General features: G+C 45.9%; 2 protein-coding genes across 6 annotated transcripts; both read right to left on the bottom strand.

The window, feature by feature from the left end:
- Positions 1-32,166: 32,166 nt before the first annotated feature.
- Positions 32,167-54,479, bottom strand: LOC143277306 (uncharacterized). 5 transcript variants are annotated; one of them, XM_076582083.1, is made up of 7 exons: positions 54,340-54,479; positions 48,700-48,907; positions 45,438-45,494; positions 43,369-43,510; positions 42,565-42,689; positions 41,546-41,974; positions 32,167-32,515 (listed from the first exon to the last, which is right to left on the bottom strand). In XM_076582083.1, exons 2-7 carry the CDS (start codon positions 48,897-48,899, stop codon positions 32,338-32,340), a joined length of 1,131 nt encoding a protein of 376 aa, XP_076438198.1. In that variant the 5' UTR covers positions 48,900-48,907; positions 54,340-54,479; the 3' UTR covers positions 32,167-32,337. The 5 variants fall into 5 exon arrangements, with proteins under 5 accessions (XP_076438198.1, XP_076438203.1, XP_076438200.1 ...); XM_076582088.1 differs by having other exon boundaries at positions 41,546-41,971; XM_076582085.1 differs by having other exon boundaries at positions 54,259-54,400.
- LOC143277307 (uncharacterized) lies at positions 35,434-37,206 on the bottom strand. Its single transcript, XM_076582089.1, has 3 exons — positions 37,078-37,206; positions 36,572-36,774; positions 35,434-36,404 (listed from the first exon to the last, which is right to left on the bottom strand). The coding sequence occupies exons 1-3, from the start codon at positions 37,204-37,206 to the stop codon at positions 35,822-35,824; spliced, it is 915 nt and encodes a 304-aa protein (XP_076438204.1). The 3' UTR covers positions 35,434-35,821.
- Positions 54,480-67,500: the final 13,021 nt, after the last annotated feature.

Genomic DNA, 67,500 nt, shown 5'->3' with positions numbered 1-67,500 from the left:
CAGTGTGCACGTGGTGTGGTTCAGTGTGCACGTGGTGTGGTTCAGTGTGTACGTGGTGTGGTTCAGTGGTGTGGTTCAGTGGTAGTGGTGTTCAGTGTGCACGTGGTGTGGTTCAGTGTGTACGTGGTGTGGTTTAGTGTGAACGTGGTGTGGTTCAGTGTGCACGAGGTGTGTTCAGTGTGTACGTGGTGTGGTTCAGTGGTGTGGTTCAGTGTGTACGTGGTGTGATTCAGTGTGTACGTGGTGTGGTTCAGTGGTGTGGTTCAGTGTGTACGTGGTGTGGTTCAGTGTGTACGTGGTGTGGTGCAGTGTGCACGAGGTGTGGTTCAGTGTGCACGAGGTGTGGTTCAGTGTGCACGTGGTGTGGTTTAGTGTGAACGTGGTGTGGTTCAGTGTGTACGTGGTGTGGTTCAGTGTGTACGTGGTGTGGTTCAGTGTGCACAAGGTGTGGTTCAGTGTGCACGTGGTGTGGTTCAGTGTGTACGTAGTGTGGTTAAGTGGTGTGGTTCAGTGTGTACGTGGTGTGGTTCAGTGTGCACGAGGTGTGGTTTAGTGTGAACGTGGTGTGGTTCAGTGTGTACGTGGTGTGGTTCAGTGTGTACGTGGTGTGGTTCAGTGTGCACAAGGTGTGGTTCAGTGTGCACGTGGTGTGGTTCAGTGTGTACGTGGTGTGGTTTAGTGTGAACGTGGTGTGGTTCAGTGTGCACAAGGTGTGGTTCAGTGTGCACGTGGTGTGGTTAAGTGGTGTGGTTCAGTGTGCACGTGGTGTGGTTCAGTGGTGTGGTTCAGTGTGCACGAGGTGTGTTCAGTGTGTACGTGGTGTGGTTCAGTGTGCACGTGGTGTGGTTCAGTGGTGTGGTTCAGTGTGCACGAGGTGTGGTTCAGTGGTGTGGTTCAGTGGTGTGGTTCAGTGTGCACGTGGTGTGGTTCAGTGGTGTGGTTCAGTGTGTACGTGGTGTGGTTCAGTGTGCACGAGGTGTGGTTCAGTGTGCACGTGGTGTGGTTCAGTGTGTACGTGGTGTGGTTCAGTGTGCACGTGGTGTGGTTCAGTGGTGTGGTTCAGTGTGTACGTGGTGTGGTTCAGTGGTGTGGTTCAGTGTGTACGTGGTGTGGTTCAGTGGTGTGGTTCAGTGGTGTGGTTCAGTGTGCACGTGGTGTGGTTCAGTGTGTACGTGGTGTGGTTCAGTGGTGTGGTTCAGTGTGTACGTGGTGTGGTTCAGTGTGTACGTGGTGTGGTTCAGTGGTGTGGTTCAGTGGTGTGGTTCAGTGTGCACGTGGTGTGGTTCAGTGTGTACGTGGTGTGGTTCAGTGGTGTGGTTCAGTGTGTACGTGGTGTGCTTTAGTGGTGTGGTTCAGTGGTGTGGTTCAGCGGTGTGGTTCAGTGTGCACGAGGTGTGGTTCAGCGGTGTGGTTCAGTGGTGTGGTTCAGTGTGCACGAGGTGTGGTTCAGCGGTGTGGTTCAGTGGTGTGGTTCAGTGTGCACGTGGTGTGGTTCAGTGGTGTGGTTCAGTGTGCACGTGGTGTGGTTCAGTGGTGTGGTTCAGTGTGCACGTGGTGTGGTTCAGTTGTGTGGTTCAGTGTGCACGTGGTGTGGTTCAGTGGTGTGGTTCAGTGGTGACCAGCGGAACTGGAAGAGGAGGGAATGGGTGTGAGTCGTTACTGCCCTGTCCTTCTGCTTCCGGTACTTTTGGGACACGATCTGTGTGTGTGTGTGTGTGATGGGGGGTGGGGGGTGCATGAATGTTTGATGAACGCCACAAGCAAGTCCACTGTTGTCAGCCCTGGCGAAACGCCATCTCTGTCTCTGTGGATCGCTACAGCGAAGAGCCAGCGCTAGCGGTCAACAGTCAAGGTCAATGTCACGATGGAGGTGGCGTTTCCCTTGTTTCAAAGTCAGAGTTTCTGGCTAGTTTGGGTTTTCTGTGGATGACTGTGGTAACTAACGGGCCAACAGTCCTGCTATAGGCTGTGAGGGGTCGTCTGAGCGATTAACAACATGGTTTGGTTTTCGAAGTTTTCTTGTGCATCCCCGCATTTCGAAAATTATGCTTCTTCCGACTCTCTCTCTCTCTCTCTCTCTCCTTCCTCTCCCTAAGTCTGTATCTGTCTCTCCTCTCTCTCTCCCCTTCCTCTCTGTCTGTCTCTCTCTCTCAGTACACTAATACATTGCTGAAGCCTACAGTATTGGAAAGAAGAGTAAGCTTCATTACCTTGATAGAAAAGAATGCTTTTCTTTTCATGATTATTAAAAATTGGTGGTAGAGAGTTAATGTATTTGAGTCCAGATAGTACGGGTTTTTTTCTGCTCTATTTTGGTTCATTGTTTTCGTCGTTATTGTGATTTGCACCCCCACGTCACAAGAGCTGAATAGTGAATGGCATTAAACTTTTCAGTGTTCAGTGTTCTCTGTCTCCGTCCGGCACACATACACACACACACACACACTCTCTCTCTCTCTCTCTCTCTCTCCTCTTTGTCACTCTATCTCTCTATTCCTGTCTTTCTGTGTGTGTGTGTGTGTGTGTGTGTGTGTGTGTGTGTGTGTGTGTCACTGTGTGTGTGTGTGTGTGTGTCTCTGTCTCTCTCTGTCTGTGTCTGTCTCTCTCTGTCTCTCTGTCTGTCTGTCTCTCTCCCCCCCCCCTCTCTCTCTCTCTGTCTCTCTCTCTGTCTCTCTGTCTTTGTCTCTGCCCCCCCTCTCTCTCTGTGTCTCTTTCTCTGTCTGTCTCTGTCTGTCTCTCTTTCTCTGTCTCTCTGTCTTTATGTCTGTCTCTCTCCCTCTCTCTCTCTCTGTCTGTCCCTCTCTCTCTCTGTCTCTCTCTCTGTCTTTGTCTCTGTCCCTCTCTCTCTGTCTCTGTCTCTCTCTGTCTCTTTCTCTGTCTGTCTCTCTCTCTCTCTCTGTCTCTCTGTCTGTCTGTCTCTCTCTCTCTCTCTCTCTCTCTCTTGGATGGTGCTCATGATAGCCGTGTGGGACGAGCGGTGTTTTGATTGCTCTCATGTTTTGGTGGATTTGATTTGTATTTGTATTTGTATTTCTTTTTATCACCACAGATTTCTCTTTGTGAAATTCGGGCTGCTCTCCCCAGGGAGATCGCGTCGCTACACTACAGCCCCACCCCTTTTTTTGTTATTTTTTCCTGCGTGCAGTTCTATTTGTTTTTCCTATCAAAGTGGATTTTTCTACAGAATTTTGCCAGGAACCACCCTTTTGTTGCCGTGGGTTCTTTTACGTGCGTTAAGCGCATGCTGCACATGGGACCTCGGTTTATCGTCTCATCCGAGTGGTGTCAGAGGATGTTTTTCATTGATGTTCTTATCAAAATTATGTGCCTGCAAAGGTGTGGTTGTGTTTCTCCAAAAGACAAGGTATGGAGCGTATTTAATGTTTAATTATTTGCATTGAATAATGAAGGAAATCTCTTCTGACACTTGTTCAGAGCTGTCCAGTGTGTAGTGCGTTGAACTGTCCGTTCTGCACGTGAAGTTTTGTGGTCAGCGTGACCTGTGCGCCCTAAATCGGACAGTCGCTTCACACGTTTGTGATCTGTGTTATGGATCATTAACTCTTTCTTGCCCCATGTCCGAGTGCCTGGACAATGAATGGTGTGATAATTAACTCTTTCTTGTCCCATGTCCGAGTGCCTGGACAATGAATGGTGTGATAATTAACTCTTTCTTGTCCCATGTCCGAGTGCCTGGACAATGAATGGTGTGATAATCAACTCTTTCTTGTCCCATGTCCGAGTGCCTGGACAATGAATGGTGTGATAATTAATTCTTTCTTGTCCCATGTCCGAGCACCTGGACAATGAATGGTGTGATAATTAACTCTTTCTTGTCCCATGTCCGAGTGCCTGGACAATGAATGGTGTGATAATCAACTCTTTCTTGCCCCATGTCCGAGTGCCTGGACAATGAATGGTGTGATAATTAATTCTTTCTTGTCCCATGTCCGAGCACCTGGACAATGAATGGTGTGATAATTAACTCTTTCTTGTCCCATGTCCGAGTACCTGGACAATGAATGGTGTGATAATTAACTTTCTTGTCCCCTGTCCGAGTACCTGGACAATGAATGGTGTGATAAATCATCATGTTAATCATGTATTGACGCTTATCTTCTTCTTCGTTCGTAGGCTGCAACTCCCACGTTCACTCGTATGCACAGGAGTGGGCTTTTACGTGTATGACCGTTTTTATCCCGCCATGTAGGCAGCCATACTCCGTTTTCGGGGGTGTGCATGCTGGGTATTTTCTTGTTTCCATAACCCACCGAACGCTGACATGGATTACGGGATCTTTAACGTGTGTATTTGATCTTCTGCTTGCATATACACACGAAGGGGGTTCAGGCACTAGTAGGTCTGCACATATGTTGACATGGGAGATCGTAAAAATCTCCACCCTTCACCCACCAGGCGCCGTCACCGTGATTCGAACCCGGGACCCTCAGATTGACAGTCCAACGCTTTAACCACTTGGCTATTGCGCCTTTCTTGACGCTTATCAAATACAATGGATACTAGCGTTGAGATGAGAGAAAGTAAATTACAACCGACAGTTGATAATCGACCAAAAAGATTTTCCTGTCCAGAGAAAGAACTTATTGCCTGGAGGAATTGTTCGTGCTATCGCTATGCCTCGGTTAATGATACATTTATACAGATAGAGAAGAATGATTACGATAATGATGATAACTGCATTTTTCTTCCACTGTGGATTAATGAACGTGTCCCCACTAATCTGGCCAAGACTGCCATACGTGTATTCAGTAAACAGCCCAAACGTGTGACTGTCCTTGTGTTCTACTCGGCAAGACTCAGGAACATTACTGTGTCAGGGAAGTGATTGTGCTAAATGGGACACAGAGGAGTACCAGGTCTTGAAAGATCTTGTTTATGAGTACTGTGTCAACCAAGATTCGCACATATTTCAGACTTTAATAGTTTCGATTCCTCTTACCTTTTTGACAGATAATCATAGGAGCTTAAACTTATCTCCCCCTGTGTGTACCCGGAAGGAAGTAACCACCCACACTCCCCCAGTATCCCCTTACCCAACACCAGAACAGTTACAGCGTGACAGGAGTGTACTGCTAGACGTTATGAGTGACTTCTCTGGTATGTCTCCTTTACCTCACATAGACCCTCTGGACAAAGATAATGATCAACATGAAAGGGTGCAGCCTCATTCAAGTAGCGATGAAAGCATGACTTTCACAGGAGATGCTAGTCAAGCACAAACTGGGGTGAAATCAACTCCAAAACCAACCAACCTCTCAAAACGTCATCGCAGCCGAACACCCTGCCCCACAAAATTTGTTGGCAAGACTGTTTCTGAAAAACTTCACAGCATTAAAACCACCATTGACTTTGTACTAAACAGTCAAGTTGATCGTGATGTTAATTTTGTATCCAGTCTCGAGGACTCCAAAGTTTCCTTTAAAAATGAACTCAAACACCGCATTGACCATAAGGTCGAGTCCTTACACTGCTCTGGACAGTCTTAGAACTATCATATCTGACGTCAGTTCCACAGTAACCAGTCTGAAAAAAGAAAATCAGTCATTAAAAACACAACTGGGAACACTTCATTCAGAGTTAAAACACGGTAAGAAAAAAACCCCATCTGTTTGTATTTCCACCCAGTGTAATTTCTGTCAGTGATGCTTCTGAGACATCTTCTGACCCACAGCCCAATGTTATGTCAGTCTCTGAAGGCCAGTTCTCTGGCCCGTCTCCAGCACTAACTGCAGCATCTGGTAGTGCTACTAGTGATTCCACGCCACAGGAAGATGATGGAAATGTTTGCCTTGAAAGCACGTCTCAGTCTGTTTCTACAGGTCATCATTCAGACAATGAAACTATACATGTACCTACACAAAACCGATTTGATGTTCTATCAGAATCCAACCAGGATCAAACTGTTAACAAAAGCCAAAACCAAACAATGCCACAGTCCCCTAGAGGGAAAAGCATCCCAGAAACCTTAGCACATACTTCAATACATGACTTCAAAACACCGAATCAAAAACGTACCCCAAAGCAAGTTCTAGGTAAAATAAACATCCCAGCTGAATCCTCCGGTTACTGATTGGGAACTCTGTCATTAGGTATGTAAACCCTAAGAGGCTACAAACTCACAGTGACACTCTTTAAAGTGTGCATTCCTGGAATAACGGTTGATGATCTCGTCCAGTGGTTCAACAGTTCAGCAAAACAAGATTAAATACTAACTGTTATTGTGCATGTTGGAATCAATGATTGTTCAGCCGGACTAGGTTCAACCCAGAAATGGTGTGAACTCATTGGCCTGTGCACCAGTTGTTTTCCCTCAGCATATATAGCATTCAGCTCTATTCTCCCTGCTAGAGGTCGTAATCAATTGAACAATACCATTGCACCATCCAACTGAAGTTTGTATTCTGCCTGCACGACCATGCAGGTGGACATGATTGACCACTACAGTGCCTTTGTGACTCAGAACGGGGCACCACGTCAGTTTCAGTTTCAGTAGCTCAAGGAGGCGTCACTGCGTTCGGACAAATCCATATACGCTACACCACATCTGCCAAGCAGATGCCTGACCAGTAGCGTAACCCAACGCGCTTAGTCAGGCCTTGAGGAAAAAAAAAAAGAAAAAAAAAGATGCCACTCACCCCAGTAGAAGAGAGACGGCCTGCCTTGCCGTCAGCTTCAAGAGGGTTCTCCCTCAGTCTGGGCGTGCAGACAGCAACAACCGTCCTGAAGACGTGGGCCCCTCACGTCCTTCCTCAGGTCACAGGGATGGAGGGAGATCCCCGCACGTCAGCAGTGAATCAGCTTCCTCACGCTGGTCCCAGCACTCAGACCTTGCAGATGCAGGCTCTCCTCCCTTATCATCCACTGCCCACTTTCCCCCTCTGCCGTCCAGGAGTGACCGGCGTGTCACCTTCAGTGAGGCACGTCCACCTCAGCGAGTCCAGCCCCAGGACCGCACACCTACAGACCGTTTGGCAGATGGTGAAGGGGACGAATTACCTCCCCCTCTAGCCAGACGATCCCATGAAGGTGCAAGTCTGTACCCCCCACCACATACCTTTTCATCCTTCCCAGATGCCCCTCCCCCTTACCCCTTCCCACGCCCAGTGATTCCCTACACCCAGCATCCCAGATGCCCAGACCCATTCCCTTACCCTCCCCTCAATGTCCACAGAGGAGGGTTCTCACAGCCTCAGTACCCAGTCCCTTACCCTCCCCTCAATGTCCACAGAGGAGGGTTCTCACAGCCTCAGTACCCAGTCCCTTACCCTCCCCTCAATGTCCACAGAGGAGGGTTCTCACAGCCTCAGTACCCAGTCCCTTACCCTCCCCTCAATGTCCACAGAGGAGGGTTCTCACAGCCTCAGTACCCATTCCCTTACCCTCCCCTCAATGTCCACAGAGGAGGGTTCTCACAGCCTCAGTACCCATTCCCTTACCCTCCCCTCAATGTCCACAGAGGAGGGTTCTCACAGCCTCAGTACCCATTCCCTTACCCTCCCCTCAATGTCCACAGAGGAGGGTTCTCACAGCCTCAGTACCCAGTCCCTTACCCTCCCCTCAATGTCCACAGAGGAGGGTTCTCACAGCCTCAGTACCCATTCCCTTACCCTCCCCTCAATGTCCACAGAGGAGGGTTCTCACAGCCTCAGTACCCAGTCCCTTACCCTCCCCTCAATGTCCACAGAGGAGGGTTCTCACAGCCTCAATACCCAGTCCCTTACCCTCCCCTCAATGTCCACAGAGGGGGGTTCTCACAGCCTCAGTACCCATTCCCTTACCCTCCCCTCAATGTCCACAGAGGAGGGTTCTCACAGCCTCAGTACCCAGTCCCTTACCCTCCCCTCAATGTCCACAGAGGAGGGTTCTCACAGCCTCAGTACCCAGTCCCTTACCCTCCCCTCAATGTCCACAGAGGAGGGTTCTCACAGCCTCAGTACCCAGTCCCTTACCCTCCCCTCAATGTCCACAGAGGAGGGTTCTCACAGCCTCAGTACCCATTCCCTTACCCTCCCCTCAATGTCCACAGAGGAGGGTTCTCACAGCCTCAGTACCCAGTCCCTTACCCTCCCCTCAATGTCCACAGAGGAGGGTTCTCACAGCCTCAGTACCCAGTCCCTTACCCTCCCCTCAATGTCCACAGAGGAGGGTTCTCACAGCCTCAGTACCCAGTCCCTTACCCTCCCCTCAATGTCCACAGAGGAGGGTTCTCACAGCCTCAGTACCCAGTCCCTTACCCTCCCCTCAATGTCCACAGAGGAGGGTTCTCACAGCCTCAGTACCCAGTCCCTTACCCTCCCCTCAATGTCCACAGAGGAGGGTTCTCACAGCCTCAGTACCCAGTCCCTTACCCTCCCCTCAATGTCCACAGAGGAGGGTTCTCACAGCCTCAGTACCCATTCCCTTACCCTCCCCTCAATGTCCACAGAGGAGGGTTCTCACAGCCTCAGTACCCAGTCCCTTACCCTCCCCTCAATGTCCACAGAGGAGGGTTCTCACAGCCTCAGTACCCAGTCCCTTACCCTCCCCTCAATGTCCACAGAGGAGGGTTCTCACAGCCTCAGTACCCATTCCCTTACCCTCCCCTCAATGTCCACAGAGGAGGGTTCTCACAGCCTCAGTACCCAGTCCCTTACCCTCCCCTCAATGTCCACAGAGGAGGGTTCTCACAGCCTCAGTACCCAGTCCCTTACCCTCCCCTCAATGTCCACAGAGGAGGGTTCTCACAGCCTCAGTACCCAGTCCCTTACCCTCCCCTCAATGTCCACAGAGGAGGGTTCTCACAGCCTCAGTACCCAGTCCCTTACCCTCCCCTCAATGTCCACAGAGGAGGGTTCTCACAGCCTCAGTACCCAGTCCCTTACCCTCCCCTCAATGTCCACAGAGGAGGGTTCTCACAGCCTCAGTACCCAGTCCCTTACCCTCCCCTCAATGTCCACAGAGGAGGGTTCTCACAGCCTCAGTACCCATTCCCTTACCCTCCCCTCAATGTCCACAGAGGAGGGTTCTCACAGCCTCAGTACCCAGTCCCTTACCCTCCCCTCAATGTCCACAGAGGAGGGTTCTCACAGCCTCAGTACCCAGTCCCTTACCCTCCCCTCAATGTCCACAGAGGAGGGTTCTCACAGCCTCAGTACCCAGTCCCTTACCCTCCCCTCAATGTCCACAGAGGAGGGTTCTCACAGCCTCAGTACCCAGTCCCTTACCCTCCCCTCAATGTCCACAGAGGAGGGTTCTCACAGCCTCAGTACCCAGTCCCTTACCCTCCCCTCAATGTCCACAGAGGAGGGTTCTCACAGCCTCAGTACCCAGTCCCTTACCCTCCCCTCAATGTCCACAGAGGAGGGTTCTCACAGCCTCAGTACCCAGTCCCTTACCCTCCCCTCAATGTCCACAGAGGAGGGTTCTCACAGCCTCAGTACCCATTCCCTTACCCTCCCCTCAATGTCCACAGAGGAGGGTTCTCACAGCCTCAGTACCCATTCCCTTACCCTCCCCTCAATGTCCACAGAGGAGGGTTCTCACAGCCTCAGTACCCATTCCCTTACCCTCCCCTCAATGTCCACAGAGGAGGGTTCTCACAGCCTCAGTACCCATTCCCTTACCCTCCCCTCAATGTCCACAGAGGAGGGTTCTCACAGCCTCAGTACCCAGTCCCTTACCCTCCCCTCAATGTCCACAGAGGAGGGTTCTCACAGCCTCAGTACCCAGTCCCTTACCCTCCCCTCAATGTCCACAGAGGGGGGTTCTCACAGCCTCAGTACCCAGTCCCTTACCCTCCCCTCAATGTCCACAGAGGAGGGTTCTCACAGCCTCAGTACCCATTCCCTTACCCTCCCCTCAATGTCCACAGAGGAGGGTTCTCACAGCCTCAGTACCCATTCCCTTACCCTCCCCTCAATGTCCACAGAGGATGGGTACCCTCCCCTCAATGTCCACAGAGGAGGGTTCTCACAGCCTCAGTACCCAGTCCCTTACCCTCCCCTCAATGTCCACAGAGGAGGGTTCTCACAGCCTCAGTACCCAGTCCCAGGTGCCCAAGACTTCACGCCTACCCCCACAGGGCTCCATCTATGACAATCACAACTGGCTTCCACCCAGCCCTGTTGGCCAGTGTGCACAACTCGTCAACCTGGCATCTCACCTGGTGTACGACCGTCACCGTCAGCGACCGATGCCATCGTGGTAGACACGGTGTATTGCTTCGCCAGATCATCCCAGTGCCGTGCCACACTGGTAACCTGTATTATGTGCAGCTGGTCCATATTGTTATCATCTAATATGTGGCTGTGACTATGTTGCTTGCTTCTTCTTCTTCATTTTTTTCTCTCCATATATGGAACAAATGATTGTGATATACATAAACTTACCGTAAGCTTGTTTCATATCTTGTTTAAAGATATTGATGATAAAACGATGTAAATTATAATCAAAATGCATCACAGTTGATATGTTCTGATTATTCATTGTCAAATCAGGCCATATTGTATACTCGGATTGGAACGTTTATACTATGATTGTTAACTTACAGTCTTATTCATGGAAGTTGGGTGGATATATCTAAACGAATTCATTTCAACTTGATTTGCTTTGTGCAGATATATGTGTGGTATTCTGTATTTCTGATTAGTGTTTGTGTCGTAAGTGTTATTATTGTCTTAAAGGACATTAACTATTTTGCTTTATTCCCTGTGAGTATATTACTTAAACACGAGAAATGTCCCACTACCCTCAGGTGGTTGACAAAAACCGGATTTAAAATTGGTTAACTGAATACTTGTCATATGTTGAACAAGATGTCAGACATTCCCTCCGTTTTATCAAACTCTGGTGATTGCTTTCACACTTTTGGCTTCTCTGAGTCACGATTATCTGATATAGTTTCTGATAATGTAATATCTGTTCCTGGATACCATCTCGTCAGGCGAGATGCCACAGTAAAACTAGAAACAGGATTGGTTGCCTATGTTCATCAGTCAGTTAATTATAAACAAGTTATTGTTTTGATCAATATAGAATAGAAATCGTGTTCGGTTAGAGATTCATTTAAAAGGGACAAAACCAATCCTTGTGTGTTTTCTTTACAAAAACCCCGAAGAACGGGTTGAATGGCAAGATCGCTTTGAGCTGATCGTGGAAGATGCTTTGAAATATTCCACAGAAGTAATTGTGCTAGGTGATTTTAATATAGATTTGTTAAAACCACAGGATAAATGGAGACGCACTTTTGAATCATACAACTTAACACAAATTGTAAATACCCCAACAAGAAAGACGCTGCTCTCTGAAACGTTACTTGATCACATTTATGCAACTAACCCTAGCAATGAATAAACAATTAGGCATGGAGATGAAATGATTAACAAATAGTAAAGAGTGGTAACTCTCTCCATTCACAAGGTACACAACTTCAAGTCAGTGCTGCTTACGCTACCGATTCAGCTAGCACACAGGTAAATAAAAGGTACATTGGAACAAACCCAGACACTTCCTCAAAAAAGGAAGCGCTTGGCCTGTCCTTATACCGATCATCTGATATGTGCACACAGCAGCAAAGACAGAAGAAATGTGCAAACACAAATTAGCTTTTATTCAAGACTGGCATAGCCTCTTTAATCCTGATGGTTGACCTGAAGGTGATGTATCAGCTAACAGTGTCTCCTGATGACTGACCTGAAGGTGATGTATCAGCTCACAGTGTGTCCTGATGACTGACCTGAAGGTGATGTATCAGCTCACAGTGTGTCCTGATGACTGACCTGAAGGTGATGTATCAGCTCACAGTGTGTCCTGATGACCTGGAGGTGATGTGTCAGCTCACAGTGTGTCCTGATGACCTGAACGTGATGTATCAGCTAACAGTGTGTCCTGATGACCTGAAGGTGATGTATCAGCTCACAGTGTGTCCTGATGACCTGAAGGTGATGTATCAGGTCACAGTGTCTGCTGATGACCTGAAGGTGATGTATCAGCTCACAGTGTGTCCTGATGACCTGAAGGTGATGTATCAGGTCACAGTGTCTGCTTATGACCTGAAGGTGATGTATCAGCTCACAGTGTGTCCTGATGACCTGAAGGTGATGTATCAGCTCACAGTGTGTCCTGATGACCTGAAGGTGATGTATCAGCTCACAGTGTGTCCTGATGACCTGAAGGTGATGTATCAGCTAACAGTGTGTCCTGATGACCTGAAGGTGATGTATCAGCTCACAGTGTGTCCTGATGACCTGAAGGTGATGTATCAGCTCACAGTGTCTCCTGATGACTGACCTGAAGGTGATGTATCAGCTAACAGTGTCTCCTGATGACTGACCTGAAGGTGATGTATCAGCTCACAGTGTGTCCTGATGACTGACCTGAAGGTGATGTATCAGCTCACAGTGTGTCCTGATGACCTGAAGGTGATGTATCAGCTCACAGTGTGTCCTGATGACTGACCTGAAGGTGATGTATCAGCTCACAGTGTGTCCTGATGACCTGGAGGTGATGTGTCAGCTCACAGTGTGTCCTGATGACCTGAACGTGATGTATCAGCTAACAGTGTGTCCTGATGACCTGAAGGTGATGTATCAGCTCACAGTGTGTCCTGATGACCTGAAGGTGATGTATCAGGTCACAGTGTCTGCTGATGACCTGAAGGTGATGTATTAGCTCACAGTGTCCTGATGACCTGAAGGTGATGTATCAGGTCACAGTGTCTGCTTATGACCTGAAGGTGATGTATCAGCTCACAGTGTCTGCTTATGACCTGAAGGTGATGTATCAGCTCACAGTGTGTCCTGATGACCTGAAGGTGATGTATCAGCTCACAGTGTCTCCTGATGACTGACCTGAAGGTGATGTATCAGCTCACATTGTGTCCTGATGACTGACCTGAAGGTGATGTATCAGCTCACAGTGTGTCCTGATGACCTGAAGGTGATGTATCAGCTCACATTGTGTCCTGATGACTGACCTGAAGGTGATGTATCAGCTCACAGTGTGTCCTGATGACCTGAAGGTGATGCATCAGCTCACAGTGTGTCCTGATGACCTGAAGGTGATGTATCAGCTTACAGTGTCTCCTGATGACTGACCTGAAGGTGATGTATCAGCTCACAGTGTCTCCTGATGACTGACCTGAAGGTGATGTATCAGCTCACAGTGTGTCCTGATGACCTGAAGGTGATGTATCAGCTCACAATGTCTCCTGATGTCCTGAAGGTGATGTATCAGCTCACAGTGTGTCCTGGTGGCTGACCTAAAGGTGACCTCTCACTGGCAGCCTCCTGCGGACTTCTGGGGCTGTTGACAAAGCGAAAAATGCTCTGTGTGTGTGTGTGTGTGTGTGTGTGTGTGTGTGTGTGTGTGTGTGTGTGTGTGAATAAACCTTGAACAAAGAGTTGGTACACGAGTATATGATGTGAGGACAAGAATGTATCCATGAGTATAGGCTGAAGACAGAATATATACATGAGTACAGCTTGACGACAGTCTGTGCATGGACATGAAGACAGTTTGTCCATGAGTATAGGCTGGCAGATAGAGACAATACTACGGAGGGTGTACAGACCCACTTTCGTCGGATTTTCGTTAGGTCTTCCCGGTTATTTTTAATGAGAACCGCGTGTGGATACACGTCTCCCTAGCCGGTTTTTCCAGGTCACCGAAAGGCTCAAATTTCGTCGTGGAAATCGCTGCCCCGACTTTGAACAATTTCGGTGAGTATTTTCGCAAGTTCACAGGCTGTATCTGGTTTTATAATTATACCAGTTATTTGCTTTAGTATTCTGTTTACTTTGAGCGTGTTCTTGTCAAATCTTTGCCATTAAATATTCGAACTGATCGTTTTAAAGTTCAACACATCTTGCTTCGACTTAAGAGAAACTTGCCACAGCGAATATCAGTTTCAAGCATCAATTTATCCACAGGACGCATATTTGTTCATGTCTTTGTGAAACTGAGGGAAGGGGAAATTGTTGATTTGGACAATTGTCGACTGGATCTATTATATATTCATTTTCCAAGCAAAGGTTCCATGGATTATGTGATCTGATTTCTGTCATTTGTTTACGCCAGATCTCGATTGGAGGAATCTGGTTTTTTCTTCTCTTTTTTATTTTTATTTTTTTTATGGTATTTAACTTACCGTGTTACTTTCTTTTAAAAGGCTGTTGGTGTCTTGAACTCTAAAGACTTTTTTGTTTGGTTTAGTCTGTGCAAAGAAAATGATTTGATCAAACTGCCGAAATGTTGTCCAAAGAAAGGCAATGCAAACCCGGAAAAGCTAGTTACGGTGGTTGGCTGCCCATGACGTCAGATGACTTACTTGTCGCTCTGCAAGCGACGAAAGGTCCCCGACGAAAGCGGGCTGCACATCCTCCCTGGTATTGTTGTTCACGTCTTTCAGCCTCTACAGCCGAGAATCGATGTGTCCCGGTATTCAGTCTCACCACCAAAGGTGTCTGCAGCTTCCGTATTATTGATTTGTTCTTTCTCTTTCAACGTCGTTCCTGTCTGTCAGATCGTGTTCCCATATCATCTGGTGTCCGTGTCAAGTGTACGTCTGTTCCGCACCCACCTTCTGGTGTCCATGTCAAGTGTACGTCTGTTCCGCACCCGCCTTCTGGTGTCCATGTCAAGTGTACGTCTGTTCCGCACCCGCCTTCTGGTGTCCATGTCAAGTGTACGTCTGTTCCGCACCCGCCTTCTGGTGTCCACGTCAAGTGTACGTCTGTTTCGCACCCACCTTCTGGTGTCCGTGTCAAGTGTACGTCTGTTCCGCACCCGCCTTCTGGTGTCCACGTCAAGTGTACGTCTGTTTCGCACCCACCTTCTGGTGTCCGTGTCAAGTGTACGTCTGTTCTGCACCCAGCTTCGGGTGTCCGTGTCACGTGTACGTCTGTGGAATCGCTTGGCTTTGTTCCTGTTATGGGGCTGCTAGTCTCTCTCTTCTTCCTTTTCTTGTTTCATCCTTTTGATAATGATGAGGAAGAGGTGGTGGTGGAGGAGGAGGAGGGGAGGATAGTACTACTTCCTACTACTACTACCACCACTGGCAGTTTTTCTTCTAATTAGTATTAATAGTGGCAGTAGTGGTGGTGCTGGTATAATGTGCATGTATATACCCTGCGGTTCTAAGTGCATTCAACAAGACATGTGGTATGACAAAGGTACAGGAATACAACAAGGAGACGTTAAAAGAAAAGGTGTAACTTCACTCAAAACTAACACACTATTCTCACTTCTCCCTTCCTCCTCCTCCCCCCCCCCCCCACCACACACACACACACACTCACACACACACACCGACGCTCGACATGCACAAAGACGGTGCGGGACAGAGGGGTAAGGGGGAGGGGGGGGGGAGAAAGATATATGTTTCATAATACTGCTTCAACAGATATGTTTTCTGATTCGTTTTGTTAGTGTTGATAGTGGAACAGTGTCTGATGGTCTGCGAAAGAGATGTCCAGAACTAAGGCTTGCAGCATGCACATGTTCAGAAACCATAGGACATGACTGCAGCGCCACATTTCAAACATGCGTGTTGCTCTTACTCTTTTTGTTGTTTTTGCTGCTGATGTTGCTGTTGTTGTTGCACTGTTGTTGTCATTGTTGCTGCTGCTGTTGTCTTTGTTATCGTTGTTGCTGCTGTTAATGTTGTTGCTGCTGTTGTCGTTTTTGTTGTTGCACTGCTGCTGTTGTTACTGCTGCTGTTGTAGTAATTGTTGTTGCTGTTGCTATTTTTTGTTGTTGTTGCTGCTGCTGCTGCTGCTGTTGCTGTGCTGCTGCTATTATCGTTGTTTCTGCTGTTGCTGCTACTGTCGCAGCAGCTGTTGTTGCTGCTGCTGTTCACGTTGCTTTATAGTCGAGGTTTATGCTGTTGTCGTTAAAGTGGGAAGTTTGCGTGTCTGCAGACGCCAGCGTGCTATTGACCTGGAGAAGTCTGGTGAACAGTTCTTGTGTGAAGGTCCCCACTGACTCTTCACGGAGCTACGAGGGGAGAACAAAATTGACCTTGTAAAACACCCAGCACGTCCGTTCAGGGAAAGGGGACACTGGTCAGCCTGTAAAACGTTGACAGAGCTACGGGAGAGAACTGGTGATGCTGTAAAACGTTGACAAAACTACGGGAGAGAACTGGTGATGCTGTAAAACGTTGAAAGAGTTAAGGGAGAGAACTGGTGATGCTGTAAAACGTTGAAAGAGCTAAGGGAGAGAACTGGTGATGCTGTAAAACGTTGAAAGAGCTAAGGGAGAGAACTGGTGATGCTGTAAAACGTTGACAGAGCTAAGGGAGGGAAAGAACATTTATAATTTAAATCACCCAACACATCCATTCAAGGACACTGACGTGTTGCTGTGCAGCATTCTTGACAACACAAAAATGTGGGAGCACAGCAGGAGGCCCTCCAAAGGTTACACAGACCTGTCAGCAGTGAGGCCCTCCAAGGGTTACACAGCACTGTCAGCAGTGAGGCCCTCCAAAGGTTACACAGACCTGTCAGCAGTGAGGCCCTCCAAGGGTTACACAGACCTGTCAGCAGTGAGGCCCTTCAAGGGTTACACAGACCTGTCAGCAGTGAGGCCCTCCCAGGGTTACACAGCACTGTCAGAAGTGAGGCCCTCCCAGGGTTACACAGCACTGTCAGCATTCTCCAGGACAGGCCCTGCGCTGCTCTTCTGCTTACTGTCTGCCCTGCTCGTCCACCGCCATGTCGCGTGTGCTGACGTCACCCCACGTCACTCCACTGCCAACGTCACATCCGCCCTCCTCAACAAGACGGCCCTGTGTCCGGGCGTGGAGAGTCTTGTGACCGGAAACAACCCCAACAACACAGTGGTGGAGGTGAACGGGACGGACTGTGACGAGGACATGGCCCAGCTGACGGCCCACCAGGGCGTGGTGTTGGGGCGCTGTCGGGATGCCACGCCTTTCTGTCTCCTTCACCTGCGCGCGCCACGCGCCATGCACGTGCGCATTCACGTCCGGCGACTGGAGTACTGGTGCCAGTCCCGGCGATGGAAAACACTGATACACAGCGCTTTCTCCAGTTACAACGTTCTCTTCATTGAGGACCTGTCTGTCGTCTGTGATTATCATTCTCTTCAAGAACTGTTTGTTGACACGAAGGAAAACTTTATGTTTATCGTACACCGTAACAACCCTCTTGTTAGAATAGACACCGAGATGACAAAAAGTCACAACTTCATCACAACTCACGTGAAGCTACACTCCGGGTACGTCATCACCCCTTGGGTCACAACTGATGCCAAGTCAATGCGAAACTTCAAAGCAGAAGTGAAAGTTCCCCCTCAGCACATAGTCATGGTCAGTTTTCAGCAGTCAAACTTTTTCGGCACATGTAATCAAGTGACAAAACTGACCTACAGATCGCGACACACTGGACAGCTCAGCGGGATCTCAGTGTGCCAGACAAACACTTTGCTGGCTACAGTGCTGCCAACCTCACACCTCACAGTGCAGATCAACACTGGATCCACTTACATCGTTGAACTGACGATACACTTCTCCTCTCTCCCTGAGGACAAACAGCCAGCCAGTGTCCCCGGCGGTCTGCTGAACTGCTCTGTCACCCACTACCCGCTGTTCGCACCGCACGTGCACTGTAACATCAAGCGGGAGTGTGGGGAGGGACAGGACGAGACAGAGCGCTGCCCCTTCAGCAGTGCCGACTGCCAGGGTCTGGTGGCCTCTCACAACAAGTGCTTGCAGCTAGTGCAGACAGAGAGACTGCCAATGGGCCTGGCGGCCACAGAGTGCTGGAAGAAGAGCGGGAGACTGGCATCCCTCAAGACCAGACATGAACAGAAAGATTTTCTCCACCTGCTGAAAGATTACAGCAACTTTCAACTCGTTTTAGGAATTTCTTCGGGTTGGTATCTTCTGCCTTTCACGTACAGTAAGTTTTGTAAATGGACTGACAACACGGTGATGTACAAAATTGACCACTTCGTTGTGGACACGCCCTACCGTCCTTCCAGAGAAATTCTGACTATGGCTCTTCGGTCCATGAGATTTGTCCGTTGGGGAAAATTGGAAAAGTATGATGCAACATTGGTGCTCTGTGAAATACAAACTGAATCACAAAGTGGAACTCCAGGCCAAAGCATACTCCTGAACCTGACTTCAGATTTCGAAACAACTGCACAAACACAGCAGTGGTTACATGTTTGCTCGCACGGTGACTTGACTCACTCCTACTTGCTGTGTGATTCCAGTGTCCTGTGTGAACAACAAGGAACCTCCAATCGGCACAACTGCTGGTTTTCCCACGGTGGGGACAACAGCACGGGGACTGTGGAGGGGTCACGTGCTCCACACGTGGCCTTCACCTTCACCTGTGACGATGACGTCACAACACTGCACCACAGCCAGGTTTGTGACTTTCGCCCTGACTGTGCCGACCTCAGTGACGAGTCGTTTTGTCAACACCCCACCTGCCCCGGCTTCCTCTGCTCCAACGGGCAGTGTGTCGCGCGCAGCCAGCGCTGTAACGAATACTCGGACTGTCTGGACGATACGGATGAAGCGAGCTGCCCGAACAGTGTGACGTACCGCGGTGCGGACAGCGGGGACCACAGAGGGCGCTACTTCCTCATCCAGCTGGACGGAACAGGCTTCTTCACCCAGCATGCCTTGCACAGTGCTGAGCCCTGTCCTCACGGACACTTCCGGTGTTCACCTCACTCCTGGAGTTGCCTCCCTCTTTACACGCGGTGCAATCAGATGGCTGACTGCACGTACGCAGAGGACGAGCAGCAGTGTGACACATCCACGTGCGTCGGCTTGTACCGCTGCAGAGCTTCCAGAGTGTGTGTGCTCACAGAGCACCTGTGTGACGGTTGGGGTCAGTGTCCACAGCGGGATGATGAACTCATGTGCGACAGCACGTGTCCTCAAGGCTGTCAATGTCAAGGCCGTACCTTTGTGTGTCGTGAACCTTTCGCCCCGGGTCTCTTTCCCCACTTACGCTACGTGGACGCGGGGACGACGGGCATGACGCTGAGTGACTTCCGCACGGACCCCCACCTCCTCCACCTGGCCCTCCCCTACTGTCGACTCCTCAACGTGTCTGCAGCGAAGCTCCCCAACCTCCGGGCCCTGGACCTTGCCCACAACCAGCTGACCAGCATTGACCTGGCTGTGCTCCACCACCTCCCAAATTTAAGGACTTTACGATTAGCGAACAATCCTATCAGCGCTTTGACCAGTACGTCACTCAACCATGTCCATTTCGAACTGAGACGATTTGACGTATCACGAACACGTCTTCAATTGTTTAGCGGAAAGTTAACCATATTTCTACCGAAAGTGGAGTTCTTGAATCTGTCTTTCTCTGGGATCAGAACAGTCATGTCCAGAGGATTTAAAACCATTCCTCAGGTGACTGAACTGGACGTCAGACAGAATCCACTGAATGACTTTCCTCTGGGTTCGCTCTCAAAGCTGAGCCACTTGAAAACTGTCTTTTCGTCAAACTACAGACTTTGCTGTCAGAACGTCCTGCCAGAAAAGGTGACAAAGATACAGTGTGTGACCTCCCAGCCTCTGTTTTCGTTTTGTGAAAACCTCATCCCTTCCACTTTACTGGTGATCTTCTTTTGGTTGGTTTCCGCTTCATCCATTCTGGGGAACTTGGTTTGCTGCATGGGGCCTTTTCCAGGAAGGAAAATATTCGGTGATACCTTCTGCATGTTCTTCACCAACCTGCAACTTGGCAGCGTCTGTATGGGGGTGCACGTGGCGATAGCAGTGGTTGCGCACCACGTGTTTGAGGGAGGACATTTCATCCACTTTGAAAGGCGGTGGACGGAGAGCGTCGCGTGCCGCGTGGCGTGCTTCCTGTGCCTGCTGTCGGGTCACGTGTCCCTGCTCACGCTCTCCCTCACCTCGCTGGACCACCTCCTCCAACTGACCCTCCCCCCCTCCCGCACCTCCACTTTCCAGCCCCGCTCAGTGGGCGTGGCTTGTGGCGTCACGTGGCTGGTGGGCGTGGCCCTGTCCTCCGTGCCCTTGACCCCTGGAGTGCAGCACTGGGGCGTGCGGGGACAGTCGGGGCTGTGCCGCCTCGCGCTCTTCCGGCCCCGGGACAACCACTTCCGGTGGTTCACCGTGACCTTGACCCTCAACGCCACACTGTCCGCGCTGGTCGTCACGGCCCTGGCATTCGTCCGGCGGCGAATCTCGAAGTTCCTGCTGGCCGTGAACCCTGCCGACCGAGCGGTGTTCTCCTCGCTGGGGCTGCTTGCCAACATGGCGGCGGTGGAGGCGGCCTGCTGGCTGACCTTTGGCCTGACCTTGGGGGTGCTGGGGGAGGGGGAGGGCGTGGCGGGGAGGGTGCACGAGGTGATGGTGGTGGTGGTGGTGCCGCTCACCTCCGCTATCCATCCCCTGCTGTACATGGCCGCCTTCTCCGACATCACACGGCGCCGGGCGCAGAGGGAGAGGATGCTGCACGTGCTCAGGTCCAGACAGCACGCCGCCAACAGGCAGCAGGCCGTCAGTAAATAGATATGTCCATGAATAAAGGAATGAATAAAAAGAAGACTTCATGAATTAATTTATAAATGAATGAATGAATACATGAATAGATGACTGGATGAATTAATATATAAATGAATGAATGAATAAACAAATGAACGAATAAATAGAGGACTGGATGAATTAATATATAAATGAATGAATAAATGAATACGATGGTTTTTCAATCAGTTCTGAGATGTGACGTAACTTATGAAGTGACGAAAGAAATTATTACGTCATGACAATCGCCACTTTCGTCACGGCATTCACACGTATTTTCAAGTTTTGTCATTTATTCGTCGTTGAATTTTATTTGCAGTGTACGGCCTGTGGGACTGCAGCGTTTCTCAAGCCAACACTGAACTAGGCAGACGCGATTTTCGTGCAATGATTCTGTACGATTTTCGAAAACACATGTCATGTTGGTAATGTCCAATTGTAGCATTCAAGATTACTGCACCTATTGGCTACATTTCCATGGTTTGTGGGACGAAAAACGGAAAAGCAATATGGTGGCACGTTAGTTTGGTGACTGAATCCTCACCCAAACTGAGTAAAATAACGGACAAAACAAGAGAGGCAAGGCCTTCAAGACTCACTTGTGATACACTGAAAAAAAAATCTAATCGTTAAAATGTGTTCTGTCGCCGTCACCGATCCCTCAGATTCCGAATCCTTTGGGCGTCTTCGAAGCTTTGTCAACCACCTTTCTCCAGTCCTCGCGTCTCTCGGCCGCTCTCAGGGTGTCTCTCAGCTCCATGCCTGTCCACTCTCGAGTGTTCTGTATTTGTTATTATAAAACTTCGCGTTATAAAAAAAAAAATAAAAAAGTCCTAACCAGATTAGAATTAAGTCCCCCTAGCATTAATTACAGAGTAATTTCCCTTTTTAACTATCTGATCTGCACCAAAACGTTTGCAAAATAAATAAAACTTCCATGCTTAGCAAAAGAAGTTCCTGTTTGAACAAAAAATGATAATAATGACTGCTCTTGTTGTTGGGTCAGAATATCAGATCAAAGTGCCAAGTTTAGAGAATACAAAAAATATAAATATAACAGTAAATGCAGTTTGCATATAATTAGAATTCATTTTTTTATTTTTTGTGCCCATCCCAGAGGTGCAATATTGTTTTAAACAAGATGACTGGAAAGAACTGAATGTTTCCTATTTTTATGCCTAATTTGGTGTCAACTGACAAAGTATTTGCAGAGAAAATGTCAATGTTAAAGTTTACCACGGACACACACACACACACAGACAACCGAACACCGGGTTAAAACAAAGACTCACTTTGTTTACACAAGTGAGTCAATAAGAGTTGAAATCCACGTTAAATGGGTTACAACATCGATTACTTGTAATACCGTTTCATACATGCACAAAAATAGCTGGTAAATAAACTTAAATAGGTGCAATAATTTAGGATGCTAAACTTAGAGAGTTACTTTGTTCTTGGAATCCGCGGTTGCGGGACAGGAGGTACCGTTGTCATCTTCGAGTGTCAGTCTTCCGAACTGAAATTCTTTGTACCACGTGAAAAATGTAAAATACAGACACACCCCAAAAAGGCATTTTTCGGGGGTAATGTCCAACTTTAGCAACCTAAATTTCTCCACAATTTACCTACTGAGAGTGGATGACAAGGGTCATATCGTTGGTATTTATGTTATACTTCATGCCAGCATTGTAATATCCACAAAATATGCCGTGCATAAAGCTGCAGGAATTTAGGTTGCCAAAGTTGGACGTTACCACCATGGCGAAGGCACTGATAAAGTGCAATCAAAGAATAATACATTTTCTTTCTTTCTTTAGTTTAACGTCTTTACACTGGTAAGTTATATTAGGCGGGGGAAAGATGAGAGTGTGTGGGTGGGAAGTAGACGTGTGTAGGGGTGGGACGATGGGAAGAGGTGATGGGATACCTGATACAGAAAAAGAGACTTAGAGAAGTGGCAGAGGTTAGAACAGGAAGAACTACGAAAGATTGATTGAACTGAGAGTAGAGTAGAACTATTTAACATTCCTGTGACAGGATTAAGCATAATCATAATAACAAAGACATAGGTGGAGTGTTGGTCTGGAGGTAACGCGTCCGCCTAGGAAGCGAGAGAATCTGAGCGTGCTTGTTCTATTCACGGCTCAGCCGCTGATATTTTCTCCCCCTCCACTAGACCTTGAGTGGTGTTCTGGACGCTAGTCATTCGGATGAGACGATAAACCGAGGTGCCGTGTGCAGCATGCACTTAGCGCACGTAAAAGAACCCACGGCAACAGAAGGGTTGTTCCTGGCAAAATTCTGTAGAAAAATCCTCTTCGATAGGAAAACAAAGAAAACTGCACCCAGGAAAATTTTTTTTAAAAATAGGTGGCGCTGTAGTGTAGCGACGAGCTCTCCCCGGGGAGAGCAGCCCGAAATTCACACACAGAAATCTGTTGTGATGAAAAGAAATACAAATACAACAAAATAATCAATCAAAGGCGAATAACACACCAGGAGCTGGCCATTTCACTGGGAAGCCTGAGTTCAGCCTTGCGCGACCAGCTTGAATCAGCAACCGTTGGGTCCTTCACAATTTGACTGGAGAGCACAGCGAGCGTTAGAGTAGAATGGTGTACCCGTGTTCTGAGGAAATTCAGTGGACAACGTTTCAAATGCTGACTGGTGACGAAGCGTGGGTCCGTCAATGCTGTCTGGAAACCAGGCAGCAGTGAGCTGTGAGGGTCTTCCCCGGTGAAGACCTACTTTTACCGGTCATGTTTTCGGGTAGTGCTGGGAAACGAACGGTGGTGAGTCTCTCCTGATCTGACCATGTTTATCTCTTGAGGAACGTAAGACAGTGACCTCCTCCCCCACTGGCATGTCAACCACTGCCTACCCAGGGTACGTCTTTGAGGAATGGTGGAAGCGCTTCCCAAGCACGGGTACCCAGGGCCTGCTGCTCCACCATGACAGCGCCAGTACTCACACAGCGGCAGAGGTTCTGGACTCTGTGGCCATAAACAGTGTGAGGGTGGTCACTCCCCCGCCTCACATGCCCTTCTGTGACTGGTATCCCTTCCCTTTTGTCAAGAAGCAGTTGCATAATAAGAAGTTCCAGACCTCTGAAAATGCACGAGCTCACTTCGAGGGCGTTATCTTCATGATACCTCTGTCAGCGTGGTGGGGTGTCTTTGACAAGTGGTTTGAGAGGGTGACCAATGGCGTCAGGGATGACAGAGGGTATGTTAACTCTCTCCATACGAACGGCGAAAGAGACGACGTTAACAGCGTTTCATCCCAATTACCACCATCAAAATATTACAAGCGGAAGGCTCTTACACTGAAGAGGTGAATGTTGACAAAGAATGCCACAATTCTGACGACGGAAGCTAAAGGTTGGATCATTGAGACACCCACTGGACATCCGAGGGGTCTGTGTAGAGGAGAAGAGAGGACTGGGCGTACTGAGTGAGTTAAGAAACTGGACTAGTATGCTTAATACAGCCTTCGTAAATAGCTTTGAAAAGGAAAGAGGAATTGTACTATTTGCTGTAACACTGTCCATCTTTTCACATAATTATGTGATATCGGATGATCATGACAGAAGTATTGGGAGACATAGTGATTCTGTGTACATGCACACTACACTTTTCAGGACAGTGAGGAGACACCTGGTTTGTTTTGCACATAATTACATGGACCGACAGAGCTAAGGGAAGACAGACTGGTTGACAAGTTTCTGTATTTTCACCGCTTTATCTTCCCATAGTCCTGTGTTTCCATATATCTACGTCTCCATAGTCCTGTGTTCCCATGTATCTATGTCACCATAGTCCTGTGTTCCCATGTATCAACGTCCCCATAGTCCTGTGTTCCCATGTATCAACGCCCCCATAGTCCTGTGCTCCCATATATCTATGTCGCCATAGTCGTATGTTCCCGTGTATCTATGTCCCCATAGTCCTGTGTTCCCATGTATCTATGTCTCCATAGTCCTGTGTTTCCATGTATCTATGTCCCCATAGTCCTGTGTTCCCATATATCTACGCCCCCATAGTCCTGTGTTCCCATGTATCTATGTCACCATAGTCCTGTGTTCCCATGTATCAACGCCCCCATAGTCCTGTGTTCCCATGTATCTATGTCCCCATAGTCCTGTGTTCCCATGTATCTACGCCCCCATAGTCCTGTGTTCCCATGTATCTATGTCACCATAGTCCTGTGTTCCCATGTATCAACACCCCCATAGTCCTGTGTTCCCATGTATCAACGCCCCCATAGTCCTGTGCTCCCATGTATCAACGCCCCCATAGTCCTGTGTTCCCATGTATCTATGTCACCATAGTCCTGTGTTCCCATGTATCTACGCCCCCATAGTCCTGTGCTCCCATATATCTATGTCGCCATAGTCGTATGTTCCCGTGTATCTATGTCACCATAGTCGTATGTTCCCGTGTATCTATGTCACCATAGTCGTATGTTCCCGTGTATCTATGTCACCATGGTTGTATGTTCCCGTGTATCTCTGTCACTGTTTAACAATGATTACTGAATCACCTGTGATTGCGATAGTGCAACGACCTCAGTCGCCTCTTCCATCTCCCCCACACCTCCCACTCCCTTTACTGCCATGGATAATAGAATGATTATTCATGTTGGTCTGTGTGTACTGATCGCACAGTGAAATAATTTGTTGTTTGTTTTCGTTGTCATTGTTGGTGGTGTTTTAGGTTTTAACACTTTTTTTTTCTTTACGGCATCCCTGAAGGCAAATGTCTGTACATTGCTTGCTTCAGACAATGAGTGGTTGTTTGAGTGATTAGTTGATTTATATATTCATTGATGGATGGATGAGTGATATGGGTTCATTGAAATTTGGTGTAGCCAGAAGGTTATACAATACACAACAATATGATACTGTATAGTACCATTATACATGTTCAACAGCATCACCATTGAACAGTTCGCTAGTCATACAATGCACAATACCACAGTAAGATACCATTATACATGTTCCACGGCATCACCATCGAACAGTTTGTTAGTCATGAATAAAATATACAACAATGCGGTACTATAACATTGTTTCATCATACATGTTCCAGAGCATCAACACTGTACCGTTTGTTAGTCATGCAGTACACAGTGTGATACAGTAGCATTGTGTGATCATACATGTTCCAAGGCCCTTGCCATCAACAGTTTGTCTCATACATGTTCCCAGGCCCTCGCCATCAACAGTTTGTCTCATACATGTTCCCAGGCCCTCGCCATCAACAGTTTGTCTCACCACTTTACAGCAAGCCGGGGAATATAGAGCTGTGGGGATATAGAATGGTTAAACTCTGTTTCAGCTCTATGTTTCCACAGCTTCCTACTTCCCTATAGAATGCTTAAACAGCTGTTGTCTCTTCCCTATAGAATGGATAAACAGCTGTTTCTACTTCCTAATAGCATGGTTAAACATCTATTACTACTTCCCTTCAAAAATGGTTAAACAACTGTTACTATTTCCCTATAGAATGGTTAAATGACTGTTACTTCTTCCCTATAGAATGGTTAAACAACTGTTTCTACTTCCCTATAGAATGGTTAAACAACTGTTTCTACTTCCCTATAGAATGGTTAAACAGCTGTTACTACTTCCCTATAGAATGGTTAACAACTGTAACTACTTCCCTATAGAATGGTTAAACAACTGTTACTACTTCCCTATAGAATGGTTAAACAGCTGTTACTACTTCCCTATAGAATGGTTAAATGACTGTAACTACTTCCCTATAGAATGGTTAACAACTGTAACTACTTCCCTATAGAATGGTTAAACAACTGTTACTACTTCCCTATAGAATGGTTAAACAGCTGTTTCTGCTTCCCTATAGAATGGTTAAACAGCTGTTACTACTTCCCTATAGAATGGCTAACAACTGTAACTACTTCCCTATAGAATGGTTAAACAACTGTTACTACTTCCCTATAGAATGGTTAAATGACTGTAACTACTTCCCTATAGAATGGTTAAACAACTGTTTCTACTTCCCTATAGAGTGATTAAACAACTGTAACTACTTCCCTATAGAATGGTTAAACAGCTGTTACTACTTCCCTATAGAATGGTTAAACAACTGTAACTACTTCCCTATAGAATGGTTAGACAGCTATTTCTGCTTCCCTATAGAATGGTAAAACAGCTGTTTCTACTTTCCTATAGAATGGTTAAACAACTGTTACTACTTCCCTATAGAATGGTTAAACAACTGTTACTACTTCCCTATAGAATGGTTAGACAACTGTTACTACTTCCCTATAGAATGGTTAAACAACTGTAACTACTTCCCTATAGAATGGTTAACTACTTCCCTATAGAATGGTTAAACAGCTGTTACTACTTCCCTATAGAATGGTTAAACAGCTGTTACTACTTCCCTATAGAATGGTTAAACAACTGTAACTACTTCCCTATAGAATGGTTAGACAGCTATTTCTACTTTCCTATAGAATGGTAAAACAGCTGTTTCTGCTTCCCTATAGAATGGTTAAACAGCTGTTACTACTTCCCTATAGAATGGCTAACAACTGTAAATACTTCCCTATAGAATGGCTAACAACTGTAACTACTTCCCCATAGAATGGTTAAACAACTGTTACTACCCCATAGAAAGGTTGGACAACTGTAACCACTTCCCAATAGTTAGACCAATGGTTACACCACTGTTTCTGCGCCATGTTTCCACAGCTTTCTACTGGTTGTCCAAGATGAAGACAGATAAGACTGCAGTTGTCCACAGTGAGGACAGACCACAGTGAGGGCAGACAGACCACAGTTGTCCACAGTGAGGACGGACAGACCACAGTTGTCCACAGTGAGGACAGACAGACCACAGTGAAGACAGACCACAGTGAGGACAGACCACAGTGAGGACAGACAGAAACAGTGAGGACAGACAGACCGGAGTTGTCCACAGTGAGGACGGACAGACCGCAGTTGTCCACAGTGAGGACAGACAGACCACAGTTGTCCACAGTGAGGGCAGACAGACAGTGACGACAGACAAGTGACGACAGACCACAGTGAGGACAGACAGACCACAGTGAGGACAGACCACAGTGAGGACAGACAGACCACAGTGAGGACAGACCACGGTGAGGACAGACAGGCCACAGTGAGGACAGACCACAGTGAGGACAGACAGACACAGTGAGGACAGACAGACACAGTGAGGACAGACAGACCACAGTGAGGGCAGACAGACCACAGTGAGGACAGACAGACCACAGTGAGGACAGACCACAGTGAGGACAGACAGACAAAGTGAGGGCAGACAGACCACAGTGAGGACAGACAGACACAGTGAGGGCAGACAGACCACAGTGAGGACAGACACAGTGAGGACAGACAGACCACAGTGATGACAGAGAGACACAGTGAGGACAGACAGACCACAGTGAGGACAGACACAGTGAGGACAGACAGACCACAGTGAGGACAGACCACAGTGAGGACAGACAGACCACAGTGATGACAGAGAGACACAGTGAGGACAGACAGACCACAGTGATGACAGACAGACCACAGTGAGGACAGACAGACCACAGTGAGGACAGACACAGTGAGGACAGACAGACCACAGTGAGGACAGACAGACCACAGTGATGACAGAGAGACACAGTGAGGACAGACACAGTGAGGACAGACAGACCACAGTGAGGACAGACACAGTGAGGACAGACAGACCACAGTGAGGACAGACAGACACAGTGAGGGCAGACAGACCACAGTGAGGACAGACAGACACAGTGAGGGCAGACAGACCACAGTGAGGACAGACAGACCACAGTGAGGACAGACAGACCACAGTGAGGACAGACCACAGTGAGGACAGACAGACACAGTGAGGGCAGACACACACAGTGAGGACAGACACAGTGAGGACAGACACAGTGAGGACAGACAGACCACAGTGAGGACAGACACAGTGAGGACAGACAGACCACAGTGAGGGCAGACAGACACAGTGAGGGCAGACAGACACAGTGAGGACAGACCACAGTGAGGACAGACAGACCACAGTGAGGACAGACCACAGTGAGGACAGACAGACACAGTGAGGACAGACACAGTGAGGACAGACACAGTGAGGACAGACAGACCACAGTGAGGACAGACACAGTGAGGACAGACACAGTGAGGACAGACAGACCACAGTGAGGACAGACAGACCACAGTGAGGACAGACAGACCACAGTGAGGACAGAGAGACACAGTGAGGACAGACACAGTGAGGACAGACAGACCACAGTGAGGACAGACCACAGTGAGGACAGACAGACCACAGTGAGGACAGAGAGACACAGTGAGGACAGACACAGTGAGGACAGACAGACCACAGTGAGGACAGACAGACCACAGTGATGACAGAGAGACACAGTGAGGACAGACACAGTGAGGACAGACAGACCACAGTGAGGACAGACACAGTGAGGACAGACAGACCACAGTGAGGACAGACAGACACAGTGAGGACAGACACAGTGAGGGCAGACACAGTGAGGACAGACAGACCACAGTGAGGGCAGACAGACCACAGTGAGGACAGACAGACCACAGTGAGGACAGACCACAGTGAGGGCAGACAGACCACAGTGAGGACAGACCACAGTGAGGACAGACAGACCACAGTGAGGACAGACACAGTGAAGACAGACAGACACAGTGAGGACAGACAGACCACAGTGAGGACAGACAGACCACAGTGAGGACAGACCACAGTGAGGACAGACCACAGTGAGGACAGACAGAGTGAGGACAGACCACAGTGAGGACAGACAGACCACAGTGAGGACAGTCAGACCACAGTGAGGACAGGCAGACCACAGTGAGGACATACAGACACAGTGAGGGCAGACAGACAGAGTGAGGACAGACAGACCACAGTGAGGGCAGACAGACCACAGTGAGGACAGACAGACACAGTGAGGACAGACCGACCACAGTGAGGACAGACACAGTGAGGACAGACAGACCACAGTGAGGGCAGACAGACCACAGTGAGGACAGACACAGTGAGGACAGACCACAGTGAGGACAGACAGACCACAGTGAGGACAGACACAGTGAGGACAGACACAGTGAGGGCAGACAGACCACAGTGAGGGCAGACAGACCACAGTGAGGACAGAGAGACACAGTGAGGACAGACACAGTGAGGACAGACAGACCACAGTGAGGACAGCCAGACCACAGTGAGGACAGAGAGACACAGTGAGGACAGACCACAGTGAGGACAGACAGACCACAGTGAGGACAGCCAGACCACAGTGATGACAGAGAGACACAGTGAGGACAGACACAGTGAGGACAGACAGACCACAGTGAGGACAGACACAGTGAGGACAGACAGACCACAGTGAGGACAGACAGACACAGTGAGGACAGACACAGTGAGGGCAGACACAGTGAGGGCAGACAGACCACAGTGAGGGCAGACAGACCACAGTGAGGACAGACACAGTGAGGGCAGACAGACCACAGTGAGGACAGACCACAGTGAGGACAGACAGACCACAGTGAGGACAGACACAGTGAGGACAGACAGACCACAGTGAGGACAGACAGACCACAGTGAGGACAGACCACAGTGAGGACAGACCACAGTGAGGACAGACCACAGTGAGGACAGACAGACCACAGTGAGGACAGACAGACCACAGTGAGGGCAGACAGACCACAGTGAGGACAGTCAGACCACAGTGAGGACAGACAGACCACAGTGAGGACAGACACAGTGAGGACAGACAGACCACAGTGAGGGCAGACAGACCACAGTGAGGACAGACAGACCACAGTGAGGACAGACACAGTGAGGACAGACAGACCACAGTGAGGACAGACAGACCACAGTGAGGACAGACACAGTGAGGACAGACAGACCACAGTGAGGGCAGACACAGTGAGGACAGACAGACCACAGTGAGGACAGACAGACCACAGTGAGGACAGACAGACCACAGTGAGGACAGACACAGTGAGGACAGACCACAGTGAGGACAGACCACAGTGAGGACAGACAGACCACAGTGAGGACAGACACAGTGAGGACAGACAGACCACAGTGAGGACAGACAGACCACAGTGAGGACAGACAGACCACAGTGAGGACAGACACAGTGAGGGCAGACAGACCACAGTGAGGACAGACCACAGTGAGGACAGACAGACCACAGTGAGGACAGACACAGTGAGGACAGACAGACCACAGTGAGGACAGACACAGTGAGGACAGACAGACCACAGTGAGGACAGACAGACCACAGTGAGGACAGACACAGTGAGGACAGACAGACCACAGTGAGGACAGACAGACCACAGTGAGGACAGACACAGTGAGGGCAGACAGACCACAGTGAGGACAGACAGACCACAGTGAGGACAGACACAGTGAGGACAGACAGACCACAGTGAGGACAGACAGACCACAGTGAGGACAGACAGACCACAGTGAGGACAGACAGACCACACCACAGTGAGGACAGACAGACCACAGTGAGGACAGACCACAGTGAGGACAGACAGACACAGTGAGGACAGACAGAGACAGTGAGGACAGACCACAGTGAGGACAGACAGACCACAGTGAGGGCAGAGCACAAAGACAGCAGGGTGGAGAGTTCTCAGTTTCCAGGCCTGTAGTGTTACTGCCCACTGGGAGCCTGCTGGCTTTCAGTGTGTGTGTGTGTGTGTGTGTGTGTGTGTGTTGGTTGGATGATTTGTCTCTCTCACTCTTCCAAAAGAACACACAGATGGAAATTCAAATTTTATTTCACAAACAGCATAACTGGACAGAATGAAAAACAAACCATCTTGGAACACACTGTGTCAAAAACTAAACGCAATCAATCCAAATTCATTGCACCCTGTGATAGTGAACAGCTTTTCACTTCAAAACTCACCCAAACCCTTCTGGTAAAGAGAGACAGAGACAGGTCCACTTCCTTTGCGTTAGCTGTGCTTGACTATGTGTGTATACATATGTACGTGTACATAACTACATGCATGTATATGAATGTGTATTGTGTGTGCGTGTGTTTATGCAAGTGTGCCTGCCTATATGTGCGCATGTGCTAGGGTAGCTGTTAGATACACATGTATATTAAAATGTATGTATGCAGTGTGTGTGTGTGCATGTGTAGTCACGTTTTGGTGTGTGTATTTAACATAGATGTAATGTTTTATGTTAACAAAAGCGTTTTCGTAAAGCACCTAGAGCAGATTTCTGGATAGTGTGCTATATAAGTATCCATTATTATTATTAAATCTCTGCTCAGTTATAACTGTGATTTTATTTTTCTTACCAACGATAAGTGGAGGATAAGCCAAAGAGGAACAACCAAACCACTGTAAAAGAGATGGGAGGGGGGAGACAGGGGAGGAGGGAGAGTCAGAGAGGAATGGACAAGTAGACAAAACTAAAGAGAACAAAAGTGAAGATTTTATCATTATCATAATTATTATTTTTTTAATCTAACTGAATGACAATTTTTCTTCTTCAAAACCCATTCAGCTAACGAACCAATTCTGTTCACAGTCAGGACACAGTCAAGAGAAAACAAAATTTGTCATTTTTCTTCCTTCATTTTTTTTATTTTTTTAATTTTTTTTTAATGAAAATGAGTCACCCCTTTCAGTCACAGACAAACCAACCTTTCCATGACTCCACTCTCCCTCAATCAAATTTCTGGATGAAAACTGAACCCCGACACCAACTCCCACACTGGACCCCACAAAGAAAACGCCATGGCCTGCCTCACAGCGCGTCGCTCAGGGCATCCGCCATGTCCGTCATGTCCACGTTTTCAATGTTCGTGCTGGTCTCCCCTGTGCCACGCTGGTGCCAGTGGCCTCCCTTCTTTCCCTTCTTCTTGCCTGGAGGTCTCTGAAAGCCGCGTGAAACGCCATGGCCGAAGGTGAAGTTCTTCGGGACCCTGTGGAGAAGGGGCAAATAATCCAAGGTCAATAAACAAACATGGTGAGGTCACTGTCTGATGGTCAACCATCTGCGGACTGTTCAAAATCTTAGCTGCCTTACACAATCTACAACAGCACCAGAAACAGGACATCAGGTAACACTCACACACACACACCCAAACACACACCACACACACACATATACACACACACAAACATGACACACACACACACACACACACAACACACATACACACACACACACTCTCATAACACAACACACACACACTACACAGGACATTATGTCACGCACACACAAACCACCACCACACTAACACACACACACACACACACTTTCAAAACACAACACACTCTGTCACACACACACAAACCACCACCAAGCTAACACACACTAACACACACACACAAACACGACACACACACACTCTCATAACACAACACACTATGACACACACACACACAAACCACCACCACACTAACACACACAGATACCAGAACCACCACCACCACACTACAACACCACACTCACACCATCACACTATCTCACACACATGCATCACCACATTATCTGAAACACACCCACCCACCACACCACCTCCACACTATCACACACACACAAACCACCACTACACACACACACCACCTCCACACTATCACACACACACAAACCACCACTACACACACACACCACCTCCACACTATCACACACACACAAACCACCACTACACACACACACCACCTCCACACTATCACACACACACAAACCACCACTACACACACACACCACCTCCACACTATCACACACACACACAAAGCACCACTACACACACACACCACCTCCACACTATCACACACACACAAAGCACCACTACACACACACACCACCTCCACACTATCACACACACACAAACCACCACTACACACACACACCACCTCCACACTATCACACACACACAAACCACCACTACACACACACACACCACCTCCACACTATCACACACACACACAAAGCACCACTACACACACACCACCTCCACACTATCACACACACAGACCACCTCCACCACAAACACACTAACACACACACAACCACCACTACAACACCACACACACACGACCTCCACACTATCACACACACACACTACAATCACACACACACACCACCTCCACACTATCACACACACCACCACCACCACCACCACCCCACACTACAACCCCCCACCCCCACAGAAGCACGTGCTGCAAGTGTGTGGTCCAAGAGAGTCAGACACAGACTTGTGACTATAACAGTGGGCTTTTGCAGCAACCATACAGTACAATGTTTGCGAGGCATGGACACCGACGGCCGAAACTGAAAGGAAGATCCAGGCCTTCGAGAACAGATGCCTGAGGAAGCTCCTTCAAATTCCCTGAATCGAGCACAGGACCAATGAACATGTACGGAGCAGAACTGAGAACCTTGCTGGAGCTCAGGAACCTCTCCTTTCAACTGTGAAGAGACGCAAGCTGATATGGTTTGGACACAACACTGGACACACCAGCTTGTCCAAAACAATCATGCAAGGCACCATCGAGGGCGGGAGAAGAAGAGGAAGACAGCGGAAGAACTGGCATGAGAACATCAAACAATGGACTGGACTCCACACACGTGAGCTGCTGCCGGCGGCTGCCGACAGAGACAGATGGAGAAGGGAGGTTGCGTCTGCGGTCCTCAGGCTTCCCCCAACAACTACTTAGTTATGGGCCTGAGGTTGAGGTTGAGGAGTTTTGCAGCAAATGGGCCACCAGAAGTAGGGCGGAGAACAAGTGAACAAACTAATGAAATCTGTATTTACCAGGGTAATGAAAAATTTGAGATACATGCTATTTTCCCACTCTGTGTCAGTGTCAGTATCAGTAGCTCCAGGAGGCGTCACTACGTTCGGTCAAATCCATATACGCTACACCACATCTGCCAAGCAGATGCCTGACCAGCAGCGTAACCCAACTCACTTAGTCAGGCCGTGAGAAAGAAGAAAAAAAAGAAAAAAAAGAGAATAAAAATAAAAATAGAATAAAATAAAATAACAAAAAACCAAAAAAAACAACAACCAAAAGAAGAAGAAAATAATAGATAAATACACAAAAATACTAATACTAATAATATTTATAAGGCACAAAATCTTGATGAAGTCAACTCTAAGCGTACAAAAAAAAAAAAAAAAGAAAAAGAAAAGAAAAAAAAAAGTAAGAAATGTAAATAAACAATATATATATATATTTTTTAAAGACAATGCAAGCACACACATGAATTATTCACACGAAAATGAAAGATAACTGGACATTAAACATAACGCAAAATGTCAGAGGAATACAAAGTATGAATGGCAAAACAGAAAAACACACACTCACACACACAGACACACACTCACACACACAGAGACATATATTCACACACACACACACACACACAGGGGCACAGACACAGAAAAACACACAGACACACATTCACACACACAGACACATTCACACACACATACACAGACACACACACAGAGGTACGGACACAGAAAAACACACAGACACACATTCACACACACAGACACACACTCACACACACAGACAGACAGACACACACACACACACAGACACACACAGGGGCACAGACACACATTCACACACACAGACACACATTCACACACACAGACACACACTCACACACACAGACAGACAGACACACACACACACACAGACACACACAGGGGCACAGACACACATTCACACACACAGACACACACTCACACACACACAGGGCACAGACACAGAAAAACACACAGACACACACTCACACACACAGACACACATTCACACACACAGACACACACTCACACACATACATTTACACACACAGACACACACTCACACATTCACACACACAGACACACACTCACACATTCACACACACTCACACACACAGACACACACTCACACACACAGACACACACTCACACACACAGGGCAGGGGTGTACATCCTCAGCAGTATCTATAGGACAAATGTCCTGGACCAGCAAGAAGTAATGGGACATTTGTCCTCTTCATAACAAAATCAATCGGATATTGTGAAAGCAAGCCAGATTGACTGTGTATTAAGTTTAATGCATACAAAAAAATGGTAATACAAAAGCTCTGATTAGGTTCGTCAAAGATCTAATATCTCTCTCTCTCTCTCTCTCTCTATCTCTCTGAGTCTCTCTCTCTCTCCTGCACACACACGCACACACACACAGTGTCTTTTCTACATAGAATCGCTAATGCTATTGATTCATTTTGAGTCATCTTTCTTGTTGAAAAGCATTCTGTTCCTTTTCCCTCTCCACTTTTCTGTCACCCTGAACACCCATTCTGATTCCCCCTTGACATCTCTTGGTCCTTCCATTTGGACCCTCATCAGCATGGCCTGGTTTTCTGCCGTCAGTCTGTTCCTTTGACTTGTCAGAATCATATTCTGAGTGCTGAACCCTCTCTCAACATCAGCTGTGTGGACAGGCAGGGTGAGGGCAAGCTGGGCCAGTTTTTTGAGGTTGGTGAACTCCAGCTGGTGGTAGCGGGCAATGAGCTGCCAGAGTGTCAAGGTGCTGTCCCTGGGGTACATCTGCTCCTTGACCGTTTTCTTCAGATCCACCCACTCATCTTTGGCCGTCTCAGCATCGATCAAAGCAGGCGACTCTTTCTGCATCTCCTCTCCATCCCCTGTCTTCCATGCATGCGTCTTGGGTTTAGCAAAATGGTCCAGCAGCACCTGAAGCTTGCTGTTACCCCACTCATCCAAGTCAGATGCCGAGATGAACGTGATAGGACGCATACCCAGGACTCCAAATGCCACAAGAAGCTCAGAGTCTGGAAATCTGCACACACACACACACACACACACACACACACACACATATATATGCATGCATTAGTAACAGACTACAATGAATAAGCTATATGTTATTCATTGGCATAGGCAAAAAGTAATGAACAAAGTTTGAAATGCTCTCTCTCTCTCTCTCCAGCTTAGTGACAAACTTACCTCATCTTGATGTTGTTGATAAGACTGTCGATGAACTTGTTCACGGCTGATTGCACATCACTCTCAGGGCAGGCAGCAATGTCACAGCCTTCAAACTGTGTCTTGCCATCATCTCCATGCACAAGCTGCTCCTTGAACTGCTGCATGTGCTGTCCTCCTGACTTCAGACCCATCAGCCTGTCGATGCAGCTGTCAATCTTGACCTGCATTTTAAACAAAAGAAACAAAAATTATAAATATTGTACATGTTTATATAGAAATTGATGCCAACCAAATCAAACTGAAATAAAATGACCATTATTACAATCTGTGAATGGCTAAGGAAATCCCAAGGGATAAAGGCAGGCAGATTAGCATGGTAAACAAGAACAATGATTGGTATTGTTACTTAGATAATTTGTTGTTGTTGTTGTTAAGCTAAAAGTATGCCTGTCTTTTACATACTGTATGCAGATCCAGACGGCCAATTATGGAAAATCAAATTTTAGAGTGAAAAACAAACTCACCTTGATCAGGGCAATGTCGATTTCTCTGTTTTGAAAAAACAGGTTCAAGGTTCCCACAATTGGAATGACATCCATCATAAGACATGTCAGGCCGATGGATTTCATGGTTGCAATCTGGGAACATAACATTTACAAATGTTTTAAACATTCTCTCTCTCTCTCTCTCATGATTCACTTGGCATTTTTGACAAGAAAAATTCAATTATAATGAATCAGAGTTTCATCTCTCTCTCTCTCTCTCTCTCTCTTGATTCACCTGGTATTTTTTAAAAGAAAAAAATCATCACATTATGAATCAAACTTTCACACAAGTCAACATAAATCCCCTTCCCCACCCCCATCTCTTTCTCACTCACACACATTATCTCTCTCACATGCACTCTCTCTCTCACACACACACTCACACACACTTAACTTACCTTCTTCCGTAGACCCACTGCCTTTGGATCTTTGGACCTTGAAGTGGCCTCAACGCTTTCCAGGTAAGCCAGTAGTGCCACCAAACTCCTGTACACTGTCTGCAGTGCGTCAAAAAATGATAGCCACCGAACTTCATGCACCTCCTTTAGGCGCAACTTGTCGGAATCCAAAATTTCTTGGATCTCTTCCATCTTCTGTACGCGCGATGACGACGCCTTGAAATAATAAAACAGTGACGTCAGTGTCTCGACATAGTCCTTCATGGCAGGCACACTTTCTGCAGCCTGGCTGGTGCACAGTGCAAATCTGTGTGCGATGCAATGCACATTGACGATGTGTGGGTTTTCCCGCAACAGCATTCCTGCCAGACCTTTATTTTGTCCCCTCATTGCCGACGCTCCGTCTGTGCCGAGGCCCAATACTTTAGACCATGGCACACCTTGTTTGGCAAGTTCGTCCTTCAGTGTGGTCGCCATGGTTTCTCCAGTGCCATCGGCAATGTTCACGTTGGTTAAGAATCGTGTTGACAGCTGCATGTCTTTGTTGATGGTTTTGACAAAAACGGCAAACCTTTTTTTGTTGGCCCTGTCAGTCGATTCGTCAACCAGCACGGTCACAGTTTCTGCACTATCAAGTTCTTTTTTGATGTCCTCCTCCACCACGTCCGACATTGCCTCAAGAAATTCCTGTGCAGATCTCCTGGACTCGTACTGGGTGCTCCTAGAAATGAGAAGTTCGTTTGCGTGGGGCACCTGGAGATCTTGCATTGTGCCCATCAGTGACGAAAATTTACTGAGAGGCAGTGACTCTGTGACCAGCCAGTGCATTGCTTTGACAGCAACGACCGCTCCTTTCTCCTGTTTGGTCAGCTGCTTGGTGTGTACCACCTCCCTCTCTTTCTGTAGCGCTGGCACCTGAATAGCGGTCCGGTGGTCCTTTGTTTCAGCGTGCTCTGTCAGTGCACTTTTTCGGAAATTAGTGCAGCCTTCCTGTGTAAATGAATTTTTAAATTTGGCCTCCCCACACTTTACGCAAAACATCGCTGAATTTGTATAACGAAGCCAAGGAAACAGTGTTAACCACGACTTGACAAATGTCCTTTGTTTCTTGCCGTCGGTTTCTTCGCTGCTGGCACTAATATTAGTCACTTCATTTTCGGAGCTGGAGACACTTGCTGCTCCATCCACAGCACGAGATGTGCCGGCACTCGCCGCACTGTCACGATGTACAGGTGTCAAAAAAGTTGTCAGTCTTCTGACCGACGTCACTTTTCAGTTTCTTTTTGGGTGGCATGGCTGATAGGCCGTCGCTGATCGCGTCTGATAGATGTTGCACGCTGGACTACACAGACATTATCTCGTCTGCTGAGATTCCCACGTCAGGGCATCGCTAAGTAAAATTAACGCTAAAAATAGCTCTCTCTCTCTCTCTCTCTCTGATTTGCCAAGCCTCAGGGATGACACGCACACGCAGAGTTGTTGCAGCGAGATAAAAATAGATCGCCTCGCCAAGTAGATGATTGTTGTAACAGCACATGGGATGTGTCATTCACTGGGCTTACAGACTGAGTTTTGTGCAGCGGCCAGACTCGAAGTATGAGTATGCGGGTTGATTTACGGCCGGTGCCATGTCCGCTAGTTGTCGGAAAGTGATCGGACAGTGACCGCGTTTTCGGCAAAGTAATGGGACATTTGTCCTCTTCACTGCCAGTTATGTCGGACATTTTGCAAGTGCAATCGGTCTATGTCCGATGTCCGATGAGGATGTAATACACTGACAGGGGCACAGGCACACATTCACACAGACAGACACACACGCAGAGGTACGGACACTGAAAGCAACTGACTGTCACAAGCAGTGGATGAAGGCTGGAGAGAGAGAGAGAGAGAGAGAGAGAGAGAGAGGGGGGGGGGGGGGAACAGATGATGAACAGCTGCCAGAGGAAGGAGTGGTCAGTCACATCGTTACAAATGCAGGAAGCTTCATTCCCTGTCTCTCTTCATAAAACAAAAAAAACCATGTCACATTCTTTAACCCTTCAACTTTTTATCCTCTCTCTCTCTCTCTTGACACAACCGAAAGTCATGTTGTGTTCTTTAACTAACTCCGGACGATGGTACGCTACAGCCTTCCTGATGTAAGGTAGCGTTCCGGACAACGAAATGCTATAGCGGTTTCAACAATTAAAAATTTGTCCACGTTTTCCTCATGGGTAGCATGATAATCGCAGCTACACCGGGCATTGCGAACGTGTCAAGTGTCAAATGGAAAGTTTCTTCGTGAGGTTTCCGTGACTATACACTCGCTCGCCAGCCGTTGACCTTGGTACCCCACATGACGGGCGCAATAGCCGAGTGGTTAATGCGCTGGACTGTCAATCTGAGGGTCCCGGGTTCGAATCACGGTGACGGCGCCTGGTGGGTAAAGGGTGGAGATTTTTACGATCTCCCAGGTCAACATATGTGCAGATCTGCTAGTGCCTGAACCCCCTTCGTGTGTATATGCAAGCAGAAGATCAAATACGCACGTTAAAGATCCTGTAATCCATGACAGCGTTCAGTGGGTTATGGAAACAAAAACATACCCAGCATGCACACCCCCGAAAACAGAGTATGGCTGCCTACATGGCGGGGTAAAAACGGTCATACACTTAAAAAGCCCACTCGTGTGCATACGAGTGAACGCAGAAGAAGAAGAAGAAGGTACCCCACATAACAAGCTAATCTGCATATGTATCAAAAATGGCATTGCAGGCGATACAAGCAGAAATTTTTGGAGCAAACTTGATCATGACAGCAGCTTTTTACTACTGCTGAACTGATTGGAATGCTTCAAACTGAAGGTTTCAACATCGATGAAGCTGATGAAGACGTTGAATAAAGTATCTGCAGTGAAGAAAGCTACCAGCAAGAAGGTACTGATAGTGACTCAGCTTCTGAGGGCTGTGAAGAGATGGGGGGGGGGCGTATACACAACGTTAGAAGAGGGGTCAGTGGGTAAAGTACAGGCAGTTTCATTCAGTTACTTTGTGTTTTGTATTTTTTGTGATTTTTTTCCTGACCCTAACAAATGGGTCGTCCGCAGGGGAAAGCAAGGGAGAAAACTATTCGTCCGGAGTGAGTTATTAACCCTTCTATTCTTTTCCCTCGTCTCTCTCGATAGAACAAAACAAAGTCATGTCGCATTCTTTAACCCTTCAATTCTTTCCCTTCCATCTCTCTCGATAGAACAAAACAAAGTCATGTCGCATTCTTTAACCCTTCAACTTTTTATCCTCCATCTCTCTCGATAGAACAAAACAAAGTCATGTCCATTTCTTTAACCCTTCAATTCCTTCCCCTCCGTCTCTCTCGATAGAACAAAACAAAGTCATGTCGCATTCTTTAACCCTTCAACTTTTTATCCTCCGTCTCTCTCGATAGAACAAAACAAAGTCATGTCACATTCTTTAACCCCTCAACTCCTTTCCCCTTCGTCTCTCTCGATAGAACAAAACAAAGTCATGTCGCATTCTTTAACCCTTCAACTTTTTATCCTCCATCTCTCTCGATAGAACAAAACAAAGTCATGTCACATTCTTTAACCCTTCAATTCTTTCCCTTCCATCTCTCTCGATAGAACAAATCAAAGTCATGTCGCATTCTTTAACCCTTCAATTCTTTCCCTTCCATCTCTCTCGATAGAACAAATCAAAGTCATGTCACATTCTTTAACCCTTCAACTCCTTTCCCCTACGTCTCCCGAGAAACCAACAAAACATCATGACACATTCTTTCACGCTTCCTTTCAACTCTTTCCCATACTACGGGTGGAAATAACTGATTTTTGTACACTGAAAGTGAAAACATTGCATCAGAACTCAGGGGACTTTTAACAAAATGTGTGTCTAAACACTGAAACCAACTAAAGTAAAAGAAAATACAAACAAAACAAACAAACAAACAACACACAAACAACAAACTGCCATATTATCAAGATGGGAATACGAATAAAGTATGGCAATGCTGCAACCCATGCCATCAAATCACCCACCCACACACCCACTCACTTGTGAACAAAGACACGGCGAGGCATCTGCATTCCTGCTTCCGAGACCTCCATGCTTTCCCCCTCTGCTGGCTTTCCCTCACCTCCAGCACGGCAGACTTCTCTGTCATCTCTCTCACCAGGGGAAGGAACTGTGGCCGATCTGCTGTCTGTGGCTGGGTGAGAGTTGTCTGCCTTGCTGGGGGAAGGGGAGGGAACTGACGTGCCGTCTGCGGGTGTGTGAGAGTTGTCTGCCTTGCTGGGGGAAGAGGAGGGAACTGACGTGCCGTCTGCGGGTGTGTAAGAGTTGTCTGCCTTGCTGGGGGAAGGGGAGGGAACTGTCATGCCGTCTGATGGTGTGTGAGAGTTGTCTGCCTTGGCAGGAGAGGGGGAGGGTTGGTCCGCGTCCATTCTGCCTGACGCAGTGTGTGACTGTGTTGCTTTCCTTCTGCTGACCACAAATGTAATCACAAAATTTTTGAGTTTTTTTTGGTTTTGGTTTTCAGTACCAAAAAATCCACACAAAACTCATCCATGAGATTGCACTCACTCACTTGCATGAATTAACGTCCACTTCAGCACATGCTCACACATACACATGCAAACCAATTCAAAACCAAGGGGATGAAAATGAAACATTTGCCTACTGAGAATGTTTTTAACACACACACACACACACCATATACATATACACGCATACACACTTTTCACATTTAGTATCATTCCAAAGTGAGGAAACTTTAAATGAATCATGAAGGAACAAACAAAAGAACACACAAACACATGCACAAAAAAACACAACTTCGTTAAGTTTTTACTTATTTTTATAGGCGCTCTTAGTAGTAACTTATCCAGAACACTCAGAATTAAACTATGAGTGAACACACATAAGTGATGAAACAAATGATGGAAGAAAATTTTTCCAAAGAAGAAAGAAGGGAAGAAACTCCCCTCAAAGTGAGAGAAATCGTGGGAATGCGAGAAATTGTGGGCTTACAACACCTACCAGCGTAGCCAAAGACAGGTACCCCTCACACCCACCTGTGTGTGGCTGTCAGACGATGGAAGCGAAAGTTGGCCGGGTAGCTGTGAACCTCAATCATGTGCTGCCGCCTGGTGTCAGGGTTGGGGAACTTGTGACGACAGCTCTCCACCAGGCACTGGTACTGCACACACACACACACACACACAGCATCTTCACATGCGGCTTCTATGCTTTTTACGTGCGTGTGCGTGTGCATCTCTCTCTCTCTCTATATATATATATATGTGTGTGTATATATTTATAGGCCCAACGCTCAGTTTTGTATCACAGATGACATAAGCTTACAACTGGACCAACAGCAAAGCTGTATGATCAATGCTTTCTCCATTGCGGTAGGAAGTCATATAAAGCTTAGTCTTTTGTGAAGGACTATGACTCAAACCAGGAGGCAATGCTGCACTGTCTCACAGTGCTGCAACCTTGGGGACTCTCAGCCTCTGGGAACCATCCCCAAAGCCGACTGTCCTAAAACCTTCTTGGCCGAGAGAGTGGGGAAGTAACTGGGACAAGACACTCTCCACTATAACCAAACACAGACCATATGTTATCATGCAGACAGAATGGTGAAGAGGGGGTCATGGAGGTGAACACACACACACACACACACCCACACACACCACACCCACACACATCACACACACACACATCACACACACCACACACACACACACCATAGGTTGTCGTGCAGACAAAATGGCGAAGAGAGGGTCATGGTTTTCCTGCAGGTGAACACACACACAGACACACACACACACACGCACATGAACACACACATCACACACACACACATACACACAGACCATCGGTTGTCGTGCAGACAGAATGGCGAAGAGGGGGTCGTGGTTTTCCTGCAGGTGGACGTCCAGAAGGTGTGCAGAGGGAAAGGTGCGCTGACAGCTCACACAGCTGTGACGGTGCACACTCTTGTAATGGTTCTCGTACCTGGATTGTCACACCATCACACATTGTCACCACACCATCACACATTGTCACCACATGGTCACCACACCACACACACTGTAACCACATTGTCACCACACCACACAGACTGTCGCCACATTGCCACCACACCACACATGGTTACCACACCACACAGTCACCACACCACACACTGTCACCACACCACACACACTGTCACCACACCACACACATTGTCACCACACCACACACATTGTCACCACACCACACACACTGTCACCACACCACACACATTGTCACCACCACAACACACATTGTCACCACACCACATACATTGTCACCACACCACACACACTGTCACCATGACACACACATTGTCACCACGACACACATTGTCACCAAAACACACACATTGTCACCACACCACACCCATTGTCACCACACCCATTGTCACCACACCACACACATTTTCACCACACCCACTGTCACCACAACACACACACTGTCACCACACCACACACATTGTCACCACACCACACACACTGTCACCATACCACACACATTCACATCACACACATCAACAGGTGTTGTCACCACACCACATACATCAACTGGTGTCACCACATCGCACACACATCACTCAGAACAATCTCAATTTCTGATATGATAATGATGAAGACAAAGTTCTATGAAATGCAATCACAATGGTGATTAATATGAATCGTATGGTGATGACATTGATAATGATGATGATGACGGCGGTGGTGATGATGATGTTGCTCAGAGCTTCTTCTTCTTCTTCTGCGTTCACTCGTATGCACACGAGTGGGCTTTTACGTGTATGACCGTTTTTACCCCGCCATGTAGGCAGCCATACTCTGTTTTCGGGGGTGTGCATGCTGGGTATGTTCTTGTTTCCATAACCCACCGAACGCTGACATGGATTACAGGATCTTTAACGTGCGTATTTGATCTTCTGCTTGTACATACACACGAAGGGGGTTCAGGCACTAGCAGGTCTGCACATATGTTGACCTGGGAGATCGTAAAAATCTCCACCCTTTACCCACCAGGCGCCGTCACCGTGATTCGAACCCGGGACCCTCAGATTGACAGTCCAACGCTTTAACCACTCGGCTACTGCACCCGTCAGCTCAGAGCTGAATCCTGTGAAAGTTACGACACCCAACATCACTCTCAGCATTCAGTCACTGCAGACAGGTGATATGAATGATGATGATGATGATGATGATGATGATGATAATGATGATAATAATAATAATAATAATAATGGATACTTATATAGCACACTATCCAGAAATCTGCTCTAGGTGCTTTACAAAAATGCTTTGTTAACATAAAACATTACATCTATGTTACATACACACACCAAAATATGACTACACACACACACACACTGCGTACATACATTTTAACAACACATGTGTATCTAACAGCTACCCTAACACATACGCACACATAGGCAGGCACAAACTTACATAAACGCATGCGCACACAATACACATTCATATACATGCATGTAGTTAACATAGCCAAGCACAGCTAATGCAAAGGAAGTGGACCTGGCACAATTGAACTTACTGCTGAGGGAAAAGGTGAGTTTCGAGACGAGATTTAAAAGATGCAAGGGAATCATGATGCTGATGTCAATGATTGATGTCAAACAATGTACTTATGACTTGTTTGTCATTTTGTTGACAATACTCATGATGACATGAAATAACAGACGATCATGGCAATGATGACAAAATCATACACAGTCTCAAATCTAAAACAAAAATAATCACATCCTCATTCAGTCAGATGTCACACACACACACACACACACACACACACACACACACACACTGTCTCTCTCTCTCTCACACACACACTCTCTCCTCATACACACTCCACACACACACACAGAGCACCACAGACGCTGGTTTACCTCAACAGTGATGTGAATGTCTGAGAACAGCCCAGCACACTGCATGGTACTGTCGCTCTGAAATCAAAACACACAACCACATGCCACATGTATATATATATATCTACAACAGTTCATCCACACTGGTGTGATCAAATGCAGTGAAATACTGTACTCAGCATGCCCAACACAGTAACTGCCCTTTAACTCTCTCCATACGAACGGCGAAAGAGACGACGTTAACAGTGTTTCACCCCAATTACCATCATCAAAATATTGCAAGCGGAAGGCTCTTATACTGAAGAATTGAATGTTGACAAAGAATACCACAATTCTGACGACGGAAGCTAAAGGTTGGGTCATTCAGACACCCACTGGACATCCGAGGGGTCTGTGTTGAAGGGAAGAGAGGACTGGCCGTACTGAGTGAGTTAAGAGGTATGTGCACTGTGACTGCAGCAATCTTTTTGTGTAGTGTTAAAACTGACCCAGACTGCACATTTTGTGATTTAAAATAATGGGAATCCTAATTTCCTTAAAACTAAATGCAAACAGAATGTTTACTGAATCATCACGCTACATCAGCAAAAGTGTTTTTAGCAAACAATTGTTGTGGTGTCAAAGAACATTTAAAACGAATAAAATGTCCGTAAGCACCCTTAGAATAATGTATAATAAAGGAGTGGAGTGATGGCCTAGACGTAACATGTCCGCCTAGGAAACGAGAGAATCTGAGCGCGCTGGTTCAAATCATGGCTCAGCCGCTGATATTTTCTCCCCCTCCACTAGACCTTGAGTGGTGGTCTGGATGCTAGTCATTCGGATGAGACGATAAACCGAGGTCCTGTGTGCAGCATGCACTTAGCGCACGTAAAAAGAATCCACAGCAACAAAAGGGTTGTTCCTGGCAAAATTCTGTCGAAAAATCCACTTCGACAGGAAAAACAAATAAAACTGTGCGTAAGAAAAAAAAAAAGGGGTGGCGCTGTAGTATAGTGACATGCTCTCCATGGGGAGAGCAGCCCGAATTTCACACAAGAAACCTGTTGTGATAAAAAGAAATACAAATACAAGTACATTTGTACTGAGTCTCACACACAGACAGAGACACAGACACACACACGTGTGGCACACTCCATCACCCACTTGTACTCAAATGTGAATTTTTGTCAACATCATGTGCATGCAAATTACATTATGTATCCACAGCTATGCACATTTGACAGACAGACAGACAAGCATTCATCATTCATGATCCATACAAACTAAGTTTTCTGGTTACTACATAATGCACACTTGTCATTTTATATCTACTAATCTAGATAAGTTGTTGGATGATTATCAATAATTAAATCACTGAATGAACCCTATTCTAATAAATACACCCCCCCCCCCTCCCTCTTCCGCCTCAGTGGTGATTAAAGTACTGGCAAGAATGATACACCACCAAAAACAACAACAAACAAAACAAAGAGAGAGAGACAGACACTTGACGCTTTGATGTTTTACTGTCATTGACTGTACAGTCCTTGTGACAGGGGGGAACAATACATTATCAGGAAACATAAGATCAAACAAAGAAACATAATATAAATCAACATTCTCATCACACATACAAATAATGTATATACCGACAATGGGACAAACATAAATCAACTGATCACTTCGGTCAGCTCGACCATCCAAAACGAATAAATATTTTTGTATACACATGCACACAATCATGTGTATCTATCAATTATCATCAAATAAAATGTCCTATAATAGGTTTTTTTTTCCATAAATGAATACATGAATTTTGCTTTACTCATATTTGTACATCTAAACTTCTGTTTATCATTTTCTTTCTAAAATCCCATGCTTCTGAAATATATTTAGCAAATGATTTTATGTCTTCATCATTCGATCTGAGCAACATTGTCATATCTTCTCTTCTTACTACATCCTTTTCAAAAAGAATACATTTTTTATGAATAAAATCATAAGATTTGCACTGAAACACAAAATGGTTTTCATCATCAGTAGCTGAGTTACATCTTGGACAGGGAGACTGTGTTACTGTGCCAGTTTCAAACCATCTTTTACTGGCATTAAAGCCAAGTGTTCTTAGTCTAAATTTGGCTAGGTTTGTTCTGTGCCACCTGTTTGATATTATCATAATAAATTTTTCTGTTTGGAATATACTTTTAAATGAAAAGAACCAAGTATATTTTCATTGCATTCCATTTGTGCACGCCAGGTTTGTTTGTATGATGCAATCAGTCTATCTTTAAGTTCAGAAATAAAGCCATTTTCATACCCTACGCCCTGGCACAACCACACAATTCCAAATCCATTTTCTATTAATGCCTTCTTAACAAAGTATGCCCAGTTTTGCTTCCCTGCTTCCTCTTGTACCAACATCATTTCATAGGCTTGTCTACATAGCCTTGATACTGGTAAACGTGTTACCTTAATCCAGTATTTAATACATTTTACAAATGTTCTTAAATGAAGTGGGTATCTGCCTGTCTCCCCGTATAGAATCTATTTGATGAATGAAGTGGAACACCAAGGAAACGCTTAATAGAAAATGTGTGTACTTTTTCTATATCCTTATTGTTGCTAAGACCCCAAACTTCTGCCCCGTAAGTCAGCTTAGGCTCAATCTGCGTATCAAATAATTTCCAGAATATACAAAGATCAATGCAATTTAACTTTCTAAGCGATCTGATTATTTCTATGACACCCTTCTTCCCTTTTCTATATGATTCCTCCCAAGCATGCTTCAAACTTAGTTTCGTTGTAAAATAAAGTCCTAAGTATTTGTAAGAGTTTGTTACCTTTACATCTACATTTCCATAAAACCATTTTTCATGAGCAGAAAGATGCCCTCCCATTCGGAATACCATTACATTTGTTTTATCTAGATTAACTGACAGGCACAATCGATCAGCTTCCTGTTTTAACACATTTAGTTGATTTTGTAATCCAGTGACTGTATCTGATAGAAGAATAACATCATCTGCAAATAATAATAGAAAAATTTCTATTGCTCCTGGGATCATTTGAATGGCATGTTTACCTTTCTGTGACAATTCCACTGCTAATTTGTTTATAAAAAATGAAAACATCAGGGGACTAAGCAGACAACCTTGGAGAGAGAGACACAGACACAGAGAGAGAGATTTCTGAGTATGTAACCTCCCCCCAAAAAAAACAAAACAAAACAAAACCCACCAAAAAAACACCCCACACCACCATAGATACTATGTTTGACAAAGTTGTCAACCCCACAACTTACACACAACTATCACCATCAGACTTCTGGGCGTCACCATCATGGTTCTCCAGAGGAATCAGCTTTCTGGCCACCTGCATGGCAGTGTCCCCGTCCCTGAAGAACTCGCATCCTGGCAACATCCGTCTTTTTACCGGCCGCCACGTCCAAGGGAGAGAAATCTTCACAGTTTCTGAGTCACACGAAGCATCCACCAGGTCCATGTTCAATGCTGAAAATGAAAATTTATCATAATTAAATCAATAATGCAATAAATGAACATACACATGTTGCTAATTATATATCATAACCTCTACTTACCTTTTTTTTTTTTTTTTTTTTTTAAGCTCACTTGACCATCAACTGAGAGGTTAAAATTTTAACGCGCGTTGGACTTTCAATCTGAGGCTTCCAAGTTCGAATCTCGGTAAAGGCACCTTGTGGGTAAAGGGTGGAGGATTTTTTCCAATCTCCCAGGTCAACACATGTGCAGACCCGCTAGTGTCTTAACCCCCTTCATGTGTATATGCACGCTGAAGATCAAATACGCATGTTAAAGATCCCATAATCCATGTCAGTGTTCAGTGGGTTATGGAAACAAGAACATACCCAGCATGCACACCCCAGAAAACAGAGTATGGCTGTGAAAATGGTGGGGTAAAAATGGTCATATCATAAAAGCTCACTTGTGTACGCATCCCAATAGTATTTGAGACACCGAACAGGTCAGAGATGCCTATCCTCATCATCTTGGGCAAGAATATCAGACAAAGGTCTGACCCTCAGACAGGGGGAAGGGACCTCAGGGTCTTGGTTCTTAGCCAGAAACTCTGGAAGGAAACGAAGAGTGATGGAACCATCTCTGTGGAATGCCAGATCTTGTGGCATTCCACTAAGACCATGAATCTCGCTTCTACGACGGCCTGTGGCCAGCAACAGAAGGAAAGTGGTCTTGAGGGTGAGTAAGTCGAAAGGAATAGTCCCCAATGGCTCGAAGGGTTTTTTCAAATGAAATCCAGCACCAGGAACAAGTCCCAGAGATGCACTCTTCTGGGATACAATACAATACAAATTACAATACATTACAACACAATACAATGATGATCACATCTATCACATGAGTCAGGTTTTATTATTTACTTACTGACTGGTCTTTGACATATTATTCAATGCATGTGCAGTCATGTCATCAGAAAAATTAATGAGCCCTGTTGGCCTTGTCTAACCATTCTTGAAGATAATTTTCAAAGACAATGCCCACCTATACCCCCTTAAAGAATATAAATAAATAAATAAATAAATACACACACACACACACACACACGACACACTCCTTGAAATGAAACTTGGGTTGTTACAGAGTAAAAGCAGCACTTGTTGAAACAGCATTAAAGCGTTATAACACAAATTATATTGAAATTTACCAATAGTCCCACAGTAGTAGTAGTAGGGAAACTGTTATATTCATAACACAAAAATCACATTTAAATTTACTAGTAGCTCCACAGTAGTACTGGTAGGAAGACTGCATTATATTCATAACACAAAAATCATATTTAAATTTATTAGTAGCCCCACACTAGTACTGGTAGGGAGACTGCATTATATTCATAACACAAAAATCATACTTAAATTTACTATTAGCCCCACAGAAGAACAAGTAGGGAAACTGGTTTCCATGTCCCTTGTTGACTTTTGGCATGGGTCATGTTTCATTTAATGTCATTATAATATACGTGCACATGTACAATACTGGAAACACTTTTGGGACATGAGAATGAAAAATCAAAAGTAATGTAAAAGCAATGGGTAACACATTTTTGAAGAGTTCAGATATGCATCTAATTAAAAAGGAACAGGGATATTTAAACCAACTTAATAAAAAATCATCAAAATGTAGACTGAGGTGATGGGCGTGTCATGGGTTACATGGTTTCCACAATGCACTGCTTTTTAAAGAAAATAACAGGGCCTGATGCAAAGGTTGTTGTCATCAACAGAGACACTTAAGCCGTGTTACGGCGATGTGTCTTATACTAAACCTGAGAAGAAAAACTTATTCATGCTCTGAAATTAAGCTCCTGTGTGGGTGGAGACTGTAACTCACGCAACATTACGGCTAATCAATTTTTCACAGTGAAAAAACTACAACATGGATATATCTTGATTTGTTTCAGTTCAGACATTAAAAGCTTTCTTTCCATGATAATGGTTAGTACTTGGGTATAGTTGTGTTCATGCAACTGAGATATGTTGTGTGCGTTACATGGACTCCAAGTATTAAGTCATCTTGTATTTTATCAAGCAAATTTGGAACAAATCACTGTTTTGACACTTTGATGCTGTTGATTCATGAAACTGATTAGATTTCAATGAGTTTTCGCTATAAAAAAAAGAAGTAAAAGTTGTTTTCAAACACTTTTACAATTATATTTAGTAGAACTTAAAAATACAGGCCTATTTCCTTCTGTTAGTGCCTCCTATAAGTTTGCTGGATTTTAAGCAGTTTATTCAAGTTGGCTGGACTCCAGAATTTCTTGAATAATACATTTTAACACACTGAAAATATGGCATCCAGGTTTGTCAATGGTTTATGTCATCAGTGTCTGAAATTAGTGTAAAACAGAAGTACCCAACCCTGTCCGGCAAAAACTTTACCAGCGTATCACAACCTTCTGACAGTAGAATCACACACACACAATTTTCTTTCGATAGTCAGTCGTGTCTGACTATGACCATCAGAACAGCAAAGAAGGCAACTGCTGTTCCGACTATCTGGGCTAGAATTTGATTATAGTGGAGAGTGTCTTGCCAAAGTTACATCCCCACTCTCTCGGCCAAGAGGGTTTTAGGACAGTCGGTGTTGGGATGGTTCCCAAAGGCCAACTAGGCCCCAAGGCTGCAGCACTAATGCCAGTGCAACTTTTCCTCCTAGTTTGAGAGTCATAGTCCTTCACAAAAGACTAAGCTGTAAATGATTTCCCATTGACTGGAGAAGCCATTGATAATACAGCTCTCACTTTGCTGTTAGCCCAAATGTAAACTTACATCAATCTGTGATATAAGCCGAGTGTTGGGCTTAACACACACACATAGTGACATACACACACACAAACACACACACACACCTCTGACTAAATGCTTTCACTCTTGTGTCATATGATGAAGTGAAGCATGTTGCAATGTTTGGGAAAAGTACCGCACGTGAATGGTCATACTTGTCTATGATAAAAGCAAGTTCACACTGCCTGTGTGTTGCTGCAAACTGCTGAATAGTCTCCAGTGTCAGAACAAAGTTGGCACAGAATTCACACAAGCTGTCTCTTCTTCTCAAGGAATTTTACAGCATGACATCTACTGGATGCATCCTTGCAAACAGTGCACATGAGAGGGGATTGGATGTCAGGATTTTCTTCCATGAAACTTAAATGCAGATTTGCTCAACCTCTCTGTCACTTTTCGGCTGATCAGACGTTTCTATTAATAGATACTCAAAAGTAATGCATTACATTAAAAGTAGCAAAAAGACAACTGAATTAAAGTGTATTGTGCAGTGCCAGTTTCAGATTAACGCAATCAGAAACATGCATACTGAGAAAGCGGTAACCATCTTTGGAATAGATCTAAATCACTTTCACTATAGCCAACGAACTTACATCTTGGCCACACAGCTGGAATCATTATTTTTTCCTCATAAAGTAGCATACAAAATATTCATCTTCAAATAATGGATACAATTCTTGTGGCCCGTCAACGAATAAATAAAAAGCATAGAGATCATGCCACATTGAAACAAAGTCTCGTCTCTATAGTAACTCGCGCTCACAAATAGCCAACAATGAAGAACTTTCTGGAAATTTTAACCGCTATATACCTTTAACTGGACCGTGTGATCGGAAAACAATAATCATTCACATTTCCTACATCGACATCAACCTCTTGGTGTTCTACCGAGGTGCGTTGCTGCGGAATAAAAAACTACAACTATTGCGGGAATTTTTCGTCCTCGCTGGCAGCATTTCTTCAAAGTTCAAGAAACACAGACAGTAATGTGAATATTCTAAATTATCATGACACATGCAAATAAGCTTGCAGAGACAAAAGTCGCCTTAAAAATGCTCCATATTACATGAATTCGTACTGTGCAATTGAAAAGAAACAAAATTCAGTTTTTTCATTTCTGCAGATTTGTACAAATATGATTCGCTGTACACAAAAAATAATGAACATGTGTCAAATTTTGTGAAATAACAAAGATGCATAGAAGCTGCACGTACAATCTAACCACAAGAAAATTTTTAATATCTTTATGCACTGCAGATATCATGTAGGATTGTTAGTGTGTTACTGTGGAAGCGATTGTATTTTGAGAGAATTGACCATAACATATTATTTAACTGAATTTTTGTGGAGTAAAACACAGCTGTTGTAATGAATAACAAAAGCAAAATTGTATTATTTCCTTTATTTGCTTGCCACATGTATAGACCAAACACCAGAGGCAGAAACATATGGAAAATTTGAGCGGATGTCGCATACATTTCATAGCGTCAGATGGAGATGATTCAGCCAATGTGTAGCTGGTGTTTTAGTCTGCAAAGGCCATGTGGTTTTTGTTATGTTCACATTGTCTTTGTTCCCATACACTCTCGATTCGGAGTTCAGAACAAGCCTCACTGAGCTGGGAAGGTGTGTTCTGTGCATTACACGTGGAAGAGGAACGAACTGTGCTTGAAACAAATTCAGAAAAACTTGTATTCCCACATTTCCAAAAAGTGAATCATGTGCAGGAAGATCGATCCCCAGAGATGCATTCTGGACTAATCTTAATTCCATTGAAGCAATAAAGGCAGAATACAATGCTGGTGGTTTCAGTGGAAACTAACAAGAGACACAAACACAATATTTTTGGATGTGTCAAAATCATCCAAATTTTATCCTGCTGTAATTTGTCTTACCATAAATTGCTGTCAGTGGGATAACTCTTTCATTTACCAGCAGAATACCCTTATTTAATTATTATACTGCTTGCTCTGATAAAATTAGGTGGTTGTAAAAATTACAACCCAAGCAATGTCACACTCTTTGGCACCATTTTAGCCACAACCACAAAGTAAATTGTTCTAAAAATCATGCAAACATCACTGGTGATGAAAAATACGTTATTTCAATGAACAAAAACACTGCCAAACCCACTGACAATAAGTGACATATAAAATTCCACAAACACATGCAAAGGAAAATATAATCAAAGCTGAAACTGTGGACTCCATTATTTTACTGGGTGTTTTCAGTATTGTACATGTGCAGATATGTTTAAAAACAGGCCTTCCAGGCCTAAAACGTCTGATTCCAGTTCAAGTTCAAAAAATAAAATAATTTAAACCATGTTCCGTTTCTGTATCTTTCAATCAAATGAACAGTCTTACCTCTGACAACAAAAAGTGTATCCAAACCATCGAAAATCTACTAATATACCTGTCAAACACGTTCAACTTATACAGTTTTCGGGGTCATTAGTGTAACTGCGCAAATCGAAATTTGAAAAGAGGCGATTCGGGAAGATGGATAATTAAATCTTACTGACTGTTGTTTTCGAGTGAACGTGGGAGTTGCAGCCCACAAATGAAGGAGAAGAAGAAGACTGACTGAACAACAACTCACACTGTCGTCGACTGTGTCCAAACTGGTGGAACTGAATAACGATTATGAATACAACTCAGTTTACTTCTCTGCGAGTGGAAACGACAGTTTGTCCATGAGGTCATCAATTCTTTCCTGCAACGTTTCAATAATCTCGGCAGAAATAAACAAATGGGTCTCGTCTAAATCGTGTATGACAAATTTCTTTCCAAATTCATTCGTTTCGTCTAAATGCAGAAGTAGCTGTTTCATCGCAGGATCACATTCCACCAGCACGCCTTTCAACACGTTCACCATCTTGAGCAGTGAAAAAACATATCGCGCAGAGTGGCAGCCCCTTTCGATTGGTCTTTTAATCGCAAAACCAAATAAAATGCTTTCGGTCAAAAAGATTGGCCAAATGCTGATTACATTTATTGTTTCTACTGTGTTGTGATGTATCTTGTGAAGCCTTTTGTTTGTTTGTTTGCTCTGTGTATGTATTCCGTATAAATCTGAATACTAGTTTCGATCTTTTGTGGAAAGTGTCTCAGAAAATAAACTGAACATGGTGGGGATGGGGGAGGGGAGCGTGTCGATACGTGACGGCCCGCGTCATTCCTCCCCCGTGTCGATACTCCCCCGTGTGTGTGTGTGTGTGTGTGTGTGTGTGGTTGTTGTTGTTGCTGCTGCAGTTGTTGTATTCTTCTTCTTCAGTTTAGCGTCTTTTAACCCGCAAAAAAAGATCCGAGACCCGGAAGGCCCTGAAGCTGACAACGTCAGGAAAAGCACCAGGAGCGGATGGAATCCAGGCCGACATCTAGAAGTATGGAGGCGAGGTGCTGACAGACAATCTGACCGCCCTGTTCCAGTCTATCTGGGAGAGAGGGGAGGTCCCCCAGGATTTCAAGGATGCTTCAATTATCCACATTTACAAACGGAAGGGAGACAAAACATCAGTCCTGCGATAACCACCGTGGAATCTCTCTCTTCTGCATCGCCGACAAGATCTTCGCCTGCATCATACTGAACAGACTGGTTGACCATGTCTCCAACACTGTCATCCCTGAAGCACAGTCCGGCTTCCGCTCAGGCAGGGGAACATGTGACATGGTGTTTGCCGTACGCCAGATGCAAGAGAAGTGCCGTAAGCAGAACAAGGAGGTCAACATGGTCTTTGTAGACCTGACTAAGGCCTTCGACATGGTGAACCGCCGTGGTCTGTGGAAGATCCTCCTAAAGTTCGGCTGCCCAGAGAGCCTAATCCAGGTGATTGCGTCATTCCACGATGGCATGCAAGCAAAAGTACAGGAAAATACTGACATGTCAGATCCGTTCCCTGTGGTAAATGGAGTGAAGCAGGGCTGCGTCCTGGCACCCACACTGTTCTCCAGTCTCTTCTCTGCCATGCTGATTGACGCCTTCCAAAACTGTGACCGAGGAATCTACATTCAGTTTCGCACAGATGGCAAACTTTTCAACTTGCGGTGACCCCACGCTAGGTCCAGGGTGTTTGAGGCAATGTTGAGAGAGTTCCTCTTCGCTGATGGTGTGTGTCCATCGAGATCGATGATGACCATCGTTGTCATCCAGCTGGGGCATGGGGGGAGGGTGGTGGGGGTGGGGGTGGGGGGGGATGCTCATGAATCTATCTGTGAGTGCGCAGATGGCTGAATAGTCCAATCTGCGCACGAAATGTTCGCTGACAGTTGGGGCAGACAAAGACAGGCATATCATTGTCAGGGAGCTTGTTTGCCCGTGACTTTCTGGCCTGTCTCTCCTGAACAGCTGCAGCAGTCCTGTTGGCCTCGCACAACTTGGCACCTTTGTGCACAGCAGCGCGCCATTTGTCACGGTCCACTGCAGATTCCTCCCAGGAGTCAGGGTTGATATCAAACGCTTTCAGAGAGACTTTCAGAGTATCTCTGAAGTGCTTCTTCTGACCTCCGTGTGATCTCTTCCCTTGTTGCAGCTCGCCATATAAGAGTATAAGTATAAGTATCAGTATCTCAAGGAGGCGTCACTGCGTTCGGACAAATCCATATACGCTACACCACATCTGCCAAGCAGATGCCTGACCAGCAGCGTAACCCAACGCGCTTAGTCAGGCCTTGAGAAAAAAAAAATCTATATATATATACATATATATATAGAAGCGTACATACATAAATAAATAAATTATAATTATGATGGAAAAAAAAGAAAGAAAAAAAAGATAGTAGTAATGAAAATAATGATAAAATAATAATAATAATAAATAAATAATTAAATAAATAAGACAACAATGATGATAAATAAGCAAATAAATATAAAACATGAAGACACACATTCACACATACACCCACACATGCATAACAGATATGCCCCAAAAACGCAGTTTCATAGATATGAAAGCACAGTCAAATACATATAAACGTACATGAGCTCCAACACACACACACACACCACAAATTTCCCTGCACCTCCTCTACCCCCTCCTCCACACACTCGGAGTTTCTAGTCTATGTATCGCAGCTTCCACGGCACACACACCCACACACACAAACACGCACACACACACACACACAGATGAACACTTACTTGTACAAGCACACACACACACGTCCATATCTCCCACCCCTACACACATATATACATAATATATACGTTCCAATATCCTGATGCTCCCACAGTGTAGGCATGCATACACTCACATACCTCATCCTCTATCTCACCTCCTCCCTGCACCCCCACCTCCCCGTCACACACACACAACACACATGCACAGAGCTCTCCTGACACTTGTGTACACTTACACTCTCACGCATGCACAAACGCACTCAAAAACATAGACCCACACATACACACACACACACACATACACACACACACAGAGGCTGCCACTGATTGGCCGCAAGAGGGATGGGAAAAGATCTCTGATGCCAAGAATGTGGCGTCTAGTGTGTTGCTCAGTCTACTGTATTTGGAAAAGCCCACAGAGACTCTGTTCCGTTTTGAAGAAATTTGCGCAATGTTGGTTTGGAAATGATGCCGATATTTGTTTGATTTGCAAAGCATCGTGCTCTACCTTTCATGTTAGACTACATAGAAGAGCCTTTTGGACAGCCGATGGTCTGGCATGCGTGCCACATGTCCAGCCCAGTGAAGCTGGGACTGCATCAGGATGGTGAAGATGCTGGGAAGGGTGGCTTTTGCAGCACCTCCGTGTCTGGGGTCCTGTCTTGCCACTTGATGTTCAGTAGCTTCCTTAGGCATGTTGTGTGGAAGTGGTTCAGCTCCTTGGCATGTCGTTGGTACACTGTCCAAGTTTTGCAGGCGTACAGTAGTGTGGGGAGAACTACTGCTCTGTAGACCTTTAGTTTGGTCTCAAGACCAATGCCTCTTCTGTTCCAGACATTTGCATAGAGTCTACCAAAAGTTGCGCTTGCTCTTGCAATCGTGACATTCACTTCATCGTCGATGGTCGCATTTCGTGACAGTGTGCTGCCAAGGTATGTGAACCGCTCCACCCCACTGAGTCTCTGACCGTTGACTGTGATGTTGGGCTCAACGTGGGGTTTCCCTGGGGCTGGCTGATGGAGAACTTCAGTTTTCCTCGTGCTGATGGTAAGGCCGAAGTTCCTGCTGGCAGTGGCAAACTTGTCGACGCTGAGTTGCATGTCAGCTTCAGATCCAGCGTTGAGGGCACAATCATCAGCAAACAAAAAGTCTCTGATGATGTTTGTCATGACCTTCGTTTTTGCTTGAAGCCTTCTGAGGTTAAATAGCTTGCCATCTGTTCGGTACTTTAGGCCGATTCCAACATCGCCATCTCTGAAGACATCAGTAAGCATTGCAGAGAACATGAGGCTGAACAGTGTTGGAGCCAGGACGCAGCCTTGCTTGACACCATTTGTGACAGGAAAAGGAGCAGATGTTTCGCCATTGTCCTGGACTCGAGCCTGCGTGCCATCATGGAATTGGCTGACCAAGGAAATAAATTTCCGAGGGCATCCGTACTTGGCCATGATCTTCCACAGTCCCTCTCCACTCACGTTGTCGAAGGCCTTAGTGAGGTCGACATAGGCGGAGAACAGAGCAGCATTTTGCTCCTGACATTTCTCTTGCAGCTGCCATGCAGCAAACACCATGTCGGTGGTTCCGCGCTCTTTCCGGAATCCACATTGGCTCTCAGGCAAAAGACCTTGGTTAAGGTGTGCTGTGAGGCGGTTTAGTAGGATCCTGGCAAGCATCTTGCCTGCGATGGAGAGCAAGGAAATGCCCCGATGGTTATCACAGGCTTGCCGGTTCCCCTTTCGCTTGTACAAGTGAATGATAGATGCATCTTTGAAATCCTGGGGATTGTCTCTTCTTTCTACATGAGTGAGTACCGCTGATGGAGCTTCTCAGCACAGTGCCTCCATCCTTGTAGACCTCTGCTGGTATGGAGTCTGAGCCAGGTGCTTTGCCACTGGATAGCAGACGGATTGCTTTCTGGGTCTCAAGAAGTGTTCGCGGATCGTCCAGTGCTTCGTTGATGGGGACTTGTGGGAGACGGTCTATGGCTTCATCATTTATGGAGGAAGGGCGATTTAAGACACTGTTGAAGTGCTCAGCCCAGCGTTTGAGAATTTTCTCCTTCTTGGTGATCAAGGTATTCCCATCTGCACTGAGGAGGGGGGATGATCCTGAGGATGTGGGGCCGTAGACTTCTTTTAAGGCATCATAGAACCTCTTCATATCGTGCCTGTCAGCATATCCCTGGATCTCATCAGCTTTGTCACTCAGCCACTTATCCTGCATCTGACGTAACTTTTGCTGAACAGTCCTGCGGATGGCATTGTACGCATCCTTTTTTGATGTGGACTTTGGGTTGCTCAGGTAGGCTTGATGCAGACGGTGTTTCTCATCCAGAAGCTGCTTGATTTCATCACAGTTTTCATCAAACCAGTCTTTGTGCTTTCTGGTCATGGGTCCCAGGGTCTCTGAAGCTGTACTATAGATCAGCTCGCGCAGGGTCCTCCAGTCGGACTCCACATTCTGGTTGTCCAGAGAGGCGGATTCCAGACGATCTTCCAGCAGCTCTACAAAGGTCTGTTTGATGGTGATGTTATTCAGCTTAGCGATGCTGAGCCGTTTTGGAGCCTTCTGGCCTTGGGGGCGTCTCTTGGGCTGGATTCGAATATTCAGCTTCGAGACTACAAGGCGATGGTCTGTCCAACACTCGGCGCCGCACATGGTCTTTGTCACACGTATATCTTGCCTATCCCTTTTCCTGACGATGACGTAATCGATTGGATGCCAATGCTTTGAGCGAGGGTGCATCCATGACGTCCTGTTACGGGTAGGGAGGCAGAAAACTGTGTTGGTTATCAGCAGTTCGTGCTCTGCACAGGTCTGAAGCAAAAGCAATCCATTTGGGTTGCAGTGGCCCACGCCATGCTTTCCAATCACTCCATCCCAGAAGTTGTAGTCAGAGCCAATTCTAGCATTGAAGTCCCCAAGAATGATGAGCTTGTCTGCTTTAGGGGTAGCAGCAATGACAGAGTGAAGGTCCTCATAGAACTTCGCCTTCACTTCATCCGGGTTGGTCATGGTTGGGGCGTAGGCACTGACAATGGTGAGGTGCTTCTGGCCAGATGCCAGTGGGAGTTTCATGGTCATAAGCCTATCGTTGACTCCCTTTGGGATTCCAGCTAGCTTGCTGACAAGTGCTGTTTTTACTGCAAAACCAACGCCAGCCTCACGTCGCTCTCCGCTTCCTCGTCCACTCCAGAAGGTGTAACCAGATCCCCGTTCACAGAGCTCGCCTTCGCCTGCAAGCCGAGTCTCACTCAAGGCTGCGATGTCAATGTTGTTTCTGGCGAGTTCGGATGCAACTAGTGCCGTTCTCCTTTGGGGTCTGTCCGCGTTATCTCTGTCCAGGAGAGTCCTTATGTTCCAAGCACCAATGGTGAGAGGAACTATCCTTGTTCTTTTTCTTTTCTTTCTCTTTGTTTCGACCGCTGATGTAGGGTCCCTGCCAGCCGCGGTATGCTGGCCAGGGTGATATGGAGCAGGCAATTTTTAGGGCAACTTTTCTAGCCCCTTCCTCATGCCAGGGAGGTGAGCAGTGCATTTCTAAAGAGGGCTGCTCAGACGCTCAGACAGCTGCCGAGCTCCATCGCTGCTCCTGTCGATGAAGAAGGACCCTATGGCCTGAGCCGCCTGTGTGCAGGTCTGCGGCTGCGATTGCCAGTGTACCCACACCTGTCGTTTCGTCGCTCGCCTGTTGCCACAGGACATGGGGGTGATGAAATGATGAAGGATGAAAGGTAAATAAGGATGACTGATGACTTGCGCGATGAGTTTGTTTAAAGTGAAGAGGAGCTGCGCAACATCAACCTCACTCTCTCGTCCGGGTCCACCAATTTCCAGTGGCAAGACTAAGTCGAGACGACTGGAGGATGAGCACAGATGCAGTGGATGACAAAGATATCCTTTCGGTATCTCATCTTGCTCTCTGCACTCCACAGTGCGTTGCTGTAACCACCTTCCTCTCCGTTGAACCGATAGGTTTCTTCCGCAGATTCTGCCAGATCCAGACTTCGCATGCATGGGTAGACACACCCTGGGGGCCAACTGCGTGTGGCATGCACACAGCACGGTGGAGCTAGATGGCCGTTGGTGACTCTTCTGAGCCGACGCCCTTTTATGGATCTAGTTTTTAATTCCATAAGGGTGTCTAGCCACCCGCCTCACCAGTCCCGGAAGGCAGCAGTGGGAGTGCCGGTTTAGTCGCCGGCAATCCGACCCTGAACAGGTTGTACTGGATTTCAGGTTACCAGTAGCAGATCTAATGACCTGACCTGACATAGATGACTGCGCGCTTGCTGCACACACCCATGAGGACATGCAGTTCATTATGGACAGGTTCTCAACCTCCTGCAGGTGCTTTGGACTCACCATCAGCCTCAGCAAGACCGAGTCCATGTATCAACCAGCTAGCTCACAGAACGCCAGTGCCTCCCCCCCACCTGCAATCAAGATCGATGACACAGAGATCAAGTCAGTCAACAAGTTTTGCTACCTTGGCAGCACCCTATGCAGCAACGGAGCCCTTGATGTAGAAGTGACGCTGCGCATCGCCAAGGCCAGCTCCGCCTTTGGCAGACTCAACAACAGGCTGTGGAACAACAAGGGCATCAGGCTCAGCACCAAAATCAAAACCTACAGAGCTGTTGTGCTGACCACCTTGTTGTACTGCTGTGAAACATGGACGACGTATCGCCGTCACATTCAACAACTTGAGCAGTTTCACCAGAGATGCCTACGAAAGATCCTTGGCATAAAGTGGCAAGACAGGGTCTCCAACCTTCAGGTCCTAGAGAGGAGCGGCCTGCCCAGCGTAGAAAGCCTGTTGACCCAGTGCCAGTTACGCTGGACAGGACACGTTGTCCACATGACAGACAGCAGGATCCTGAAGATGCTTTTGTATGGCCAGCTGAAGGAAGGCCACCGTGAACTTGGAAGACCCCGCAAGCACTTCAAGGACACCTTGAAGACAAACCTCAAAGCCTGTGACATAGACAACACTTCCTGGGAAACTGATGCCCTTGACCGCTCTCGCTGGAGGATGCTGTGCTCTAGTGGCGTAAAGACGTTTGAAAACAAGAGAACGCTGGTCATTAAGGAGAAGCGTGAGCGAAGGAAGCAGGGCTCAACTTCTGAAGACGTTTTCCCTTGCAACACCTGTGCGAAGTGCTGCGCATCCAGAATTGGCCTCTTCTCCCATGTGAGGACACACACCGACAGATAAGCCTGCCTGCCAACTCATCCGTCGGTCCAATGGGAGACCATCATCAACAAAAATATATATATAAATCCACCTTTTCTCTGCCTGCACCGCAATTACTTCACAAAGACATACTTCAATCTACTATGCAATGTAAGATGCCAAATTCTATACATCTTACAATCTACAAAACACCATTAGCGAACACATTATGCGGGATATGAATTCCCGAGACAACTTTCATAACCTGGAGTACATGTTGCCCTATATATGTGCACATCTACAATACTGGAATAAGACCCGGGACATGAGGGTGAGATATTAAAAATGGTAAAAAAAAACAAGCAAAACACATTTTTTGATGAGTTTAGACATTCCTTTAATAAAAAAAATTCAAAAATGAACAGAGATTTTAAACAGACTTCACTCAAAATCGGCAAAATGTAGACCAAGGTTACTGGCGTGATGTGCTTTACATGATTTCCATTTAGCACTGGGTTTTTTAATAAAATAACATGGCCTCATGCAAAGGATGTTGGCTGTTGCCATCAACACTCAAGGTGATGTATCCTATAGTAAACTTGAAAAGAAAAAGTTATTCATATTCTGAATATATGCTTATGTGTGGGTGGAAACCGTAATGCACGCAACATTGTGGTTGAACAATTTTGCACAAACAATGGTAATGCTGTGACATAGACATCTCTTGATTTATTTTAGTTCAGATATTAATAGCTTTCTTTCCATGACAATGATTAACATTTCGGCATAGTTATATTTATGTAAATGAGAAATGTTGCGTGCATTACGTGGAATCCAAATGTTAAATGATCTGGGATTCCATCAAGCAACACTGGAATAAACTACTGTTTTGACACTTTGATGGTCTTGATTCATGAGATTCATTAGCTTTCAAAGAGTCTTCAGTGACAGTTGTTTTAAAACACTGATAATTTTAGTCTGTAGGACTTAAAATTTTGCTGTCAGCAATAACTATGTCTGCTGGATTTTAAACAGTTTATTCAAGTTGGCTGGACTTTAAAATGTCTTGGATTCCAGTGGCAATAACATTTTGGATTTCACAGTTACATATATATATATACAAGTTGTAGCGCACTAATTTATCTAATTCTTTCATTGCTGGAAGTCATAAGTGAAAAAACCCGACTAGTTCATCAATTCATATTGAGATTTAATCCTTGGATTCTAGTTCTAAACAGTGAAAATATTGTGCCCGCGTTGGTTGATGGTCGGTGGCTGCAGAAGACTCAGGCTGTCATTGGCCACCCAGGCAATGTCATCTGTATCTGGAAAGCAGAAGTATCCACCTCTGTCTCGCAGAAATTTGACCAGAGTCTCATGACCTTCTGACTGCAGAACCTGCAAAACACACACACACACACCCTCCCCCCCCCCCACACACAATTATACTCTCTTAATGGCTGGATTCCTGAAAGTGTTATATAGTTTGACTTGACAGAACCTGATGTACAACTTAGGCTATGGGTGTTATTGTACTGATTTTCTTTTTACTAATTTTAGTTTGTTAAAAATTGGTGTTAAATTTTTGAAGAAACAGGATGTTGACTGCACTGTTCAAATTAATCATATATCTCTTCACATTACACATTTTTCATACTCAGACATACACATACTCACAAGCATACATGTGCAAGTGCAAATGCAAACTTGCTCTCGCTCTCTCACACACACACCTACTCCACTGACAGGAAAGAAATGGAGAATGGGGATGACTAGAGGGAGGAGGTGGTGGGTTATATCACTGTCAGCAGTCAGGGATTCTCAGCCAGAGCAAGTGGTCAGTGATTTGGCTCAGTGCCAAGTTAGCCACAACCATTGACAACCCCCCTCCCCTCTCCTTACCACTGGTGGGAGATTCTCAGAGACAAGGGAGGGGAATGACTATACAACTCTCAGCTAATTATGAAAGTGAAGTTTGCAGAGGAGAGAGTGGGAGGAGGGGCGTGGGGGAGGGAGGGGTTAGTATGAATTGGTGTTCTTGTTCTTTCTGGAATGTGAGAGCATAGTATCTATCTGTCTGTATATATTAATATAAAGTTTCACAGCTATCGAAGCAAAATGCAAATATCAGACTTCTGTGTGATGTTGAATGAAAAAGAAACCACATTACAATTTTTTACTCACTTATTTAACACTCACCGAATTTGTAGCAGACGACGCTAATGCTGTCCAGAGCACTTCCGGTTTTAGACCGGGTAATATTTTGCTTACTAAAGCAAAAATCAATCAAATATAAATATTACTAATGGGAATTCATGGTCTCCGTTTTAACATGTCCATTTTTCATTCTGTATCAATAGTTTTTGTGTGTTTTACTCAGAAAAAAATAAATCGTGTTCCGATTGAAACACGGTGTCACGTTACGAACACACTGATGAAATAGATCCAAGCTGCTCAGTTACTGACATCGATAAAAATCCCGATTCAAAGAATTTCAGATCAATATTGTGCATGAAAGTGCTAAAGACATTCGTTTTCAAAAATAATATAAAACTTACCGATGAAACTTAAGATTTTCTGGAGAAACAATGCCATTTTTGTGTTTGATGAAGTGCCGTTCTGCTGTGTCGAATCAGAGGCACTAAACTTAGCGAGATGAATCACTCAGCGCTTCGCGTGAAGCCGCCGCGCGAGCAGCTCTCGCCCGGAAATAGTATGCGCCCTCAAGCGGCCAGACAGTTACGGCAGCAGAGGAAATGGCTTGGTGTTCTGCTGTAAACTGCAAAAACTCGCGCAAAAAAGGATGGACATTGTTCCGATTTCCCAAAGATGAAGACAGGTAAGCGTTTCCTGATTTTGTTTAATGAAGTATCGTGTTGATATGGACATTTATGTCGTTATTACATTCGTTAGTCAGAGCTTTGTTTAGCCGAGTGTGCAAAGTGAAAGTAGTTTTCAGCAAAACCTAAAGTAGAGCTGTGAAAGGTATCCGTGACGTTTTGTGATTGTGACTTTGGGTCTGGGACAGACAACATTAGAGCGGCATCAAAACTGAACCCAAAATGAGGCACTGTTTTAGTGATTAGAACCATAGTGATGCATTGATATAATTATGCAACACTGAATGTGTTGCTATGGTTGTAGTGTAGTGGTTATGGTAGACTGCTCAGCTAGCAGTCATAGTAATAGTAATCACTACTTGCAGTAGACGCCAGTCAAATCTTTCTAGTAATCAGTAATCACTCAGTTTAGCAGGAATGGCAGTAATAGTAGAAGCAGTTGCAGGAGCAGCAGCAACAGCAGCAGTAGTAGCAGCACCAGCTTTGTCATCATCATCATCATCTTCATCATCATCAGTAGTAGTTGTTGTTGTCGTGGTAGTAGTAATAGTACTGAGAAGGATGAAGAGAACAACTGAGGATGAAATGATACCAGTTTCTATAAATTGAAAACTGAATGAAAATAAATATTGAAATGCTATATTGCTTTTTTTGTACAGATGCAAAAAGTGGGTTCAGAACACCAGGCGAGCTGATCTACAGGGAAAAACCAGCGAGTACCTGTACACTAACTGCAAACTTTGCTCTGAACATTTTGAGCCAAATCAGTTTATGAATCCCAGTGCGGAAAAATTGAGTCTTGTGTGGAATGCTGTCCCCACATTATTCAACATTCCAAATCCACCACCTAAAGTCACAACAAAAAGAAAAATGCCCTGTCGACAAGATCACCCTGCAAGTTCCAAAAAAGCCAGAACCAGCCATGAATCACAGGAAAAAGCAGGTAATTTAATTTACTGTATATATTTGTATGTTTTTAAATTGCTGTAGCTTTTATATGTACAAGTATTTTGATATAATTATGTCAGACTTGTTATCTCTGCGATAATATTATTTAGAACTGTGTATATCACATTGTGTGGGGTGTGGATGAGGAGAGTGAAAAGGTAAAACATAAATGAACATATATGTCATTATTTCTGTCGCCTTGTCAGTGTCTCTCTCTCTCTCTCTCTCTTTGCTGTATCTCTTTTAAAACCTATGGAGAATCTGCAAAATTATGTCGATAACCCACGTATTTATTTTGGGGGACATGCCGCAGACAGTCAACATACGCACATGCTTTTTCTGTGTTGCTTCTCCTTTGCGCCTGGCTGCTATCTACTGTCTGGGGGAAGGGAGAGGGTGCTGAGGGACGCGGCGCGCCGCGAGCGAGCGAGGCTTCAGTTTTGCACATAGGGGAAAGAAGGGAGTGTGCCCTCTCCCTCCTGCACTCTCTGGTCGAATGTTGATTGGGCCGACGCAACTGACGAAGTGGGGTACCTGCTTTTGAATCGCTTGAGCAAATTGCTCATGGATCAAAAATCTTAGTTTCGGATACCATTAAAATCAGCAGAAAATGCTCTTTACCGCTCATACAGTATCCCGTAGGGTCAGATTTCATTTTCGAACTGCGCGAGGCGTTGAATGATAGCCGAAAATTTCCCCTGACTTTGCGCTCAGATCTAACTACCCTATTTCGCCCAAGGCTTGGAAAAAAACGCACGGAAGTTCTTGAACTTTCGCCTTTCACGGCTCCCAGCTTTTTAAACAGTAACCAGTGAATGGAGAGCAACGGATGCGATTTTTTCCACTGTGTGGTTGAAACTAACTTTGCCGCGCTCAGAAAGACGCCGGCCGCCATTGAACAAGGATCGCTGTTTCGCGTTACAGTACACTTCTTTTTCTTCTATCCGCGAACTCATTACGCATTGCATAAAGCAAACACAGTAAAAATTTAAAATATAGACGATAGATAATTATTTCAGTCGGATAGTTTTTCACAAAATGAAATGAAATTTGAGAAAATGCACTTCAAAATTAGTCAATTTTTTGGGCGTTCATAGGTTTCCCGGCATCGGCCATGGGGGCTGCCGCTACCTAGTGCGTGTGGCAAGCAAACCAAGGTAAGGATACAATGTTCTTTTTATTGTTTATTATAACTTATAATAACTTATAATAAACAATAAAAAGAACATTGTATCCTTACCTTGGTTTGCTTGCCACACGCACACACCAAGCTCGGGATTCAGACACACGTGAAAAAACTCGGGCGGATGTGATGTACGTTTCTAAGCGTGGGATGGAAACCATTCAGCCAATGTCTGGCACTTGTTTTAGCCTGTATGGGCATCGTGCTTTTTGTCACGTACACGTTGTCTTGTGTTCTCACACACTTTCGGTTCGGAGTGCAGTACACAGCTGCGTGGCTTTATCGCTGAGTTAGGAGGATGTGTTGTGTGCGCTACACGTGGAGGCAAAACGTACCGTACTTGAAACAGCATCAGCAAAACTTGCATTTGGCTTCGAATTTCCACGAACTGAATCGTGAGCAGGAAGAACGATCCCCTAAGATACATTTTGGAGTATTTTTAATTCAGTTGAAGCATTACTGTGTTCTGAGGGCACAACGCAGTGCAGGTGATATCA

Source organism: Babylonia areolata, chromosome 34 (genome assembly GCF_041734735.1).
Source record: "Babylonia areolata isolate BAREFJ2019XMU chromosome 34, ASM4173473v1, whole genome shotgun sequence".
Lineage (NCBI taxonomy): Eukaryota > Metazoa > Mollusca > Gastropoda > Neogastropoda > Buccinidae > Babylonia > Babylonia areolata.
Note: the sequence above shows the minus strand (reverse complement) of the source record. Positions and strands in the feature narration are given on the sequence as shown.

Coding starts and splice junctions, on each gene's coding strand:
- LOC143277307 (XM_076582089.1), bottom strand. CDS start 37,206: ATGTTATGTTCCCAGATTGCAACCATGAAATCCATCGGCCTGACATGT. Junction 36,775..37,077: donor TCGACATTGCCCTGATCAAG/GTGAGTTTGTTT, acceptor TTTAAAATGCAG/GTCAAGATTGACAGCTGCAT. Junction 36,405..36,571: donor ATCAACAACATCAAGATGAG/GTAAGTTTGTCA, acceptor GTGTGTGTGCAG/ATTTCCAGACTCTGAGCTTC.
- LOC143277306 (XM_076582083.1), bottom strand. CDS start 48,899: ATGGACCTGGTGGATGCTTCGTGTGACTCAGAAACTGTGAAGATTTCT. Junction 42,690..43,368: donor TGTCTGCACGACAACCGATG/GTCTGTGTGTAT, acceptor GTGTGTGTGCAG/TACCAGTGCCTGGTGGAGAG. Junction 41,975..42,564: donor CGTCTGACAGCCACACACAG/GTGGGTGTGAGG, acceptor ATTTGTGGTCAG/CAGAAGGAAAGCAACACAGT.